The following is a 72,089-nucleotide window of genomic DNA, read 5'->3' on the forward strand; positions in this document are numbered from 1 at the left end:
CAAGATCAGGTTGACCGGTGGCAGCTGGCATTGTACTTACAGAGCAGAAGGGAGACTGCTGCTAGGATTGAAAATACATGTTTTGCAGCATGCCAGTGTAAGGCAGGAGCCAATTTTATGAGATTTGGATGATAGGATATGATATGTCTATCCTCGACACTTTAGGGAACTAAAAAATAAAAGCGCCAAATATGCAAATTCAGATCATACTATTCCACACACACATTTTACCAGCGTGCCTGACATTTATGTCCTGAACTAATTCTATATCTGGTTTATTTCTTATTCCTCAGTCCAGCCCTATGTGACTACTGGTTGAGCTTTGCAACGCATCTCAAAATTATTGATTTGGGCTTTGTTTATCCATGTCTGCACAGCTTGCTGCAGGTAATTTGGAGAGATGTGGTAAGCAAGAGAGGCCTTGTCTTTCCACAGTGATATGATTTGGCTATAATGTTTCTCATAAATTGTCATTTATATTTAAAAAACACAAATTTGTGTCATATTTGATCTTTCTATTGCACCACAAAGCGTACACACAGGAGTATCTATATGCATTGATTGTTTTATATACTTTTTACTTTTGACCTACTAAAAACCATGATGTAAAATAATTCTTGGGCTCCTACATTTTTCATGACCACATGACCTCAGTAATACTGTTCAGTGAAGTCTTTCATACCCTTGTCTAAACTGAAGATAACATTTACTAGAGCATACTTACATGGAATTTTTGAACAAAAAGCATCTTTCTCAGAGAGTCTGAAATCCACTTCACACAGAGATGCTCCAGCAGCTTGGTACTTAACCATCAGATGCAAGAAGGGCATTGTGTGATATCCAAGGTCATGAAGCACCTTACAGGCAGCATTCAAAACTGTGTATGATCAAATCCAACCTGACTGTACAAGCAGGAGAGCAGCAGGCACTCAGCATTACTCTCTATTTACTGGTAAAGCCTGGCTATGAAAGAGTTCATTGTACCTCTGTGTGCATGTGTGTTTACGTGCGTGAGTGTGCACATACGAACACTGATGGCTGGTCCTCCACACCTGACCAAAGTCAAACAGTATGTAAAAATGAAGACATTAAAAACAAGTGTACACATACAAACACTGATGGCTGGTCCTCCACACCAGTCCAAAGTCAAACAGCATGTAAAAATGAAGACATTAAAAACAAGTGTACACATACGAACACTGATGGCTGGTCCTCCACACCTGACCAAAGTCAAACAGCATGTAAAAATGAAGACATTAAAAACAACCTGCTCTGGAGTTGATTCGGTTCTTTCTTATACTTGTTTGGATTATTTTTTTTGTTTTAATTTTATTTTAAGTCAATAAGCCAAACAAGCAAGTAACCAAACAAAGCAATTATTCACAGTCCAACACAAACCTGTAACCAAGCAGCAGAGAAAGCACCCCAATAAAAACTTGCAAAGATAAGTGAAAAAAGGGAAATGGTGTATGTTGCTTAGCGTCAATGTGAGTAGGATGGGGTCTGGTGTGCACAGCACAGGCTGTAAAGCACTTAATCACCTGCTCAAAGCCAGGGCCAGAAACTTTTTCTGTCATATCCTGGTTTCTCAGAAGCGTTTTTGTAGAATGTGGTTGGTGTAAGTTTAAAACCACCACCAGGCCTGATGCTGCTGAGGCCCTGTAAGGAGAGACAAAATGACAGTATCTGGAACTCCCTGGAAGTGCAAGGAGTAGCAGATTTCCTGTTGCATTCAGGAGGCCAGGATGTGGTATGTCTGGCTGTGGAGTTTTCACTCTTCTCCTACCAGACAGATTCACCTCAATCACCATCAGTGTTTAAAACACCAAGTCACATCACAGAAAACCTGGGTGACCACAGAAAGCCACAAAAGCCCTGTTTCTCATTTCAGTTGAACCACAGTACTTGCTTCCTGCCTTCTGACACTTCCTTATAAATTGAAGCTCAGGGGATTCCCTCTCCTACTGCTCTTAAAAGAGCTGTTTCTAGGCTGTACTCACTTTCCCTTTCCTGCACCTGCTGCCATCTATAATGACTCTGCACTTTTGACCTGCAATTACATGCCTTTTATTTTTTCTTCTCTTTTCTCTTTCCCCTTTTCTCTTTCCCCTTTTCTCTTTCCCCTTTTCTCTTTTCCTTCCTTTCCTTTCCTTTCCTTTCCTTTCCTTTCCTTTCCTTTCCTTTCCTTTCCTTTCCTTTCCTTTCCTTTCCTTTCCTTTCCTTTCCTTTCCTTTCCTTTCCTTTCCTTTCCTTTCCTTTCCTTTCCTTTCCTTTCCTTTCCTTTCCTTTCCTTTCCTTTCCTTTCCTTTCCTTTCCTTTCCTTTCCTTTCCTTTCCTTTCCTTTCCTTTCCTTTCCTTTCCTTTCCTTTCCTTTCCTTTCCTTTCCTTTCCTTTCCTTTCCTTTCCTTTCCTTTCCTTTCCTTTCCTTTCCTTTCCTTTCCTTTCCTTTCCTTTCCTTTCCTTTCCTTTCCTTTCCTTTCCTTTCCTTTCCTTTCCTTTCCTTTCCTTTCCTTTCCTTTCCTTTCCTTTCCTTTCCTTTCCTTTCCTTTCCTTTCCTTTCCTTTCCTTTCCTTTCCTTTCCTTTCCTTTCCTTTCCTTTCCTTTCCTTTCCTTTCCTTTCCTTTCCTTTCCTTTCCTTTCCTTCTCCTTCTCCTTCTCCTTCTCCTTCTCCTTCTCCTTCTCCTTCTCCTTCTCCTTCTCCTTCTCCTTCTCCTTCTCCTTCTCCTTCTCCTTCTCCTTCTCCTTCTCCTTCTCCTTCTCCTTTTCCTTTTCCTTCTCCTTTTCCTTTTCCTTTTCCTTTTTTTTTCTTTTTTCCTTTTCCTTCCCCTCCCTTTTTCTTTTTTTTCTTTTTTTTTCTTTTTTTTTAAAGACAATAGATTTCTAGCTGATTTTCTTATGTTGTCTGGTTTCTGAGAAGCTGCTAAACAGTCTTGTGGATTTCTCCATTGCTTTTGATTCTCTGAATATATCTCAGGGCAGAATGAGTACCCCTGCTTACGAGCCCCTTTCCCCAGCTGAGAAGTCACTTCAGTCAGCTTCTGGATGGGAATCTCCAAGCTGGTACCACCATACACAATACACTCCCATAGTTTCACCAGATCATTTGCAAATTTTTGAAAGGTCAGACACCTCATCGATCATATGGACCAAACTCATCTGGACCACAGATGAAGAAGTGTTCAGGTTGATTTTTATAAGCGAAGAAATCTCTGGTATGGTCTGAGAGCACGGAGGGTGCTCTAGGAGCCTAGCTCTTGGTTTTGCTCTTCCTCTGAAACTTTGAAAGTTGACTGCCACATGCTCAGTTGCAGTTTGTGGGAATTAACAGTATTGGTATTAATAGTATTATCTGTAGGGAAACACTGGTTGGAGTTATTCTCCAGGGAAAGAAGTAACAACTTCAAGGACACTGATGCTGAGAGAAATTCCAGGATGCCGATGCTGAGAGAGTTGATCTACATAGAGGCACGTGAACAGAAGAAAGAATTTATCAGCTTAAAGTTTAAGGTGCGTGAACACAAGGCAGTAGCCTATCAGTGAACTCCTGACAGCGCGTGAACATCCTGCAAAAATATAAAGCTTGTGCACGTGTATTAATAAAGGTCTCTGGTCTACACCCTGCCAGAGTCTGTGCAATTAATCTCCACAGCAGTTGTATAAATTAAAGGCACTCTAGTGTGGCATATGTGATGGCTCATACAACTGGAAGCTTATTCCAAGCTAATCAGCATGCTTCTCCATCTCACAAAAGCTTGGAAAACATAAGACAGAGATTAGAAATTTTAGAGTGCCATGGAAGCTTTGTCCAAATTAGCTGAAGTCAATGAAACCTTTACTAATTGATTCAACTGACCTTCAAGCTGGAGAACCCTCCTAAAGTTTTTGAGGCATTCAAAAGCTTTGATTAGCTATAAGAGAATGATATACCATGGGACTGCAGTAAAGCAACCCAGGAGGAATCAAGAAGGTGAAAATGCTTCTGATGTTGGACCATGCTCCAGAGACTTGGCACAGTACTCAGCTGTAATAGAGAACACCTCAAGGGGTGTAGTATTTACCCTGAAAAGAAATGGAAAAGTTATTAGCATTATTACTACTGTATCTATGAGCTCAGAGGCCACCTTTTTGCCTCAAGGAAAGCAAAGGTATTTCACCAATGTGGGTTTATTCGTCTAAGCTGTCACATGTCTCTGTAATAAACTTACATGACAGGAAAATAATTGTGGACATGAACCAGGTGTCTCAAATCTATTAAGATGCTTATTGTCCAGGCTTACCTTATCCAGTGACTCTTCCTGAATAAATATCATAACTGCATGAAGGATTGCTATACTCTAAATATATCCAGGTAATGCACGCATATTTTATGCTTTCTCCTTTGCATAAAAACCTAAATATTAATTTATTTATCATTTAAAGAACCATGACTGAATAGGTTTCCTGTGTGGCCAAGCATACAAATGCTTCTCTCCTGCTGTTATGGAAATGGGTTTCAGGAACTTCTATGGATCAAACTTTTCCTGACCAGGTTTCATTTTCTCATCAGATTTTCCCATGAATCCAGCAATTGCACACCAAAGGCATCAAATGACCCCTTGAAAATATCTAGAATAACATGTCCAAGTCACAGGGGCCACCCTTGCCCTCCCGCCATGCAGTCAGATGTTTGTGCAAGGGCAGCACGCCTCCCTCCCCATCCAGTCTCTCACCCAAGAGCTGCAGTCAGAAACACCATCCCTCGCTCTCCATCGTCCAACTGGGTGAAAGGGGAAACTCCAGGCACAGCCTGCCTCCTGCCTGTTTGGGACTTAGCACAAACACAGGCCAGACCTGGCAACCAAACATTAAACAAATGCGCATTAGGAACAGAAAGCCCATGTTTGAAAGCCCCCTACACCCAGTGTCAGTCCCCTCTGGTGGCTGCCTGGCACTAGGGACACCTCACCAGCATTTTAAAAAGACCAAAGGCCCGGTCCACGTGGGTCTATGCAATGCAGGGAAATCAACAGATACACACTCACATATCTCTGGAGATACTCAAGACCTGTCTGGACGCCTATCTGTGCAATATGAGCTAGGGAGCTGCTTTGGCAGGGGGGTTGGACCCGATGATCTCTTGAGGTCCCTTCCAACCCCTGTGATTCTGTGATTCTGTGTTGCGTACACAAGAACGTTCCAGTTATGAACATAAATGTTTTAGGCCTGAAGGATGGGCTTTTTAGGATCGATCAGGCATGCATATCCTTACATGTGCATACACGTTTCTTGGTGCCCTTCGCCCTGTGTTGCTTTTAAAATCAACACCCTACTAGGTAGCTTCTCCTTTTTATTTATGCACTTGGTGCTCCTAGACTGACATGAGGCAGAAAGAGTTCAGGACAGATAAACAACACATTCCCGGACCTCTTTCACTTTGGAAAGGGAAGAGGAGAAGCGCCCCAATAACAGGATGTAGGTTCTCCAACGGAAAACACCAGGGGAACTCCCAGTGCCTCTCAGTAAACCCCAGCAGTTTCCTTGCCAAAAGCTAAAAATGACCCGATGAACCAGCAGTAACTTTAGTAAGGGAAAGGGCAAAAGGGGTGCCTTGGCATGACCCACAGTCTGCATTTTAAGCACGTGAAAACCATGTCAGGGAAATACACCAGCCTGTATATCTATGCCCCCCTTGGATGCTACAGGTCCCAGATACATGGTCACCAAAACACCTGGGGATGACACATCACCCCAAGCTTTCTGACACGGCTGTCAGGGAGTGCTTTTCAGGTAAAAAACACATGAAGTTGAAGAAATGAGATAAGGGCATAAAGACGCTCGCTTTCCCTCTAGCTGAGGAAAGAAACGGAAGGAAATTCAACTGTGAAACAGAAGTAAATATGAGATTTGTGCCTATGTAGTGACTTCACATAAAAATAAGCTGTTTTGAAGGTGGATGGTACCTGTCAATCACAAAATGCAGCCCTGCTTTCTGTTTCTGTTCACTTACACTCAAGTAGGTTTCGTGCCCTGCTGTCCTGGGAGGTTGCTGTATTTCACATTATTTGTGAGTTATATACTTTTTACGCCACCTAATGTGATATTTTTTGCAGAATCCTCCTTCTCCGTCCCTAACACGTGATCCATTGCTCACATCTATAGTATTACATGCCAAATATAGCTCACAGCTACTACCCACATTCTGAGTATATCACAAAAGATGCACAATAGTGGAAGCAGGCAGAAATTGTGAGCAACATCTCAGTGTATTAGGTAGAAAAGTTTCTATCTAGCAATGGAAAAGTGTGTTTTAAAAGAGTATTGTTAAAGGTGATTTGAGAAGTCAAAATCCACCAGCAAAAAGAATTATTGTAATTCAGACTATGGTAAATGCATTGGCATTGTCTTTCCTTACACAATCTCATCCTATTTTTAGTAAGATTCGTATCTTATTTAGTACTCACAGGTTGAATGGGATAGAGACAGATGGGAAAAGACATTTTCCCAAAATGGTTGTAAACTTTCAAAGAAAACAATCTTTTTTTTTAACTGAAATGAACACTCACACTTTTAATAAGGCTAATGTGGATTTTTTTTAATGCAACACCTAACCCCTTAAATTCATAGAAGGGAGTGGGAGACTTTCACTAGCTCTGAAAGGAATGGGAAGGACGTTTTGCCAGCTTGTACCACAAAAACTGTTAAGTGAGGAGGAATGGTGAAGGTCAGGAATGTGGTCATATGGTGAAGAGTATGTTTTAGCAGCCACCACTTCTCACACGTTTTTGCTAGGGTTCCCTTTGGGCTGGACTCAGTCTTTTCTGCCTTCAAGGCTTGCTCCTATTTTCTCCCCATAACCGCGTTTGCTCCCCCAGCCCTGGACCACTCACGCAGCATTGCTCCCCTCTTACCCACCACCCATCACTTCTCCCTACCCACATGTCTTGATCCTGGGAGCTCAGGTTCCTAATTTCTCTTTCGAACTCCCCAGGCAGTTACAATGTCCTTGTCCTCAGTCCCTTCTTGTCCTCAGTCCCTTCTTGTCCTCGCCAAGCCCATCTGAGAGCTCTGCCTATCATCAAGTCCTTGTTGGCTCTGTCTTTTGTGCTGTCCCTCTGTTCAACCTTGTCTTGCACTTTACTGGTCCTTGTCCACAGTCTCTTTGCTTCCTTCACAATCCATCAGTTGTCCATACCATCCATTGTTTCCCTTCTTACTTCTCAGTCGGGATTCCCTTATTCAAACAACTCCTAGAGAATACTGTCGATGAATCGAATCATCATAGGGAACTTTCCCCAAGTTTTTCAAGTCCCAAGGAAAGCCATGGAAATAATATAAAAAAAAAGTTCCAAGAGATCCAGCAGAGACCTTGTGTAGCCTCTAACATTTTTTTAGGAGAAGGCCTCATATGCCTCAGAGGAGCTTGCCAAAGAAACCCCTAGGAACAGGAATCACTTCTCTCTGCTGTCCTGGAGTAGAGTTCTGGAAGAATGAGTCATTTTGCAGATCAAAAGGTCTGGGAATTGTTCTTGTTTACAAGAGACGTGGATTCAAGATCTAAGCTGAAAACACACTGATTACACAGGAGATCAAAGTAAGAACATCAAATACATCTGACCCAGACGTAACATGGCCACGAGGGCCTTTATGGTTTTGTCATGTTATGCCAAGCCCTATTTCCATTTAAAAACAAACAGCACCTTATCTGAATAGGATGGGACATCACAGTTTCACCGTTTTGCTTTGTCAAAATAATATATGTAGTTTTCAGGTTTTCATTTCTTTATCCAGGTGCTCAAATGCATAACATCTGTTGCTTTCATCCCTAATTCCCAAATGATCCACTGCCAAGCCATTAAGGATGGAAGTTTTACAGATGCCATGTGCTCCTAGTTCAAACATATGTCATTTCACTATTGTTCCTGAACTGCTTTGTGTCGTTCCCTGCCCTCCCCCGCCCCCCCTCCCGCTTCCCCCACCCCCCCCACCCCTCCTTCCTAGGGAAACCTGACAGGACTGAAAAGGGACACCAGACAAACTCACTTTGCACTGCTGCATTGGCTACCAACACTGCTGAGTCACATTCGCATTACAGGAGGACAGAAGGGAAAACAGCCCTGGGGAATCAAATCACATATGCACCACCTAGGACAACAAGCTCCTGTGTGGTTACTTCAGGACAGTGCTACAGTAACAAAGCAGGCTGGATGCCTATGCAGGTTTTCAAGCAGATATTGAAACCAGCTTTTGCTACATTAATGCTTATTTAATGATGCATGCTGCAGAGTAAGTGTTGACAACATAAATGTCAACCTCAGAATGTCACAACTGCACCTAAAGATCAAGAGGTGTAAATGTACAATATGCGTAACATTATCTGAATTACTAGCAGTGCTTTTTCAATGAGCAATAATCATCTATTCTACAGCAAAGCATTATATACATCATGTATATAGCATACAGCCTTCTCAGAGGTAATCTCTCCAGCATCGGAAGGCCTCACCCCATAAACTGATGCAATTCGCTGCAGTTTTCCCAGCTCAGGATATGGCCAGTTGCAATGACATGGGTTTTTTTCTGCTTTTACTTATTTCAGTCTATTAAGTTAATTAAAATAACCTCATATAAAGGGCCTAAGTAATGAAGTCTTGATATTCGGATACATAGTGGCTTCAAATATTAGCACAACAATTAGTTGCAGTTTTAAGGGCCCAGTAGTAGAAACAACAGAATTTGGCATTTCTGAAAGTCTCTAAATTGTCTTGGTGAAGGCAGCAGTAATAATGACAGCTTTCTGTTCCATACCTGAAAATGTTCTTTACAGCATTTTAAAGGATGCAAGAAGAGTAAAGTTTCAAAACACCACAGCATCGGCCAGCAACAGAGACCACACAGAACGAATGCATCATCTGCTGGCCAGAGGTACAAATTACTCAGTGAGTATACAGATGAAGTCAACATGAACTCACAGGGCAGTCACAGGATAAAGTGCCATTTAACATCAGTATTAAGTTTGTACCAAAGCAGGAGACCACAAGAAAGGGAAGGTTTTGTAATGGGAGCATTCATTACCTCCTCAGCAGGAATGGGAATAAAATGTATATTGTGTTTGTCAGTGAGAACCCCCCACGGTTTTCATCATTAGGTTCCATACTCAATTAATGTAAAGCCTGGTAAGAACCCTAAAACTTAATCAGACTCTACAGCATAGGTAATCTGAGGCTGGATTTCTAGTAGGTGAGGTTTGTCTTCCAGCTGGCCTGAGCTATACAAAAAAATAGCAAATACAAATGCTTGGATTTAAAGTGGAAAAGGAGGACATATGCCATTTCCCTGCTAAACAAGTTCCTTGCGGCTGTGTAGGCCATGATTCACCTTCAGGACTTGCTGCATTCTCTGCTGTGTGCTTTATATGTTGCAGTACTCTCTTTTCTAGGGGGGAAGTAGAAACAGGTGGTTTTGGTTACTTTTGTGGGTTATGTTTGATGAGTTGCTATATTCTGCAAGAATCTGGTCCTGGATACTTTTCTTTCTGGGATTTTTTTGTGTGTGTTTTTGGCCTTTTTTTAATGAATACTCAGCAAGTCCCAGGGTACATGGACACAGGCAGCATTTTTCCAGTATAGTTTGATTACTCTGAAGTCTAAAAGAACTAAGAACCTGTTTTTTCTCCTGTATTTCACCAAGTTCTTGTGTCACTGAGCAGGCACCACATACCATGGTTTTAGCCTAGCTGTAAATGTAGGAAACGAGTACAGCATGAGAAGAAAGTAATTTCCTTTCTGATTGGATATGAGCAATGAGTCTTTAGCGTGACACAGGTGGTTTTTATTACTTAAACTATTCCTATGCCTACCCTCTGTACTAGAGAGGTCTATTTCTGACTGAAGACACTCACGCAGGCCGCGGGTAGGGGCTGCTTATGGGGGTTGAGTGGCACATTCAGCATCAGGGGCCTCATGATGAAAGTTTTGGCTTGCCATGAGTTAAGGAGTAAGCAGCCTTTCCACGGTGGAGAGCACATGGGAAAAAGCAACATATTTTTTAATCAACTTCAGTCCACTGAGAGGACAAAGTGACTCCTACAGGAGTTCATAACAGCACAGAGGTTACTTCAAATTTAGCAGACTGAGGCATCCTCCTAAAACCTATGTTTCTAATTAGGGAACAAATTTCTCCTGCTGCTATGCTGTTTTAAATCCATTTTGGTGGCTTCTATGCCAATGCAATCCTTGGCTGTCCAGAGCATACCAAAAAAGCCTGGAGGTAAGGGTAACCTAGGCCATGGGAACTGCCTACAACTTCTGACTCTCAAGATTTTATTTTTAAATGAGGTTCTTGAACATCTGGATGAAGATTTCCCCAATTCAGATGCTGCTCACAGTCAAAACTGACTTGGGGTCCCTGTGCTTCTGCTCTGAAGAGAGCCCACAGCCAAAGTCTAGGTGGCTCAGTGCTGATTCTGAGTCTACACATCTGCATCGAGCAGTCCCTGAGTACATTATGCCCAGCATCTTTTGACTCTTTGAAACAGCCCTGGCTAGCTCCACATGGACAGCTTATCACAAGTGCACCCTAGACATTGTAAACTATATATGACATCAAAACTTGAAAAGATTTTTTTTTGGAGAGACTTGAGAGAGGACCAGAAAATTCCTTAGCAGCCCAAAAAGCTGCCACTGCTGGACATAACAGATTTCATGTACACAAAGTTGGACATAAAGAACATTTATACTGTCTTTTGGAAGACTTGGAAGATACTAAGCAGGTTCTTATCACAAATGACAAACAATTTAATTGCAACATATGGGTCCTGATTGGTACCTAAGGCACCTGATGACTTACCATAAACCGTCCCCTATAATTAACTTTTTTTGTCATTTTTTGAGAAACTATAAAATTGGTACAGAAAGCAGACTTTTGCAGACAATTATTAGCTATGATAATTGGACAGCAAATTATTTAATAATAATAATAATAATGGAAAATTAGGTTGAGAAATATAATTTACAGAATTGGTAGACATACTCAACCAGCATAACAATAGAATTTTACATTAAGCATGTAATCCTTGCATGAGAAACCTAACTCTAAAGAAATGACATGTTATTTATTAGTAACAGAGAGCAGCACTAAAACGACTATACAACTGATGGGATTTGGGATTAATTATCATTGCTCTTTCTCACAACACTTATGCAAACATAAATTCTCACTAATGTGATAAAATAGATTTTATAAATGTCTGTCTGTTGACTGAGGGAAGTTCGGTCTGCCAGAAGAACTATTTCCAATTAAAAAAAAGGGACAGTTTTCTGTTCTTTTCCTTGGTGAAACTGCAATGCAGATCTGCCTTGAAAGATACGTGCTGATTCTGAAGCCTTTTTCACATCCAAGCCTCATTTGTACGCTTAGTCTGTGATAACCTGCATTCCAAGTGGTGCAGTAGTCCACAGCCAGACCCGATTTCCATTACTGCGTACCCTTCACAATGACATTTCTGCTAATTCAAGCCAAATTAAGCCTCTCTGCAAGACAAAAGGTTTAAGGGAGCGACTTTGTTTGCTGCATGCTACTTAATCTTGTCTTCTCAGCTTCATCAGTGATATAACAGTCCGACTTTGCATTAAGCCACTGACACATCTGAAACAAGAAATCATCATCAAGATAGCAGCCTTTTATTCACTGATGGGTAATAGCCCTTGTGTTCAAAAATATTATCTACATTTACTTGGACAGCAGTTTCATAAACGTTTTTATTCGCAATTTTACTCAGCAGACTATTAGGCTTTGGTTAAGGTGTACAAACACACTGCCAGCCCCACTCAGTAAAGCTTAACCCTTGCAGAGAAAGGCCACAAACATCATAAATGATTCGAGGTATCTCTGGGAAGCACCCAGTGTGGACCAGCACTGCACAGAGAGATCTTCAGCCACCCCAGCCCGGTGCTTTGGGAGGAGAGTGTTTTTCAGAGGTGCTCAGCCCTTGTAGGCCTGGAGATGCAGTTACAAATATCGTCCAAATTCCTGCTGCCAGTCACACTCGATCTTCATTTGCAAGAGCTCTTATAATTTGCTTTTCCTTACATGCAGGCAAGCAAAACCATTTGCTCTTCAATATTTATTCCTTGGTTTAACTGTATTCTCGCATTTCTTTGAAGTTTGAGAAATTTTCTTTGGGAGAATATCAGGCTGAATCAAGTTTTCTCAGTTACTCCATTCTCTCATACTCTAAACAGATAAAATCTCTTTATTTTCTTTCCTTTTTTTAAGCTTTTGTTCCTTTCTGGAAACTCATTTGCTCCAACACAGCGGAGTCCCCAGTGACCAGGGTATTTTCCTTGCAGCAGACCTCTTTAAAACACTGTCCAGAAAGGTCTCTGATTTTTTTTCCCTCATTCATTTTTAGCACTGTGAGGTCCTAGTCACAGTCCAGTTCAGAGCTGTGGGAAATCCCCCATGGATCACAGCAATGGTCACACCTCACTCGCAGTGACACCCTAAAATGACAGGGCTGGCTGAAGGGATTTGGGCTAGTTACGTGCTGACTGGTCCCATCCCTTCTGTGGTGCTGAATCCCCAGGGATCATCTGGGATTTTACTGGGGAGGGAAAGCAGCCGATATGTCTCTTTAGATGCCAACAGAAGTGAGGTAAGCCGGGCCTGAGAGTGGAAAAAATGCAGGCAGCTAGCAAAGGCCTTTGGGCAGCTGTGGTCTGAGGGGGGAGAGAGGCTGCAGATAAAAGCAAGGAGGGAGTGGGGAGGAATGTGGCAGGTGGGGAAGGGAGAGGTGGAGAAAGACAAGGAGTTAGCCAGAAAAAATGATCCCCAGTATCACTTAATCAGTCTCACCAGTCATCTCCAAAATCCTTTTGGTGCTGGAAAGCATTCTTCACTTTTCCTGCCTGCTTGTGTGCACAACTCTGCTAATTAGCTAAACATTTGTACATAGCTTTGAAGCTGGAGAAGGGCCATCCAAGTAAAATAACTTAAGCTGCATTTGCAGCTGGAAAAGAATAAAAATTCCTTTTGTCCGGTTTCCATGATTTCCACTACAGCAGAAATTGTAAAAATCAGCTTCTGTTTTACACAGGAGTCAGTGTAGCTAAGAGTTTTTATCCTGGAAAATATGTTGTGACTCCTGCTAGCAGAAACTAGTATTCTACAAAATCATTCATCATTTGTCACCAGGACATACACAGCTCATTACAGAAGAATGAGAGGTTAAAAAAGTTTCATGAAATTTAATATTTCTTGACACATGTCCTCAAAAGAAAAGTTGGTTTAGCTAAGGAGAAAGAATATTTTGTCCTGCTTTTAGTGCCGCCCCCTAACAAGCTTTGGTTTTATTAGAACTGCTGATTTTTAGGTGTGGGGGGGGGGGCAGGAGGGGAAGGGGAAAAATTCAGAATTTTCCATTTGGAAAAGAGAAAGCTCGAGAACAGTATGTATTCATCTTGTTGCATTTTATCATTTCCTCTGTACATCCATTTTATTATTGCTGTGGGAAAGCAACAATTGATTCCCTGAACAAGAGGCTGTAGAAATTTCAGTTATGACCCTACAACTGGATCTTGTATAATCAAAAGCAACGTTTTCTCCATGGTTGGACTTTAGTTAACTTCTTGCCAAAAATGTATCTGTCTGTCCTTACAAAATCTACATTAATTCTCAGTTTTATTCGAACTGGTGTGAGATACGCTCCACAGTTCAAAGCCAATAGTTACTTCATTGGCGTATTTGAGTGCTTCTCCTACTTTTGTGGGGATTTCCCAGCAGCACTAGAAAGCACAAAATTGTTTTGAACCCTGTGTTCACTAGAGGAGTTTGGTTTGCACCAGATGTCAATGTGTTCATCCAAAGCCCAGGCTGCCATGGACCTGTCAGGTTCTCCAAAGCAGGTAAGGAAACCATGAGGATGCTCTGAACAATAAGTGACCATGGGTGGCCACTAAGCCCACCAAGTTTACGTGTGAAGATTTCCATTCCCAGGTCTGGCCTCTAAATTCAGTGGGAGGCACTGGAATCATTCCACTCTCTATATTAAGAGAGATGCCTCACAACTTCATGCTGGGACAGCACTCCCCAAGCCAAACTATCAAGTACAGGCCAGCCCAAAGAATAAAGCTTAACAAAGCAAATGATCCAAGAATCACACAGGTAACTTACATCAAGGCTAGACCTAGAACACAGAAAACTCTCTGCCTGCACTCCATCAGATTGCCCTTTCCTATGGATTTGTTTGGACATGCTATCCGAATCTTCAGTGCCTTCAAAAAGGTACCTCATGGGTGTCCCAGGAAAAACCCAGAGCAGTCTTTGCTGTTACTCTGCAGGATGCAACTGACTGATGCCTCAGCATGCTACTGCTACACACATCTCGATTCATCAGTTGTCTGTCCTTGCTGACAGGTCTAAGTCCAAAAGCTTTGGAGAGGTGTTCTACAGCTCTTCCTGTGGAAGAACTGAAGCAAAATGTCAATGAGCCATTGAAACGACTTCTGTGGCAAGGGTCTGCTCACTCCATTTCACTGGCATCATTTTCACAGTATATCCAGGATTATTATGGTTTTCAGGAGACTCTATGTTTTGCTCCACGTGTCATACCTATTTTCTCCTATAGTCCCATTGGCTTAAAAAAATAAATTGTTGAGTTGAAGCACACCAGTTCACCTACAGTTTGGATGCCCTGGTAAAAATGTTATATTTACTCATTATCTACAGAGGATAACATTAGAAGAAGCAGTATTTCACAATGACAAAACTCAGCAGTGATTTGTTTCCCACAACCGCTTATTTTTACAAATCCCCATCATCTCCTTCAACCTGCTACTAGGAATTGTAAGGTTTTTAAGGCTTTCCTGGGACCTTAAATGCAGCTGCCAAGCTTAGCTTGCAGAATTATGATTTTTTTTCTCTCTTTATATTTGTAAACACAAGGACTCAGAATAAAAAAGTGTATTCTTTCACCAGCAAGCTCAGAAGGCCATGAACCCGAGATAAAATCCCTCTCTACCCCAGAGAATCGTGAAACTTTGTCACAGCATGAGTATTTCCTGGAACCATTTTTAAGTTCAGAAATAAACAAATTTCCAATGGAAGTTTATTCAACTGCTATTCAAAGAGCATTAACTCATGTGGTTGCTTCTTTCCAGTACTGTGCTTGTAACTCATGTAAACACCGTGTCCTTACTTCACATTGTGGGAAGCCCAAATATTATTACAATAAAGAACGCAAGCTTACAGGGAGCATGTAGCACCAGCAGTGATGACTTCCCTGGTAAATATCATACTATTTTCAGAATAATAGCAGATAACTCTTCAGAAGTACTACATATTCTTGTTTATAAAGTACTATGAAAACTGGCAGGTTTTTAAATTGCTGTTAACAGACACATAAGTTCACAGGATTTGGAACACATGCTCTGATATAGCTAAATTCAACAACCATGGATGTTTCCCATGGAAGTGTGAGATGTAGAACAGGGGTCAGCATCTTTTCAAGTGCAGTATGCCAGACTACTAATTTTTCCCCCAAATGAGAAGCTGAGTGCACTGGAGGGAGCAGAGTAGGAGGAAACACAGCCTCTGAATAGGATGATGCGGACAATTGTTTGTCCTGTTTGTGAAGCAGGGACGTCTGAGCCCTGAACTCAGAGGGTCAGGAGAGCCACCAAACGTCTTGTCAGGACTCAGTACCATCTGCCCTTTGTACCTGAAGGACATTCAGGTTCTATCTCTCCCCCACCTTTGACACTAATACCACTTCTTGTTGATCCTTACAACAGACCAAAGCATTTCAACCATCATGCAGGTATCTTTCTCTTCAATAGCCCAAGGTATTGCTTGAACCCTCCTGGCCAGTGCTGAATCCTCTCACATCCACATTAAATGTTAATTGCACCAGTCACACTGAAGACAATGCGATTACTTGAAGCAACGTGAGTTCCTCATCCCAAACGGAAATGACATTTCTAATTACTATGTTTGGCATTTCCATCACACTGTTTGAATGCTCTTTGTGGCAATGACAAAGAGGAGTTAAAAGCATTGTGTATTTACAGTGATGATGGTTTGAAAAATAGAAGAGCTCTAAGGAAGAGAAGACTGACCTCACCTTTCTTCAGGAAACAAGAATGCTAACCATCTGGTCCATACATACTCCTATGCTAACCTCTAACTATCAATCAACAAAAAATTAAACAAAAAAAAAAGAAGTACACTAACCATACAGTTTTACTGCCCCAGTATGTATCCACAAGGTTTGGGGAAAAAGATAAAGAGGGATAATTTAGTTGGCTGTAGCATAAAGTCAAGGGCGTTGTACAAAACAGTGCTATACTGTGCCTAATGAGTCAGCAGCTTTCGTTAAAACTCATCTGGTTTGGGTGGTGCCAGGTTGCAAACTGATCATAAACATGGTTCCATTAAAGCCAGTGCTCTGATGATCCTGGGAGCTCCAGATGTGCCAGCAAGGATCCTGAAGTTTCCATGTGTTTCAGGATACCTCAATGCTCCGCTTGTAATCTGCGGAAAACATACAGCTGTAGGCAATAGGAACAACTGGTGATACAGGCAAAGACTGAAACCAGTGGGGGAGCAATAGTTGTGCTTTAAATAAACGATATTTGTACAGATGAGTAATGACATAAATATATATATGGTTTTTAGAGAAAGATCATGAGCTTTAAAAGTATAGGTCCTACTTATAATGAGGTCTACATCATCCTGTCAAGTATGAACTGTGCATTTGTACCTTGTACTTTGACTATCACATCACACAAAAGGTATGTAAGCTATGTAGAAAAGACTATTTTTCTTCTTGAAGTATTATTCTTCAAAGAAAAGATAAACCTCTGATCCTCTGTTATTTGCTGAATAGGTTAGAAGTCCATAACCTAATTCAGTAGGTTTGCTTGTGATAACTTTATGTATAAATCTGTAACCCACAAGCCTGCACACTTTCAGGCTTTATACATGCAATTCATTCTATTAAAGGCAGTGGAATTACTGATTTGAATGAAAATTAAGTGTAAAAATATGAATTCACAGAAAATTGGGATCTATCTGAGCTGAAGGAATGGACTGACAGGAGCCTTACGAAACTGAACAAGGACAAACCCCAATTCGTGCACTCAGGAAGACGGAGTCCCTGGCAATAACCCCTGGGGATCTGGGTAGGCAACAAGAGGGATGTGAGCCAGCAGCAGAGAGGGCCACCAGCCTCCTGGGCTGCATTTGTAGGAGCAAAGCCAGAAGATCAAGGATTCCCAGCAGTGCATGGCACGAGGACAAGAGGCAACAGGTGTAGTGGTGGCAGGACAGGTTTGGCCTGAATATACAGAAAATCATTTGAGGGCAGATGCCAAAAGAGGCTGCATGGCCTCTGTCCACAGAGGTTTTCAAGAAAGGGTAAAGCAGAGACTCAAACTTCACAGCTTCACCTGCTTCAGCAGAGGGTTGGATGAGAGACACCCTCAAGTTGCTTCCAACCTGAATTTTCCTGTTTCTAAGATCATGTTATATACATGCCGGAGAAGATCTCAGTTGTCTGTGCTTTTGGAAACAATGCAGTGCAGGTTTACTTAAATATGACCTATTCGTCAGTTTTATTTAAGTGCAATCAGGCCCACATAATTAAGATCACCTTAATTATGGTTTGAGATGGTGGACTCCCTGCAGCAGCCAGCATAACCACCTCTCCTTGGTAGCCTAAGAGTACCCTCTGCTGGCTTAACACAAAAGTTGTCAAAAGCTGCAGCACAATCTACTGGAACAGCACGGCAGATACAGATATATATATATATATATTTACACTCCTTTCCCAGCATAGCACAGCTGTGCATCTCTGCATGGGGCAAACAGCTGTGCGGCAACATTTATCATCTACAAAGGGAATGCCTGAAGCAACATCGCACCACGCCTGCCACAGAGCTCTCTCTCCCAAACAGGAATTCCAGAGCTGTCGCCCCATTAGGATGCCTGTCTTGTCAAATAGCCTGTCAAGCACCATCTGCGTGAAGAGCTTTAACATAAAATAAAACTTAGACTGGGGACACTGTTTGTTTTGAACATGAACAGTGTGCAACGAATTGATAACAGAATTGTGTCCTGAAAGACAGCTTGTGTCTTAATGACTCATCTTTCTCCCCTGTGAGCTCATGGGAAGAGTTTATCCACCTTCTGCAGCTCGCACTGCAATCAAATTTCTTGTTGCAAAGTTGACATCAGGTAGGAAGGATTTATTTATAACACTGCACAGATTATAATGTATAACAAAAAAGAATTAACAAAGTTATGAAGTACTTCAATTGAAAGGTTTTACCTGTCTATGCTATGGCACTGAGGTCTAGATATACCTTCTTAGGAAAGTATTTCTTCATAAACATAAGCATTTAGATGTACAGATGAGTAACTGTAAGAGTGCAGCTGAGACACAGTTCTTTATTTCCTTATCCGATTACTAAGGTAAAGCTGCTGCTTCACTCCAGGCTCTTGGACAAAATGACTAAAGGAGTTCCAGGACATTGCCATTGATCACGGAATCATAGAATATATTGGGTTGGAAGGGACCTTTAAAGGTCATCCCACCCCACCCCTTCCTGGGGGCTGCTTCATACACCCAGTAACGTCTCACATTCCCTCTTCTCCATTCCCAGTGGTGCACGATCCTTCTCTTTGCCAACGCTGAGTAGCCACAGCTCCCCTTCCCATTCCTTGATAAATAAATGAAACAATTACTTTCTTAAAGCATGTTACAAAGCCGCTGAGGGGACGTGCTCACACAGCAAAAATTTTGAATTTCCTTGAGAGCAAGTTAAAGTTGATCTTAGCACCAAAACTGCATCTCACTGCTGCCAAGAGCTATGGTTAGCCCCTTCTTTTACATACATTCATTTCATATGAAAACATCAGTTTTTCTTAGTGGTAGTTTCTGGTCTTCGCTTCAGTGCCTGAAAACTTGACACTGCCAACTCCAGGAACCTGAAAACTTCAAAGTGGACTGAAAAACTGCAAATTATTTACATTAAATGTCAAAGATGTGTCTCAGTTCCCTGAACCTGTTCCTCTTCCACCTTTGGCAAAGCAAGTATCTTCTACAGGACCATCTTTTTTGTCTGTGTCTTGCCTCAAACAAATGAGGCCCTGATCACAGCTGCATGCAGGAGAGTTTTTATTTATTGTGCTAGTCATTAAAAGAATTACTACCCAATGAGCACCTGACAATATGTTCTGATAGATAAAATAATAGGGAATGATGGAAAAGACATTACCTCAGCAATTTTGTAATTAGATACTGCATTTCCAAATGGCACAAAGAGAATAAATCCGCACTGACAAGGGAAGAATAAGATGACCCACAAGGTCTCTGCTGTTAGAATACTGAGTAATGTATTCACACATCCCTTTTTTGGGTAGGAAAAAACCTAAACAAATCAAAAAACCCAATATGTAGGCCACCATATTTTGTTTTACAGCATGTGTTCCTCCTTTGTTTAAAAAAAAAACCCTGCTTTATATATACACATTAAAAAATATTAAAGAAAAACAATGCATTTTTTGAAATTAAAGGCAACTTCTTACAGGTTCACAGAACGGGTGAGAATAATGAGCTACACTACATTCCTAAAAGACAGTGAAAAAAATGAATGTGAAGCAGAACTCATTTAATTTTAGCTGCCTTTTCTTTTTTCCCTCAAGGAAGATAAATATGCTTAGTTCAGGTATCATATCTGTCAAAAAAAGGACAGAAAGTACTGGGTTTATAAAGTTATTGTATACATAATCTACAAAAATGATAGATTATACTACATGGCCATTATGTATGTGCAAAACATGAAGCACCATCACCAAAATATCCATAATAATTTCTCAAATATGCTTAGAAAAACTGACATTGGAGCCCCAAGATGTACTTAAGGATGACTGTGCCAAAATTAACAAGCTTAACTTGAGCATTCATCATACATCTAGTATGAAATCCAACTTTTTTTCCCTTTTTTATTTTTTCTCTCTTGGACTTAACATGCCCTTTACAGAAGAATTCAGAAGACAAACAAGTTTTTCCTACTTGCCCAACTTGCTAGCTACTACTCAAGCAGTTTCTGCACTTGTGGATGCAGTGGTTAATGTGGATCTTACATATCAAATGCTAGGATGCAAATTGGGGAACGGGTGAGGATTAGGGCATGACTATTTAACAAAAGCAAACCAAAGAAGCCACCAGAAGGGTTGGCTGATTTGCAATGACTGCCTTCTCCATCCTGATGCATGGGATATCAAGCAAAGGTGGCACGAAGTTGGCACAAATGAACAAGGAGCTCCTGACTGAACTCAAGACATAAACACAGGAGGGAGAAACAAGGCCAAGTGACCCAGGAGGAACACAGATGCTGTCTTAATCCAAAGCATGACAAAACCCACCTGGAGTAGAACCAGCAAGGGATTTGAAGAGCATCAAGGGCTGCTACAGGCATGTCTGCAGCAAATGAAAGAAAACAAAAAACATGAGCCCACTGTTGGGACCAGATGACAAAGGACACTGCAAAGGCTGAGGTACTCGATGCTTTCTTTGCTGACTCTTTAGTAGTAAGATTTGCCTTCAGGATTCCCAGGAGCATGGGAACATTTGGAACAAGGAGACTTACCTGGTTGGAGAATGACTTTACTGAACATTTAAAGAAGCTTGAAAGACAGAAAGCCCATGGGGCCTGATTGGATGCACCCATGAGTGCTGTGGGACTAGCCAATGTTATTGCAAAGACCTTCTTGATCATCTTTGAAAAGTGATAACGATCAGAAAAGGTTCCTGAGGACATGAAGAAGGCAAGGTTGTCAAGTGTCCATTCCTAGGGATAGTAAAAACCCAAAGAAACCTGGTTTTGAGCAACAAGGCTTTAATCTATCTGACTCCTGCTAGTGGGGTTGTTGACTTAGACAACCTCTGATGACACATTTTAGCCTGAACATTTAGCAAGATCATTTTAGCCATGATCTTGTCATCCCAGAAATGCATTTAACTTACATTCTTGGCAGTGACAAAGCTCAATTTTGGTCAAGTGGCAGAATGACTTCTGGCTGCAGCAAGTCTGAGTGTGGAAGAGTTAGCTGGGCCTCAGGCACATTTAGGAGACAGGTAACTAATTTCCTTACAGTTCAATTTTAATGGACAACCAGAGTTGGTGTTACCAGGACCTGCAGCTCATGGTCATAACACCACACTGGCAAAGCAACCTGATGCTAGGCCAGGCCAAGCCCAGCTTAACTCAAGGCAGGACATGGCACTAGGACTTGGGGGGAACAGTTAGTGCTTTCATGTAATCATACACTCTGTGGTCCTAACTTCTAGACTCCATTCTAGCCCAGCACCTACTAGGTGTAAGCAGGGTGCCAAGAACAGGTATAATCAGTTCTAACAGCAGCTATCAAAAAAAGTCAGCCAGACTTTGACATCTACATTCTAGACAACTAAAGTTAAACAAGCTAGGTACATACTCCTAGCCAAAAACCACCCCTCAAACCTCTTCCACCCAGGACATGAACAAGTCTGACTTTTCATTTTTTCTACAGAACTTGGGTTTATGAATCAGGATTTGCTACTGATAACAGATACATATTTAAAAATAAAAAAAAAAACCTGTAACAAAACAAACCCACAAAAACCTGCACACAACAGCCCCATCCCCTCTCCAGAAGAACACACAAACTTGCGTGAGCTCGCTCTTTTCTTTTGATGTGTGGCCAGATGCAGCCTTGCCCATCTAGTTATTACCTAACCTAGTGGTTACAGCACTCCCAGAGCAGGAGAAATAAATCCACGTAGGTCTCTCACCTCCCAACTGATTATCCCAGGAGATCCCTCTGCCTTCCAGGATCTTGACTTAAGAGGTCCAAATTCAACAGGACTTACAGCAACTCTCCCCCTTGCTCCCAAGAAATTCCACAAAGACAGGGTAAACAAGAACATGTCTGTTAACCTCCACTACTTTACACACAGCCACGTGTGCCACAAAGAACAATCAGTAGACTAAAATTGAGCTTTTAACATTCCAGCCCTGTAAGGGGAAGTAGTAACTTGAGTATCTTTGAAAATAAGTTAAAATCAAGAAGGCTACAAAAAAAGTCTAATGAAACAGATATACAATTTCAAAGGGACTCTACAGTAAGAAAGAAAATCTAATATACTAGTGCAAGAGAAAGACCACTACATTAGCATCCATTGCTTTAATTCTAAGAGAAATCTGTGGAAAAAAATGAGATTCTTGCAAACATATTTGAGCTCTACCTGCACATCACATTGGATTAACATTGGAACAGAAACCAAAAAGTTAGATATGGTATAAAGTTGCTGAAAAAGGAAAATTCCTTTTTGATCCAAGAAAAAAAGCACAGTCACTTTGAATAACCTCAGAAGTTTACTTTCAGAACAGATAAAAAACATAACCTCAGAACTGGTAGAAGGAAAGAAAGGGTGGGGCATCAGGAGGTCAGCTAGGACATTATGGAGAATTTTCTTCTGTATTATATCTATATATGATCCAGAACTGCATGGGGTTTTTCTAACAGCTTTTTTTTTTCCCCACACATTCTTTTCAATAAATCACTTGGCAAGGCAAGCTTGAGTTATTTGAATGCCTAACCTTGTACTGTAGCATGGTCTGAAAGGGCAGGGTGCACCGTGTTCTCCAGGGAAAGCTTTCTTAACATGCCCATAGTGCTGCATACACTGAGAACCTAACACTCAAAATAATTTGGTGATTTTCCCAACTCTTGGTGCTTTTTCAACTTGCAAATTACAGTTCAAAGGCTAACAATGACAACGACTTGACTAAAGAGTACCTCTCCCATACATACTAGGATGATGTCCTCAACCATAAAAGGAAAGTGTGTTGTATTTGTACAATATATGCATGTATTTTACACTGACCTGTGTCCTGTTCTTGTCTGTAAACTAGGGGCTTTGGCATCTCTCCTGAGAAAGACGACAGGGATTTGAACCATTGCAGATTACCTCTTGACAGCCTGAATTAGCTAAACCATCGAGCTGCTCTGCAAAACAGATGGGGTTTACCCTATTTACGACTGGGTGGTATTGTGCTTTGCGCAGAGAACTATCTACAACAGACATGCTGGGAATTCATAGCAAAGAACATTTCAGCATATACTTTGATTCCTAATTTTAGACACGGCAGGAAGATTTTGGTATACCTGCTACATACTTGAGACTGCTTTCCTGGCCTTGTTTAGAGTTTTAATTGACACATGCAGGCCTGTAGGTTTGTTTGTTCCTGGAAAGCATTCCTGGACCTTCTGTGGAGCCCAGCTATAAAGGACAAAGTTCTCTGACATGGTAAAGTGCCTAGAGAATACTAAATACTAGATTTCTCATTGCAAAAATAATTTAGCTCTAGGTCAAGAAACCCCAAAGAAATACCAAGACAAACTAGCAAAAAGGATGCTGGTTTTACTTTGATACCACTGTATGAATTTTACAAAGCAGGTGTGAATCTGGAAGTTTAAGGTTCACCTTGGCAGTGAATTCATACCCTGGACTGGTTTGACTAACCCAATACACTTGACTTTCACTGCCAGTTTCTGCTAACCAGTTTAAATCTTGCCCCCTCACCCCCTTCATTCTGATTATGAAGGGCAAAACCCAAGACAACTAAGAGTCCAATCCCCACCTGATTCATGGCAGAAATGAAATAAAAAATAATAAATTCAAATCAAACCAATTTCTACTTCTAACCTCTAAACCAGAGCAGTAATTGCAGTCTGAAGTAGTAAAATGAAGTTTCAGAATAAAACAAGAGGTCTCTCTTGAAACTCAGCACTGAGAAGGCATGAGACAGTAGCATAATGTTAAAAATTTATCAAGTACATAGCTTGGTCAATAATCTTTCAGAGCTCTCAATATTTGAATTCACCTTTCTGGACCCCTGGTTTTATCCACAGTAATTTAATGCAGAACTACAGGTGCTCTGGAGCAGGGGAGTAGGAAGATTGAGGAAAAAGATATTAGTGACTCCTAATACCCAGGTACCACATCCGTATGTCTTCTAGGGAACAATACTGTGTGGGTTCCACTGCAGCAGTAGAAAACTGGAAACACTGTTTTCCAGAACTGAACTTGGTCATCAACTGTTGGAAGAGTTCCTCCTCCTGGTTTTTCTCACCAGAGGAAAAAAAAAAACAAGTTCTTGAAGCTTTTGGTTGTCATTACTTCATCCCAAAGTTGAACTTAACTAGGACCAATTAAGCTGGAACTTTCTGGCCAGGGTTTGGGCAAGGAGGAAATTGAAAGCAAATGCTTATCAGGTATTCTCTTCCCCACCTCCAGTCCCAAATAACTCGAAGGGAACATAGAATAGCAATCTCTTCTTCACACAAGGAAGCATTATTTCAAGCTTGAAACATTAATAGAAGAGTTAGAATTGTGGGACAATTCTGTTACAGTTGCTGGTACTTTCTAACCAGAACTGACATCTCATGTTACTGTTAACAAAGACCATTTGAACCATCATCTGCAAGACCCAGGATTTAAGTGTCAATGACTGAGCAACAAAGACAAGCTACACTTTTGTTAAGATCTTTAAGGCCTATTACCCTAACTAGCCACAACCCTAAAGATCACTGAGTTGTATTCCCTATGCTCCCATCATGCCAACTTTTTCCCTCCTTTAAATTTAGCACTTGAAGTGCTTACCCAACAACTTGAAAGATATGTGGCATGGAGGCCCATCTCTGGCAATTACAGCTAAGAAAGCTCTGAAGTTTTTATTCTCAGGCTGGCAAATTAAGAAACATCTAAATATAAAAGCTGAAGGAAAATAAAGAAAATGATTACAGGTACTTTAGTACCATTAGGTATTAGCACACAAGGTCAGATTAGACTGCTGACATAATAATCCAACAGAATCCTTGTTTTGTACAATACTCACAGGTATCTGTTGCACATAGAAATCCCCAATGCACTGCTCACAAACAGAACTGTGACTAAGTCTGAACAAAGAAATCTTCAGAAGGCACCTGCACTGTTCAACACGTCAATCCTGCTCACACCCTCCTTGTTTTCACTTGCCTGGGGGTACCGTTTATAAAACTTCCTCATAGCCGAACCTAAGGTACACTCTTTTTAGCTGTAGTCTGTAATCCCTGTATCTAACACAGTGTATTCTGAACTTTACTCACTTCCATCTGAACTTTAATACTGTACCTGGCTAGGCCTTTGCTTAGCTACAGCTGTGATGGTCCTGCAGACTATACCCATTTTCTCTCTTACTTTTATCCTTAGACCCAACTTCCTATATTTGTCCCTCTGCCAAGCTCCTTAGCTTTCTCTATGAAATGGTGCAAAAGACACCAAGATAAATTGAATGCAGTATGCTTGCTGTAAGACATATTAAGCTATTACATGCAGAAACAGACTAGTGAAAGTCACATATTCATCAGGTCTAGAGAGCACTGGTGTGACAACTCTGAGCCACTGCGTGCAGGTGTTCACCAAACTTAACTTTTCATCACTGTATAAACTAGTTTACAAAATTACTGCAAGTATCTGGAAGAAAGACTTGTCTTTGGAAGTTGTTTGACATAATTCTTCCTTTAGAGAAAAAGATGTGGGAAGTTTTCTGTCTTTTTTTCTTTTTTGTGTTGTTGTGTGGGCTTTTTTATATATACATTGCAGCCCAGTCGAGTGCTGCAATTCAGTGAACTGAAATACAGTACTATAAGGTTCTGGGGTTTTGGTTTTGTGGGGGTTCTTGTTGGTTTTAATGCTGTTTGGTTTAGGGTTTTTTTTTCCCAATTGCCTAAATGAAAAGTAGACATAACACAGCAAGGTATTGATATCTTAAAAATGTTTAAGGCACATTCCAACAAAATAGACTTTTATTGAATGCAGTATTAGGCATTCTATTTTAAGGGAACAGTGCTTCCCTTCCAAAGAGATTCCCTTTGACAGTTTCTAAAAGCTGTATTTCAGTTACAGAAATAGTCCTCAAGTCAAGAATTACGAAACTTCAGTCGAAATTTTTCTTGAATTATGAAGTGCAACTAAGTCCTTCCAAATGATGACAGTTTTCAGTAGGCACTAGGATGAGAGACTTGCAAATCATTTACACTTGTTGGGTACAATATTGTGTTAATTCAGACTTTACACTAACCCATCTAGAGTGCTGTTCTTGAAGAATTATAAAAAAGTGGTATTTAAGAATAAAGAAATGCAGCTTGAAGAGAAGTTTATCACCATTTAAAAAAACACCTTAATGGCAACCTGCATATTTAATACCATTTCCACAGTACGTCAGCTACCAGAGGCTTAGTCCAATAATTTAAAACTTTCAATAGGAATGTCTTTTGGTTCTGAATGCAGATCATAAGTCATCATGACCAATAGGTGAAGGCTCAGTTGTTTCACTCTGTACTTCCTCCCCTGTGAAATTAAAAATCATAATTAGAATATAAATGCATTAATTACATCACATAATTGGACATTAGGATATCAACATATTTATCAAGACCAGAGAAGCAAAAGCCATATAGAAGAGCTACTTGCACCATCCTCCTAGTCTAAGTTTATAATAATTTTTTTTTACTAAATGCAAACAAAACAGTTCAAATAAATTGTTATGACATTGCTAGTGGAAGAAAAAAAAAGTACAGCTATTTCCATTCTAAGTTTTTATTTTCAGCTATTCCCAGTTAACTTTCTCCTTTACACATAAAACTGATAGAAGAAATTCTAGCATCTGAAAAAAACAAAACATTACATAGAATTTACAAACTAATTAGTACATGATGAAAAAGCAGGCGTGGGCAGGGGGAGAACAACAAAAGACCAATTAAGAAGTAGAAAGAAAAGGTGTGGAACAGTGTCTCATCTGTTCTCCTACAACCTTTATTGCAAGATAATCCTGTCTTTCACTTTGGAATTGTTAAAAAAGCCTAGACAGAGTAATGAAACATTAATGAATGGAATTCTGTCCAAAGTGATGTTCTATCCTAGCACAAATTTCTTGACTGAAGGTATAGTTTAAGTCAAGCTAAAGTTCCCTACTACTGAACCTTATTCTTAAGGTTCTCCATATTCACCTTCATACCAGCTCTGGCACTTTTGTGATCACAGAGGAAGACCTCATTTGTTATGTCAGCAGTAATTTGTTAGTTCACTTGATGTAATGAAGCCAGACACACCAATACAGCCTTGAGTTAAGTGCAAAATAAACCAGACCACCCCACACCTAATCCCAACACAGCAGAAAAAAATCAATGCAGGAACAGGACATTTAAAAAAAAAACCCCAAACCAAAAAAAAAATCCCACATTTTTAAGGAAGAAAACACACATGCCACAATGTGGCCTACAGCACAAACTACTTGCCACAGACCACAGCTGTAGGAAGATGAAAAATTACATGGAAGAGTTTACAAGCAACTAGACCCTTAGTTAGAAATACACCTTCAAGTTGTTGATACAGCATATTTAAAAAAACCCAAACTGACATTGAAAGCCACTTGCCTGTTTTTACAGTTTGAACACATGTCCCATCCTTATCTTCAAACCCTTCTGAACATACACACTTGTAGCTACCTGAAGTATTAACACAGTCTTGATTTTCTTTCACGCAGACCTTTTCAGGAAGGTTACATTCATCTACATCTAGAGATAGATTAGGAAAACAGAGTCCACTGCTGTTATTATGTTATAAAACTTACTTGTGCTCTGTCACATAAACAAAATTCTACTAAAATACACTAAAAAAAAAAAGAACTTCTGTTAAAATAATCTGCTACAGTTCTTCACAATTTAGAACGCATTTCGAATGTATTCAAATACTACTGTTTTGAATTGGGGTTCTTTACATTTTGCAGGCCTCTACATGGGAAAATTAATTAAACAGCACTTGTCTTAGCCTACTAAAGATTTCCTATAGTGATTTTCTATTGATGCCATCAAAGTACAACTAAAGGGAAAGGAGCCTGTAAATACATCATCACAGTCAACAGCTACTTAAGACCATGCATATCTTCCTACAGAGAAACTCTTAGTTTCACACTTATTGTCATTTTACATGTTGAAATGTCCAAGTGCACATGAGAGTAATTTATAGATTAAGAGAAAGACAATCAAATTCACACTGTGTTCCTACCTTTCTGTTACAAAACAAACACAGGTGCACATTTCTAATGAAGCAGTAGATAACTGACACAGTACTCATGTATTTGTTTCCCGAATCCACTATAAACCACTTCAATTCTTTTGCAGGAGTGTTGCAGCTGTAAGCTCTCTCATGCATTATTAGCTCAATAATATAAAAGAAGTTATAAAGAAAGCTTTTGCAGCTAGTATTGGAATGACTGGGTTCACTCTGATGAATAGGATTGAGAAGCAGAGCGGACAAATGTGAACATAGGTAAGAACCCCTCAGTGAGGCTAAGTGAGAGCGAGCTGACGGGCGTCCTGCTACAGCCACCAACCTGTGCACTTCTCCTCTTCCTTCACGTATCCAGATGCGCAGGTCTTACACTTGTCAGAACCTTCCCCTGTGCAACCTACGCAGCTGGCATCACATGCTAGAGACAAAATATTTTAAGCACATTCATATATCGTGTTTGAAGTACCATCCCTTAAAATTACTCAGCTTACCCACACAAGAAATCACACATTGGTTTGGGTTAGAAGGAACTTCTAAGCCCATCTAGTTCCAACCCCCCTGCTATGGGCGGGAACACCCTCTGCTACACCAGGTTGCCCAAAGCCCCATCCAACCTGGCCTTGAACACTGTCAGGGAGAAGGCAGCCACAGCTGCCAGGGCACCACCACCCTCAAAGCAAAAAAAATCTTCCTAATATCTAACTTAAATCTACTCTCCTTCAGTTTAAAACTGTTACTCCTTCTCCTGTTACCACACTCCCTGATAAATAGTCCCTCTCCATCTTCCCCGTGGGCCCCTTTAGGTACTGTTTTCTCCAGAGCCTCCTCTACTCCAGGCTGAATAACCACAAGTCTCTTGGCCTGCTTTCATAGGAGAGGTGCTCCAGCCCTCTGATCATCTTTGATCCTTTGACTCCTCTGGACCCACTAGAGCAGATCCATGTACTTTCTTACACTGAGGACCTCAGAGCCGAATGCAGTACTCCAAGTGGGGTCTCAGAAGAGCAGGAAAAAAAGAATAGCCAAGAACCTATTTTTTTCCTCATACAGTAGGTCTAAAGCTTCATTCTCCCCACGTGCAGTCAGCAACAGACCACACTGTACTAAATGTACAGTGGTATCACTCCTTTTCCAGCATTAGGGTTTTAGACAATAAGTACAAAAGCAGATTTAAAAAAAAAAAACACCTTTGCATGAGAAAGATCCATCCGTGTTCAAACAATACTGGTGATCTTTACAAGGGGAAGTGGCACACTCATCTAAATCTGAAAGATAAGAAGTGGTAAGTTACCTAAAATAGCAGCCATGATTAAGCAGTGAGATTAGTAGGCTTTGAGATCTTTTAAAAACTGGCCCACAGAAGCTATAAACTTAAGCTGCCCGCAATGAGAGTAATCGTTAACTATGAGACCAGGATCAGATCTGCCAACATGTTAGACATACAAGTACTGTGGTAACATACACTGTTTTGTTCAGCTTAAACTTAAATTAACAAATCAAACCTGATCCTCGAAGATGTTTTGTGATGACAACAACAGACACATCAGAAATTCAAGAGCTCAAATTAAATAAAATCTCCAGAGTACCTGCCATCTTTGTAATTTTCAAGCCAGTGTTTTGCATGCATTTATGCTTTTTATGCAAATGGCATAACAAATAGACAGACTAGTCTTCTGGAATACTATTATTTTTTCTACTCCTATAAAATGTTCCATAGCTCTGTAATAAAGTATTGAAACCACACATATGCACACTCACTTGGCTTTCTGCAATTTGCTTGGTGTAGAAAACTAGGTTATGGTTAGTCAGTCAAGCTGAAAAACAGTTCTACCTGGGAAGTTAAAACATGCTAGTCTTGTCATTTCAAGGGGCACAACAGCACTCAGAACTAAAAAAATTGGACAGCCAAAGGCTATTTCAGTTCCCTTGCTATCTATCACATCCTGTTGCTGCAGACATCGTTCCCACTGATTACTCAATTTATACTTGATCAGTCGTAATGACTGTTCAGAAAAATACAACTGTAAAGAAGGCAACACTGGAACATCTTGAAAACAGTTTTGGAGTGTTCAACAATTGCCTAAGCAGGTATCTCTGGAGCTGTAATTCAACTTCTGGTTCTCACCAGCACTTTTTCAAGAAGCAGCGTTCACACAATTTCTAAGATACTGTTTCCAGACACTATGTTAAGGGTCTCTAACTGATCAAATCCAACCAGGTAAATAGAACGTGTCACTCTCCCTAGTGGATTCCTGCACTAGGAGTATTTTGAGTATTCAGGTTTTTTCCTTAAGTGTTTCATATGTATCACCTCATAAACCAAGAGCAATGCTAAGACAGAAACACATAAGAGATTAATGGAAGCACTGAGACCTTGATGTCTCTTGGTATTTGTCTCCAGTAACAGGAAAAGTTAGTATGCCTGGCTTTTAGGGAAATGTTTGAACTCTATTAGGGATGATTATTTATAAACCAATGGTAATGTGAAGACAATTGTGCAATTACTACAAAATATGTAGATAAGCTGACAGGGATCTTCCAGTAGTTGACAAAATCTTTTAAATCAATGTTAAGCATTCAAATAAACACAAAAAAGACATTTGTCCTGGTTTTGGTCAGGATGGAGTTAATTTCATTTGTATCAGCGGATGGAATGCTGTGTTTGGGAGTTAAAATGGGAGTAGTGCTGATAACACCCTGATGTTTCTAGTTGCTGTCAGACAGTCAAGGACTTTCTCAGCTCTTCATGAGAAAGGAGGGGCGAAGCCAGGACAGGTGACCCAACTGGCCAAAGAGAGTATTCCACGCCAGTTACGTCCTGCCCAGGATATCGGGGGCTGACGGGAGGAAGGCCTGGGGCGGCTCCGGGACGCGCGGTTCTTGGGGGACGGTCAGGTTCTGGGACGGCTCTGGGTGGCACGGCCTGAGTTGTGTGGTTTGCTGAGAAACTGCATTGGGTATCAACAGCTTCATATATTTTTGCTTTGAAGTCCTGTTAGCATTGTTATATTGTATCTTTCTGTTATCTTATCCCAACCCACGGGCCTCTTATTTCTTGGTTTTGGGGTTATTTGCCCCTTCCTCTTCCTTTTCCCTTCCCTTACTTCTCACCCCTTCCCTTCCCTTTTCCCTGCTCTTTTCCTTTAAAAAGCAGGCAGCTGCGTGGATCTCGGCTCTCAGCCAGGGTGAAACCACGACAACATTTTAAGAGGAAGACCTCCTGTATTCCATTAAACTGGAGAGATACACAGCGAACAGTTTGATAAAGACAACTAGAATCGCCAGGCGATCAGGAGGGAGGAAATACTGCTTTCCTGCATCATGGAACAAGTCAGAAAGAGAGACACTACAAACTGTAGAAATCTAAACTGGCAGAAAACTTCCAAAAAGTAGAATAGAACTCGATGTGAAGTCATCTAATCTCACTATCCAACAGTGCTACAAAACCTGCTTGAAATCCACCAAGCACTACTCACCCACACAAGCTGCTTCTTCATTTTTAACCCAGCCTTCATTACAATCCTGGCAATCCTTGTTACTTGAACCAGTACAAGTTTTGCAGGCAGTGTGGCAGGCTGAAAGAAGAGAAAACTACAATTTGAGCTTTGTTGAGAGATTCCAAAACACAAATTATCAAAGAAAACCTTACTTAGGATTCACTGGAAGCAATCGTGTTTTAGTAGCTTGACCCTCCCCTTCAGAAGATTAAATCTTGGCTTTATGGATATATCATTTACAAAAATGCAGCTCTATCCTACAAAAGACAAAACAAAGCCAAAAGAAACAACACAAAGGAAAAAAAAAACACCCCAATAACCAAACAACAATAACAAAAAGCAAACAAAACCAAAACACAAAAAAAACCCTGGAAGCCAACCCTGGATATTACACTCACCTGCACCATTTAAGAATGTCAGTTTAAATTGTTTCTAGTGCTGTTGACAAAAATTGATGGAAGACACAGATCTAAGCATGGGTTAAAGACTTTGTTACCTGTACAAACAGAATGGGTCTGATTTCTCAAGGTACTGAAGTAGCCATTAGAACAGTCCAAACAGAAATCTCCTGTATACTCCTTGTTGCAGCTGCATGAGCCATCTCCACCTCGGGTACCATCACCATCACAGTGGCCATTCCCATGGCAGGGTCTTTCTGATCCACCCCGACAAGCTAGAAAGGATCAAAAACCTTTTAAATCAGATGTTAAGAGAAATAACTTCTTATTCATAGACACAAGCACCTGAAGTCCCTCTAGACAGTAAAATGTAAAAAAAAGTTAAAAAAGCCACACAACACAAACCAGGATAATTTTCATTTTTTTTTTTCCTTGACAGCAAGCAAAAGGTTTGTGACAAGGAATTCTTAGTACTACATTCAAGTACAAGATGAACTCAAAAATATCTCCAGGAAAATTAAGATATAAATTTAAATTTGGGTAAAGACCCTGGCTTAGAATTTTATCTATTTTCTGAGATTCCTGGGTAAAGTTGGTATCTTTAGTTATTCTGGATTTCTGACTACGTTTATACTGCAGTTGGAAAAACCTACTAGCAATCATTTAGATCAATATTGTGAATGGGCACTTGACTTTTAACAGTATAAGAAGCCAAAGCTTATTTCTAAAAAGGTACAAGGTTTTAAGATTTATAAATTATAACAACTTAAGGGGTCAAAATACTTCCTTTATCAGTTCTGTATCAAAGACCTTATTTTCATCTAATTGTTTCCCACCTATTTTTATCTAATTTCTCTCACTGCCTTTTTTAACTAACCCTCAGTTGTCAATTTCTTTATTTAATCCCCAGAAGTGCTTTGGTTGTTTTACTCTTAAAACTGGTCAAGGCCTTTTGTCTAAATGACTTCTAAGTGGCCACCTAAACAGACCTGAAGACACAGACAGCCTTTAAGCCTGGGTCAGGCACGGATGTGAGCAAGGCAAGATGGATTGTGCACATGATAGCTTTGCACATGATTCTACCCTTGATAGCTTTGTACATGACTTCATGCCTATGACAGGCTGAGAGTTGAGGCTGTTCATCCTGAAGAAGAGAAGGCTCCAAGGAGACTGTACTGCAACCTTCCAATACCTAAATGGGATCATCAAGAAAGGTGATCTTTAAGATCCCTTCCAATTCAAACCATTCTGTGAAGTTTTCTCTTCAGGCAGGACGCTCACAAAGCAGTTACCTAAGTACTAGGCAACAGGCAGGCACACAATACACAGCAGTTGCTGTCTCATACAAAATATCATACTTCATGTATTTGTCCAGGTTATGAAAGATTGAAACAAACAGGTAAAGAAAACAAATCTGCTACTGTATTTTTCAAAAGAAAAATTACCAAGACAATCTGGTCCATAAGTTCCAGAAGGGCAGCAAACTTCTATTGTTTCTATGCAAAACCACTTAAACAAATCAGGATACTTCTTCTTTCTGTATATGAAAGACATTCAATTACCAATAAGAACAAAGATTCTTTAAAAACCAACTTGCACAACTGAACCTATACAAAACAGTAGGGAAGTGTACTACATGTATCAGCTTACAAACCTTTTTTTCCTCTTTTGAAGGTTATCTTATTTCAGAAACCAAGTTGAGATTAATTTACCTTTTAAACTACCATACTCTTAATGGATTCAGATTGTTTAGATTTATGAAACCTGGGAAACCACAAAAATCAAATTGTTTTCATACACTCACGTACACACCTTTTTAAAAAAAAAAAACCACCTGATTTCATATATATATATATATATACACAGTTTATACAGTCTTATTTACAAGTCTTATTTTTATCTTCCTCTCAAATGTAACTGTTGCACCTTAATGTCAACCATGCAAGAGACAATCCAGGACAGATACTAACATTTCCTCAAATTATCACCAACCTGATAAGATGCCCATTAAAATTCCTCTTCTTTTTTTTTTTTTTTGGCATGACTCAAGAACTATTTTTAAACTTTTTTTAATAAGTAGTTACATGCTACTCTAGCACTAGCATACACCCCCAGTTAACAAACAAATTGCTAAAAATTAATTTGCAAGCAAGCACAAGGACTACTACGGTTCTGAACACAGATCCTAGTGTCATGCTGATGCTTACAAAAACTTTACTAAAGGAAAGACTTAGATATTCTGTACCCTGACAGAAGTCTTCAGCAACTCCTGAGGCACCTACAGCTTCTCTTCTGAGCTACCACATCTGACTGCATATTGTCTCCATACTGACTCCAAAGGTCAGGCTCTAAAAGTAAATTTACTGAGTAGAACACATAATGCAACAACTTGTGGAAAAAGATCCAAGCTATCTATGGACAAAGAAACTCTCTTGGGAAACTACCACAGAAACTGAATGATATTTGGATATCGCGTGTTAAAGGACAGAAGGCAAAGTTAATCAATTGCACTCAAAGTGTCTATTAAACACAGAAACTTACAAAACCTCAATGTATTTAATGAATGGTTTTGTTTATTTTAAGTCTATTTTGTCAAATTCTCTAGTTTAAGGCCGTTTCCTTTTTTTAGTTCTGCAAATTTAATACAGCTTTATGACCAGGTTGCATAGCTCACCTTTCTTGAAAGCATGTCCTGTGAGGAGCAGCTAAGGTCTTTGGGGTTGTTTGGTTTGGAGAAAAGGAGGCTGAGGGGCCTCATTGCTCTCTACAGCTTCCTGAGGAGAAGTGCAGAGGGAGGTACTTATCTCTTCTCCCTGGTATCCAGTGACAGGACACATGGGGATGGCTTAAAGCTGTGCCAGGGGAGTTTCAGACTGGACATTAGGAAGCACTTCTTTACCAACAGGAAGCCTGGTTTAGTGTTTGACTGCCCTAGGGGATGTGGTTGATGCTCAAAACCTGTCAGCATTTAAGAGGTATCTGGACAATGCCCTTAACAGGCTTTAACTTGGTCAGGCAGTTAGACTAGATGATCACGTATGTCCCTTTCCAACTGAAATTGCTTATTCTAGTTCCTTTAACTGACATGCAGATGTATGCACAAACCAGTATAGTTCAGTAAAAGGATAAAACAATAAAGAAGTCTTTAAGCAAAGGGGGTTATCAAAAATCTTTATCCCATTATGAAATGGTATAATGACAGCTCACCCTATTGAATTCTAGATGATTGGGAGTGCTGACAGTCTATAGCACTACAATAGTAAAAAATACTTAGAAAAAACATTAAGATATTTTTATAATTCTAATTAAGAGATTTAAATGCTACAATACTATATTTGCACTACTTTTTAAGGAGTATATGAAAAGTTTAGTTATAATAGAAATGACAGGCTAGCCTGGAAGGCAGATAGAGGAGTCAGTTGCTACATTACCAACCTCAAAAAAATCCAACTCCTACATTTATTAGTATCAATTATCTTTTTGGATTTTCAGTGGATCAAAACAATGTTTCAGGGGGAAAAAAAAGGCAAAAAAATAAGCAAACCCACAAGGACCACAGAGTCCCTTGCAGTTTTCTGACAAAGGAAAACAAAGGTGGTAATAAACCTCACAGTTTTCCAAAGTTAGTTTGCCTCAACATCCCGCTGGGAACTGAGCAGATAACATGTGAGAAGCTGCACTGGATGTTTAGATGCAACAATTCCAAAATTTAAAATAAATTCAAAAATAAAACATGGTAGAGCAGCACACACTATTAAAAATCATCCAGAACCCAGCTGTACCCAATGGCAGTTCCTGAAGGGCAGTGAAGCATTAAAAAAGACAGGGATCTCCTGGAGAGAGTCCAGAGAAGGGCTAAAAGATGATTAAGGGTCTGGAGCATCTCCCCTCTGAGGAAAGGCTGAGTGAGCTGGGGCTGTTCAGCCTTGAGAAAAGAAGGCTAAGAGGGGATCTTATTAATGTTTATGAACATCTCAAGTGTGGGACACAGGGGGAAATGACCAGCCTCTTTTCTATTGTCTGTGGAGACAGGACAAGGGGCAATGGCTTCAAGTTGGAGCACAGGAAGTTCAGCACCAATATAGCTAAGAACTTATTCACAGTGAGGGTAACAGAGCACTAGGACAGGCTGCCCAAGGGGGTTGTGGAGTCTCCTTCTCTGGAGATACTCAAAACCAGCCTGGACACCTCCCTATGCGACCTGTCCTAAGGAGCCTGCTTTGGCAGGGGGATTAGACACAATGATCTCTGGAGGTCCCTTCCAACCCCTTTGATTCTGTGCATCTGTGATTAAGCATACTGCTACTGTTCAAGCACAGGATTTAATATTAGTAGTTCATTCTCTTGGATAAGTTATCCACACAAAGATGTCCAAAAAAAAAAATAAAATTGATACTTACAGTTTGAACCACCATTTCTCTATATGTTCTTCATGCTCTTCTACCATGTTGTTACATTCAAAGTTACTACTGTCACACAGATTCTCTATGATCTCCACAAGACGAATTTCACTACAAACAGACAAGGAAAATCCTAAGTTTAAACATTTGACACCACTGGAGATGTTGCAGAGAAGCTAGACCTCAGCCTCCAATACTTTGTTTATGGCATATTCTTAATCAGTTCCAAAACAAAGCAAGTATCAGAATAAAGAATTAATGAACATTATTTCACCAGGAAAAAAAAATAATCAGAAGGGTGATCACAAGAACCACTTTGGCCTGGTTGCATTTATGATGTCTGCAGATGATAAGTTTGATAATTTTTAGCTTCCCAGCAAATTTGAAGTGCAGTATTTTTCTCTTAAGCTCAACAAATTTCACGTATTTTTAATATGTGATACAACTGCATGAAGCTCACAGTAACTGAGGTTCAGAGATCCCCCTCTGACTAAGATAAAAACGTGAATTTGAAATTCAGAAGAATGACACCAGTAGTCAAACATATATACAAGAGGGAACAGTAATCTACACCTCTTCTAGTTTTCTATGTAGCACCAAAGTAGTGATGACACTAGAAAAGAGATACTGCTTTAGTTCTAAAATGAGTACTGCACTACTCCCCACTTTTTATCATTATCAATTAAATTAACTATTGAACATCATTTAAAATCATTAAAGACTTTGCTGGGTAAATAGACAAAAATTACTATGACAAATTATTCCTGTTTTCAGAAGCAAACCAAAGGCACTTATAAGTGGTTTTAGTCTTCACTGTCATGTTTATTTGGCATGTGTTATGTTGGACACATGAAACTTAAGCTGCAACATTCAATGTTTAAGTTCCAGGGAAACAGCAGTATGGAAAAATTATTTATATGCAGCGGACACGAAACGTAGCTGAATGAGAAGTACTGAGACAGCTTACCTGGACTCGTACTTGGACAGTGTCTTTTCTTCCCAAGCCGTGTTTCCACCACCAAAGTTCTTTTTAGCTGTATCTGCTAATCCCTACAAATGAGAAGTACGAAAGGGAAGGCGGTTACGTAGGGTTTGCTTCTAACAAAAATGAAGGGCAATAGTAAATGCTTCTACAAAAACCGTGAAAAATGCCACGTGGAAACATCAGGAAAGCTCTGAAGCTGCTGATCAGATCACTAAGTGAAAGGAACAGTCAGTGACAACATGAAAATTGAGAAAGTGTAGGTTATAGCGTAACATGGCTCAGTTTTCATGATGGGTAACAAGACCCCTAACAACCTTCGTTTATGTCAAAGAGCATACATGTATGAAACTTTATACCCTTCCTTAAGTTCTCAGAAACTTTATTCATCAGCTGAATAGGACTTCTTTGTCATTCAGTTCTGGCAGTCTTCACCATGTTGCAGTTTAAACACACAGTCGTACAACAGGGTAATCATTGTGACCATCACAACTTCCCTGACCCGGAGCCAGTGCCTCTCAAACCATACCTTGCCAAGAAGCCTCTGCCCAGCCTACGGCACTGAACGCGGGAACAGCGGGCGTTAAGCATGTGCCACAAGCTGAAGCTGCTCCTTGCTGCCTACGCTGAAGGCTGGACTGTGCCACCACGTAGGGCTGCTGCAGGTGGGAAGAGACAGGGAATTTGGGAGGACGGCGCTTCCCACCTGCCGGGCGCAGCACGGGCAGCACCACCGCTCTCCAGGCACTCACGCACGAGAACAGCTTCAGCACCAAAGCCCGAGGAGCTCGGCAATCCTCCGACCGAAGGACTAGGGCTGCTACCGAAGCCAAGCCGGGAGCAAACTGATGCCGTGCATCGGCTTGACAGGAGGCGGCCGCTAAGGCACAGCGAAGGGGGCGGTCCAGGAGTTTGGCTTGAGGACCAGCGGGCCATAGAGCCGGGCAGCGCCGGTGGCCGCAGTCCCGCACCGCGCCGAGCGCTGCCGCCGGCTTTCCGGCGGGCCCGGCATCCCTCCGCACCCGCCAGTCGCTGAGCGGCCCCGGGGGCTGTTCCCCAGAGCGGCAGACGCGGAGCGGCCTGGGCCGCTGCCACCGCACCTCAGGCTGCCTGGCGGCACTTCTCCTCCCCAGGCTCCCCGCCGGGGAGCCCCCGCCCACCGCCCCCTGCCCCTCGCACAGACCCCGCCCGGCCCCTCAGCCCCGCCGCCCACCTGGTTGAACCTGTCCACGATGCCCCGACAGGTGGAGCACGCCAGGCGCCGCCGCTCTCCAGCGCCCAGGGCCGGCGGCAGCATCAGCAGGGCAGCGCAGAGCGCTACGGCCAGCGGCGGCCGGACCGGGCGAGACGCGGAGCCGGACCCCATGGCGAGGGCGCGGGGAGCCCCGGGGAAACGGAGCGGGGCCGCCCCGACCGCGCCACCGAGCCCGCCTCAGAGACGGCAGCGCCGGCCGCGCGCAGCGCGCTCGCCCCGCCCCAGGCCCCGTAGCAACCGGCCCGCGAGCTCCATTCAGATTTCCGCGTCAGCCACACGCACGCTCCAGCCGCCAGCGCTCGTTGGCGGAGGCAGAGGAGCGGAGGGACGTGGTCCAACCAGGGCCCGCCACGCTCCGGACCAATTGGAGCCCCCCGCGTGCGCAGAATGATGAGCGATGGGGGCGTGGTAAAGCGCTGTCAAGGGGAAGTAACGCACGTCTGCGTCGCTCGCCGCTGCCGCCATCATGAGAGCGGGCAAGGAGGGGCCTCATATGGGCTTCAGCTCTATCCGCCATTTGTATTTGGCAGCCGCCTCGGAGCCCTGGGGCTGCCGGGGGCGTGCTTTGCCCTCACCTAACATGGCGGGAAGGAGAAGTGGTCACGTGGCCACGGGGCTCTCTCCGCCGCCCTCCTCTTGCCGGCGCCCTCTGCGGGGCGGCCACGTGGGCGCGCGGGCGGTGAGTGCGGGCCGGGGCGAGGGCGCTGCGCCCGTTCCCGTGCCGGCGGGCGGGGCGGGGCTGGGCGGGAGCTGACGGGCGCGTGAGTGCGTGTGAGTGCGTGTGGGTGGGAGCGGGGAGGCCGCCGGTGACCTGCCCGCTTGTCCACCGCAGCCCGGAGGACGTCCCCGGGAGCTCTGTCCTGCGCTGAGGCGCCGGGCTGTGGCTACAGGCGGCGAGGCGCTCCCCTCTTCTCCCCGGCCTTTTGCCTGCCGGGCGCGGCGGGAGGAAGCGGGGCAGGGCAGGGCAGCCGCCTGCTCGGTCTGCCGGCGGGCGGGCGGGCCTGCCTTTGCCGCGGGACGCCCTTGCGGCCTCGGCAGCGGTGCCGGTGGCTTCGGAGGCGGCGGACGATGCTGTGCGCTCACGTTGAGCCCCCCCTCCCCGGGCTCCATGGGAGCGACCTGAAGGGCAGCAGCTTCGCGCCCGCCCCGAGGGCGCCCGCTGTGACGCGCGGACTAACGGCCGGCTTCCCCTTAGAGCTCTGGGACGCGCTCGTCGCCCGCCCGTTTGCCTCAGCCGTGGGGTGCCTGGGCGGCCCGGGACGCGGGGAACGGCCGCCGGCGCTGGGGGGTGCGGAGCCGGCCGCTAGAGGGGGCCGGGCACACGCCTTGGGGCGGGCGGCCCGCTCGGCAGCGGGGCGGCGGTGGTGGGGGGTGTGGGTGTGTGTGCTTCTGGGGTCTGCTTCGTTTGGGGCGAGTGTACCCTCAGCGTTCCTTCCCCAGTCCGAAGAGCGGCCTTTTCCGCACGGCTTCGTCGCCTCTTCATAGCTGGTGGTGCCCCGGGCCGCGTCTCCTGCTTCGGCTTTTCTCTTCCCTGTCTTAATTTCTATTTATCTTTTGTTGTGGCCAGTCCCAAGGCTCACGGGGATGTGCGTGTAGGGGTAGCAGCTGCCGCCTTCCTTCTTAGAGAAAGAAGATAAAGCCATCCTGGCGAGTGCAAGGCTTAAACCCGACCTCTGTTAGAGCAAAGCTGGAGGAGCTGCTGAAGCGTAGGGAAAGAAAAAGCATGAAAATTGAGGATAAGGTGACATAGGTTTTACCAAATGTAGATCAAGGCGAAGAGGGAGGGCTGTGCGGTGGGGTGCCCTTGGTGCGGCTCTGCCTGCTTGTTGCTGTGCAGAGCGTGTGGAGAGCAGTGGGCCGCCGGCTCTGCGAGGCAGATTCAGTGTGCGGTGGGCTTGCCAGGCCCTGAGGTGCTTAAACTGAAGGGTGCTGGGAAAACGGGAGCCAAACGTCATAGATCTTTCTTTTTTTTTCCTTGTCGGTGGAAAGGAATCTTGGAACTGGCACAGAAAAGGAAAAAAAAAAGAGTATAGAATAGTAAAAGAATTAAATTCTCTGGAAAAAGTGCTTGGGCCTTACTCTAATGTGAAAAAAACCCACTTTATTTTCACCCAGGTTAACCCCAGGAAAGGTGAACTCCTTGTGTCGAAAATCTCTACCCTTGTATGATTCGGTCTTGATGCAGACATTCTGGAGGGGGGTGGGAGTAAGTTTGGATCTGTTGCACAGGTCTGTGGAAGACTCTTCTAAAGTCATTGGGGTGTTAGTGATGGATAAAACTGCTTGTATTTGCTTGCATCATTCCTCTAATCTTCGTAATTAAAGATTTTTATTAAGTGAAAATCTGTTTCTGTGTTTTTGGAATTTAAAAAGGAAAGTTGCAGGTGTTCTGCCTTTATATAGCGAACTTATTTTAAACATCAAATTCGGTGCCTAGCTCTGTTGGTAAATCCCACTTGAATTTTGAGCTTTGTCAGCATCGCTTTTTCAGCAGAGCCCATTATCTCAAGTCTTGACAAGACCACTAAATTTATTAGGCTTTATCTCTGCAGCCTAAGTGTTGTCTTCATGCTTTGTTTTGTGGGTTGGTGTTTTTTTTTTTTTTTCTTCTAGAGTGTCTCCCTTCAGGGAATTTCAGTGTGTATAGCACATAAAATTATCTTCAAAATCTATGAGTGTGTTGGCAAGCTTGCTTTCTTCAGGCATGCGAAAGGATTGGCGTCAACAAGATTTGAAAAAAAAGCCTCGTGATAAACTGTATATGATGTGTAACTTCACTGTCATTCTGATGATTTAGGAAGTTGGGGATGGATTATTTATGTGGTGATCAGCTAAAGATGGCAGGAGCGGGCAGTGTTATAGAGCAGAGTATCATGAATAGGTGAAAGTAACATCTTATTAGATAACTGATACAGTTAAGAAGGAAAAAATAGGGCTTTCTGGCACATGGGTTCTTTCAGAAGGATTCTTTTGCTCTGAAAATAACTGAAGGTGTGAGTTGGGAAGGAGGAATACCCGTGGTGCTGTCGTGTTACGTGCTGTTCCACAGGGCACACAAGGTGCCCAGATGCATGTGTCACTGTACGCAGTGGGGGTAGCTTGGTCCTTCAGTGTCTGTTTTTCTCGTACGGAAGCTTGTCCAGAAAGGTGAAATGCCTCTGCATTTTGGAGCATAGGAAGTTCAGCACCAATATGCGGAAGAACTTTCTCACAGTGAGGGTGACAGAGCCCTGGGACAGGCTGCCCAGGGAGGTGTGGAGTCTCCTCCTCTGGAGATACTCAAGACCTGTCTGGATGCCTCCCTGTGCGACCTGTCCTAAGGAACCTGCTTTGGCAGGGGGGTTGGACACGATGATCTCTTGAGGTCCCTTCCAACCCGTACAATTTTGTGATTCTGTAATTTATTGAGAGAATTCAGCAAGTGGGCTTCCTGGTTATGAATTTATACCAGATAAATTGCCCTGTGCAGAGGCTTCATCCCTGCCAAACGCTTCCTGAACGGCACCTGTTGGCCTGGTGGTTCAGTACTGCTGCTGTGGGGAAAGGATCTTCTTGTAGCATGATCCGTTTTTGTCTGCTCTCTTGAAGGAGTGGTACTAAGCACAGGTTAAAGACTTCTTTGCACTTTCTGGGATGTTGTGTTTATGTAGGCTCTTAGCATCTCGAAACAAGCCAAAAAATTGTAAGGGCCTACTGCAAAACTCTTCTCTGTGAGCCCAGAGTTAGAGCTTTGGTTGCAGTCTGCTCATGATTGACGCAGAGATGCGATCAGTGAGATATGTAAAATAATATGCATGTACATGCAATTTACAGAGGTACACAAATTTTGGTGCTTATTGGTGTTAGCTGTGACGATAAGGAACCTTAGCTCAGTCTTTATTTACTTTTACTAATGAGGAGGACAAACACCAATTCAGGAAGAGGTAACTCTGGGAGGCGGTTGCCAGGCGATCCTAACAAATCTGCTAAGTACTTTACATCTGCTTCATGGAAATATTTGGGCCCAAAGGAGGGAGAAAACGTCTCTAGCCAGAATCCTAGTTGTGCTTTAAAGGCAGCATTTTTAAAGTTTTGTTTCTGGGAGAACAGAACGAGAGTAACAATAACCAGAATGTCATTTTTTTATTAAATTGTAAACCTACAAAAAATTGTTATGCTTAAATGAAAAGAACATGAAATAGAGTACCATGGGTTTTGGTTGTAGGAAACGGCCACAGAAATGATTACTTACATTTAACTGATTTATAATCTGAGAAGAGAAAATACAAACTCATGTTTACCCGTGACAATACCTATGCTTTATTTGCTCTGGGATCACCTGGATACGTGATTTCATCATCACCGGGACAAAATAAACTGTAAATAGTCTCATGAGCGCGGTGTTGTGAAACCAAGCAGTAAGGAGAGATGGCCTTCGTTTCTGGGTAGCGGTGTGAGGGATGGGGCGCAGGCCACCTCACGCCATAACGACGCGTGCGGTGCGCGTGCCGAAGGGGGTTCACCCGCTTGCCGAGTCCATACCTAGCCAGCCGCAAGCTGGCAGATGCAGAAGATCAAAGCGCTCTGTTCTGAGCGATTTCTCATCCTCGTGGTTCCTCTCCCACTCGTTTCAGAGTCCTAGACAAACGAGAGAGTGTGTTCTGAGGAACACGTGCGAATCCGGTGTGAGATTAAAGTGAGAGTGAATTGCAAAGCTGTCTCTTCCCGCAACCTGCAGAGGTTAATTGAGGTGCGGCTCTCCACAGGGGTGGCAGCATGGAAGGCAAAATGGAAATGCTTTCTTAAGTAGGGCCTATGTTGTGTGAGGGTTTTTAGGTGAAAACGAAACCCTTTCTGTTTACAGAAGATGGCATGAATTCAGAGGTGCTGCCTGAGTATGTTTTTGGCTATCCACTCAATCCATTGCACGTATCAAAAAATAATAATTGGGTGGATTACTTAAACTTTTACAGTACTGTAGTATGTTTTCCTTGCGTTAGGAATCTCTTTTTCTGTTTGTACACTTCATGCCATGTTGCTAATGTATTCTATTTTCATTTTCTTTTCAATAATAATAGCATATATGTCCATTTCGAACCCAAGATGGCTCAGAAGAGGAGCTCGAGTGGGCGATCATTCCCACTGTTACTGCTGATTATCATTGTGGCCTTTGTTCATTTAACGGTCTGTCCCTTTACAAAAGTGGAGGAGAGCTTTAACCTACAAGCTATCCATGATGTGGTGTACCACCAACTGGACTTGGATAAGGTAAATTGGAAAGACCTTGTTCTTTTCTTGATGGACACTGTTAAGGATTGCAGTTCCCTGCTATATGAGTAGGATAAATGCAATGTAAATGTTGTTTATGTCAGTTCTTCTTTGTTTCTGATTTGCTTATCTCACTTAGATTTTCCTCTTTACAGTATGACCATCATGAATTTCCTGGAGTTGTCCCAAGAACGTTCCTTGGACCAATTTTTATCGCTGCTCTTTCCAGCCCAGCTATATATGTACTTTCTGTACTAAGAATGTCCAAGTTTTACTCCCAGCTGATAGGTATGGGAACTTTAAATCATCTGAAGGGCGATGTTTTTACTACCGAAATAATGGGTGGTATTGTTGTAACGTTCAGTGTTTGGATCAGTGATTAAAGTGTGATAAGCTTTTCTTTAATGAGGGATTTTGCAAACTGTGGGTACTTGGAGCCAGCATGGCGATTCCACCCCCTCTTTGAAGTAACTAACAACACAGAGAAAGTCTGTGCTAAGAAATGTCAGGCAGTGTTGCAAAAAGTCAGTGTCTTCAGAGAACACGCTCCCATGGGTACTTCCCTGTATGCTTCAGAAAATGTTGTTTAACTTGGGCATGGGAGCACTGACCTTTGTACAAAAGTATCAGGTGAGTTAAAGGTGGATTAAAACAGGTAAACTCATGGGGAAGTTTTGGATTGGTGGGTTGTTTTTTTCTTTTATTTGAGATGGGTTCTGCTGTGATATCTTCTGCATTATTCTTCAGGATTTCTCATTGCATTATGTAACATGGTCTTTCAGTGATGTCTGATGCTACTTCTCTTTTTTTCTTCTGATAGTCCGAGGTAGCTTGGGGCTCAGTGTGATTTACACGTTATGGAAGCTGCAGAAAGAAGTTAGGAAGCAGTTTGGAGCAACTACATCAACCGTCTTCTGCCTCATCACTGTTACTCAGTTCCATTTGATGTTCTACTGCACACGAACCCTCCCTAATGTGTTTGCGCTTCCTTTTGGTAGGTATTCACACTGGGATGACTTCAAAATACAGACATTCTTCTCAAATGCACCAGTAGTTAAAGCACAGAAAATGTGTGGTCAGACCAAATTAATATATGTGCTTGATTAATGTATTTGGTCAGAGCAAATTAATATATGCTTGATTAAATTACGTGATTACAGGACTGGAAGACTTGAGCAGTTGTGAGTTCTTTCTTTTGTTTTTAACCGTATCTGCCTACAGTGACTATTGAATGGAATTCTATTGAATCTGTGTATGTGTGGGGCTTGTCAGGCGGCTTCAATTAAATAGGGGTTGGAGTACACATAGCCGGTGGCTAAAACAGCCATAGAAGAGGCTGTAGGTACACCTGTAGTTCAGATAAAATATGTGAATGAGGTCTACACAGGAAACAGCTTTCTCATGAGACTGGAAAAATCTCCCACCGCAATCTCTCTATCTTCCTCTTCTGGAGTTACATTCAAATGTAGCAGTTTATACACATAAACGGGGGTGGGGAGGGGGAATTCAAGTCGAAACCTTACTGTACACAGAGTTTTTCCCCATAGATGATGAGAGGGAAGATTAAACGCATGTGACAGATATTAGCCGAGTCACTTAATGCTTCAGTGCAAGTTGTTCAGCTCATAGAATCATGAGGTCGGTTTAAGAACCTGTGTAGAACAGAACTGGGGAAAACCCCAAACAAACGTAACCAAAAAGCAGTTGAATTGTCAGATAAATACTATGTAGTAATAAACTTCTGAGGTAATCTCAGGTATTGAAACCTCCCAAGTTGTTTCATGTTTTTGCACTGTTAGTATTTTGCACGTTTTGTTTAGGCTCATGACCACTTTCCTATGTAGTCAGTGTTGTTGTGTGATTTAAACTGTGGCAGCCTCATCTGTAGAGAGCATGGTGTGTCTCCAGCTCACCATGCAAATGGATTTATAGTTCTGTAGACTCTTTTTTTTTAATTTTTGTCTTTGAAAGGGGGTGGTTTTATCACAAATACAGGATATACCCAGCCGGGAGAACTCTTCAGCAGATACTGAGCAATAATAATTATGAACCTTACTTTGAAAGGCTTTTAGTGCTCCCTCAGGGTTTGGTTTGTTGCTTTGTTTTGTGGGTTGTTTTTTTTTTTCCAAAAAGCTATTAGATACGCTGTCCAGGAAGAGTTCCTAAGTGTTCCTTCTGTGGTTATACTTTTCCTAATTACTTAAGCATCAACAGTAGAAAGTAATGTGCTATTCCAAATTACATTTGACTAACAGAGGAACAATTTCTGGACTAGAAATTATAGGAAGACCAAGAGGGGATTTGTGGGAAGTTAGAGGAACAAGATGCTAGCGTTAAGAGTGTTGCCCTTTAGAAAACATGTGCTCTTTTTTTTTCTTTTTTCATTTTTACAGTGCTGTTGGCATTGACATTTTGGATACAGCAAAAACAAAGACCATTCATTTGGTTCTCAGCTTTGGCAATTATAGTTTTCAGATCAGAGCTCTGCATATTCTTAGGCCTCATGCTCCTGGTGACGTTATTAACTAAAAGAATCTCCGTTTTCAAGGTGCTTTCCCATGCTGTTCCTGCTGGAATTTCTTGTTTGGGTAAGTGTTGGCTTGGAAAAAACAAATGCTGCATACTAAATTCAACAGAAGTCCCTTGACTTCTGATTTCTCTGGTAACCTGGCCCTTAGGGCTTTTTTTTTTTTTTTTTTTTTTACTTGTCTGATTCCATTTGCTAATAATATGACAGGGTTAGTTAGTTATTTGAAAATTTCCACGTGGGAAAATGGGTGAACTAAAGAAAGATGCTGTGACCCCTTCCCTTTAATGTCCTGATCTTAAAAAGGCTTAGATGTGCAAGTTGACTTTGGTATAGTTAGTACCTGGCTGCAGCTACTGCTGCATTATCAGCTGTAGCATCTCTTGCCATGTCGATAAGCTGAGTCCAGGATAAAACACAGCAGTGTGACAGGCAGTGATACTGGGCAAGAGGATTGTGGGGAAGAGTCAACACTTCTGCTCTGTTTTTTTTTTTACTTGAATTTTAGTAGTGTGAGTGATTATCCATGCAAGAGACGTTGAAAAATCTTGTCTCTGCCCATCCAGGTAAGGCTCATGTGTATGTCCATCAACACTCTAAGCTTGTCTGCCAGCCTCCATAACTGAATGTGATGCTGTCAGGTGCCGGTGATGACACCTGGTAGTGTGATGTCTCTTCCATGGTGTGGACAATGGAAACAGTAAAAGTTCATGCAGTGTGCAGTTGGAGGCACCTGGCAGTGTAAGAGTTTGGAAGTCCAACGGGAGTGAGTTAGGGCTACTCCCATTCCCTCTCTGGGCAAGCTTCTTAAATACCAGAGCAATTTTCACAGGGCTGAGTGGAGGAGATGGGGCTGACAGATTTGCTGCTCTTGCTGTCTTTTTGCCTTTCATCTCTCACCCTCTTTTTTTTCTTTTCCCCTCCCACCTAATAAATAGCAGCAAACCTCTAGAAAATGTTTTTCCTAACTTTCTGGGTTTACAATTAAAATCCATTTAGTACAATTCAAAGTTAACCCGGGTTTCTTGCCATGCCTTATATTTATGCTTTAATATTCTTCTAAACCAAATCTTAATTAAACCACTACTTTTTGCACCTGGGGTTGGAGAGGGGCAGCTCTCAGTCAGATTCCTATCTAACTTGCTTCTATTTAAGACTTCTGTTAAGAAGTGCCTCCCTCCCCTGCATTTTCACTGCAAGACGGACAGATTCAACCTTCTCTGTGGCTTTGGGTGAGGCTTACTATGCCTGTTCCAGTTTATGTTGATCTCGTCAGTAAGTATGTAATTTGGATGTGCCAGTTTGGTTTTTTCCCTGGTTTTTAATTCATGTGGCTTTGTATTTCTTTAATTCTTTCAGTGCTGACAGTTGTTGTGGATTCTCTGTTCTGGAGGCAACTTGTGTGGCCCGAGGGGAAAGTGCTCTGGTATAACACAATATTAAACAAAAGTTCCAACTGGGGAGTATCCTTTGAAACATCCTGAGAAAAAGATGTATTGAACACTACCAGCCAAAGCAAAGACTTGATGTAACCTATTCCTGAGTCTCATTTATGGTGTTAAATTTAGTACTTTGTTATCTGAGGCTTATGAGGCAATGTCTGTTTCTTAGATCTTTCTGTAAATTTTAACTTTCCTCTGTGGGCTGTTCTTTCTTGCTTCTCTGTGCCTTAGCAATGTAGAGCCGTGTTTCTTCCCCTTTTATTCTTCAAGTTGCCCATCATGAGCCCCATTTGCTATGTCTAGGTTTGGATGGTGTGAATGTAGTTGGGCAGCTGCTTTTATTTCTCAAAGGATGAGGCAGAAAGCCAAATGCTTGGAAGAATGTGTTATACAAAAAGCATACCTTGTATCTGCAATATTCACATGTACACCTCTAAAGATTACGTACTTGTCAGCAATGAAAGCATCCTTAACTCTCCTTTTCACCTCGAAGACTTCCCCCTTCATGTGGTATTTCTATTCAGCCCTGCCTCGTGCTTTGGGATGCAGCATCATGTTTGTTCCCTTCGGTGTAGCAGAGAAAAGAACTCGGATATTACTTTTGCCAGCCCTGGGCTTCATTTTCTTGTATTCCTTCCTCCCTCACAAAGAGCTGCGTTTTATCATATATACTTTCCCTGTCTTCAACATAGTGGCTGCTAAAACGTGCTCACGAATGTAAGTTCAAAATTATGGTGGTGGGCTTTTTTGTTTGCCTAATTGTTATTCCTCTGAAAATGCCAAAGAAAAGCAAAGCTATTAGTACTGCTTTTATGCACTTGTTTCCGTCTTGGAGTCTGGATCATCATGAGGTCTTCATATGCTTTGAGAGGAGGTCTGTATCACTGTGTCCATTTGACTGAAGGAGGAGGTGGAGACAAAGGTTAAAGGACTTGACAGGACCATTTGGCAAGTCTGGGGCAGGGTCAGGAATAGAGCCTCAGTTTTACTGTTCATGCTGTTACAAATGAGTTTATTTTATCCACCAGAGAAAAAGACGCATTCCAGCATCCTCCTGTGTTGTTAATATAACTTGCCTTAGGAGAGAGTGTAATACACACACAGGGCTCACAAAACATGAAGTCGGTATTAAATAGTTAAACTTGGGTATATTGAGCAGACAAATTGAAGCTGAAGTCAGAACTTCTCTAGAGGAGGATACATTCATAGCTAAGTATTTTAAACACAGAAATACTAAACTTTACCAATGAGCTTGTACTAGCTTTATTAATGAGGATATTCTAATTTAAATCTCACTAGAAGCTAGTCTTTTAGAAATGGATAATAAATGCATTCCATGGGCTTCATTGTAACAAAGTTGGCATTGTTCTTTATTATCTGGCAGTGGAGTTTTCATAAAATTTCTGTCACGATAGTCAGAACTGTTTGTTCTTACTCATTTTCTCCCCCTCAACAGCCTGAATAACCACCGGAAATCCTGGCTGTACAAACTTGGATCTTTCTTTGTTATCACGCATCTTCTAGTGAATGCTGCTTATTCAGGAACATCTTTATATGTTTCACATTTCAATTACCCTGGAGGAGTGGCAATTCAGAAGTTGCATGAGTTGGTACCTCCAACAGCAGGTATGTAAAGCGGACTTGAGGTATGTTCACCTCATTTTAAATGCAGGGTTTTTTTCTGCTAATACATCTTTTTACATGTACTGGGTATTGCTTCTTTGCACTGTTTACCTGCATCTTTTCTGTTGCTGTTTTGTTAATTTATTAATGAGAGTTTTCGTAGAAGAATTCTGAAATTGCATTTTGTTTTCTCTGTTTACATAGATGTCTCTGTTCACATTGATGTGGCTGCAGCACAAACAGGAGTGTCTCGGTTTTTAGAAATGAATTCAGATTGGAGGTATGTCATGAGCAAAGTATTTTGTGTCTGAAGACAGGAGCCTGCTCTTTCCTTTCTGTGTGCGCACGGGGGCAAGAATGATGGGTGTGGTTTCTGGTACAGCACGTTTTTTAAGCCAGATCAAGAACAACGTGAATCTTCAGGGAACTTTGGTATGGGCAGCGCTGCCATTTCAGAAACAGAGCACTGCAACACTTTCTAACTACTTTGGTTGGTTCTAGTTTGCTCAAGTAGTAGTATAGAACCTTTTAAAGACATCAGAAAGTGCAGAAAAACTCATTAGCTTACTAAAGCACCAGTATCTTCAATGCAGCTTCGTTGGGCATCTCACCAGATCTTGTAAGACCCAGCTGTAGATAAAACATTTCTCAGTGTATGTAATTACAGGGCTCTCTTCTCATTTTGGTAATTCCTAAATGATGTGGGGCGATGTGAGGCTTATCTGCATATTAATGGTAAAGTCTCTTTCCATGAGGAACATCCTTCACATGGAAAGCTGTGAGGCTGCTGCTGTGGACTGTTGGTCACGTACATCAGCTTTGGGAGGAAGCAGTTGAATGCTTGGTTACTGCGACTGGAGTCATGTACAGTTCTGTGAGAACATTTAAATGAATAGTGGGAGATGTCTGTGGGATGGCATCGCTTGCTTTCCAGGATGCAAACCAAAAAAGGGCACCTTTCTGATTCTGAAGGCCTGCCTCTTCAGCTGAAGTGTAGGTTTCTAATTTAAAACGTCTCCTTGGTGGAAATGATTCAGCAGAAAGTGACACAAAGCCTCACTTCATACTTGCACAAAAGAAAAGGCAGCAGACTGTGGTTTAAGAAGTATTCTGAGCATGGGGTTCTTTTTCCCTGTTACAGTCTTCGGGATCAGGTGAACAAACGTAACTCAATTATTCTTTTGTTTAGACATAAAAGTTTTTTGGAAGTAAAGAGGAAGGAGGGAAAAGTATACTTCTGGAAGAACTACAGAAAACGTTGAGGTTGCTGTGCCTTATTTTACTTCAGTGCTCTGTCATAATACTGTGATGGTATGGACAGCTTAAGGCAGAATTGCCTTCACATTTACCAGTCCAATGCAGTCAGGAGACTCTAAAGTATTTAGAGTACAAGTGATATAATACACATGATATCTAAAGTATTTCAGTCGTTTTTTGGTTTTGAATATTCTTAAGCACACACACTAAACAACTTTACTCTCTAAATCCAGTGCTTGATTTCAGTGAGCTTTCTTGCTCATTGAATATTAGCATTGCTATTTTTGGGTGGGTTTTGGATTGGTTTGAGTTTGCAAGGCTGTAGTATAGTGGGATTAGAAGGTAAATGAATAATATGCCCGCCACTGATGGATGTTTCATAGTGTTGTAGCCGCAGACCAGTTTGTGTCTCTTGCTTTTATCTTTACTCATCATAAAAAAAACCTCAGGGGAGGGCGGATTCATCATAAATTTCACATTTAAAAAAGAAAAAAAGGCAAGATCTGCAATTGAGCATCGTACAGAGAACTACCACTTTGTCTGACAACACAGTAGTGCGAAGTTTAGTGGCACCAGCTGTCCATTTTCCCTTTAGTCAAGGAAGTGACAGCCTTTCAGATGGATGGAAACTAATTTACCATCTTCATACACTGTACATCAGGTGAAAGCAGATTTGTGGATGGAGTGGCTATGAAGGCTGTTGATTCATCAGCATAGCTACAGTCCATAAAAAGCGAACAGCTTTCAGTGGTGTGCTTAGATTAGATCTTATTTGCCTCAAGAAAAATGCAAGTGATCCATTATTTTTCTTCAAAGGGTGATAGAAAGAAACTTGATGCAGATTCTTACGCAGGACAGGTGTTACAATCTTGTCTTCAATTAATGCTGTCTCTTTGAACCAGGAATAAATATGCTGTGTAAGCCTGAAGTATTTAAAAATATTAAATTTCAGAAATGCTTGCAGCCAGATGAAAGGCCCTTTTGTTTGCTGATGAAGAAGATGCAAAATTAGCAGTTGGTGAAGTTGTTATGAAGTATGCTGTTCCTTCTACCAGTTTGGATGTGTGTTCCATCCCAGAGTTGTTTTGTGATCTTTTTGGAAATAGATTAAATTAGTGTGTGGGTTTTTTTAGGAGAAAGCACTTACTCAGTGTGCAGAGTCTAACTCTGCAATATGTGTTGTATTTATTGACACCTCTTGATTCTGTCAGCCTGGAATCTGTTCTGGGTGGCCATAATTTTAGTTCACACAAATCCTCCTAGCTTGTAGAGTACTTAATATTTAAGAGATTTAATGACAGCTGTATCAGGGAGTTTTGTAAAAATATACATGGAAATGGTTGTTTCCAGGTTTTCACAGAGAATTAAGGCAGATGAGAGGCCAGGCCTGCAAAGATTAATGTGGCAGAATATGCACCCTGGATTTACTCCTAGGTGCATTTGAGAATATGTAGTGTTGGGATCATAACACTTCCCTACTAGTGTCCAGTCCTGTAAGAAAAAGCACAGCTCTGACTAAGTTGCTTGTGAAACACATCGGTGCCTAAGAACAGGAGCTCCACAAGCTGGTAGGAAGCAGTTTACAGAGAAGGGCAATAGAAAGGGTAAAGAACTGGGCGCTGCATGGACGGTCTTGTATGGGTAGATCCCCAAGGCTGACTGGTCATAAACTAAAGGTCAGCGTCCTCCATCTTAACCTGTCTGCTGGACTGTTAAACAGCACTAATGTAGAATGTTCCTCTGGATTATAGAGCAAAGGTTTTAGTTTGCTTCTCCCACTTTTGGAAGTACACTAACAGTGGTCTACAGAATGTTTTGGGGTGGACTTATGTTATTACTCCCCTCTGAAGTTGTTGGATATAGGACTTGATCAGACTGTCATGTCCAATATAAGAATCTTAACCCTTGGGCTATAAATTCCACTTGATGCTCTTAAGTGAATGAATAACTATTGTGAAGTAGAATAGTGCCTTGCTTTCTAGAAAATCAGAGCTCCATGAAGCTCTCTGAGATGACAAACTTCAGTTCCGGGCTTGATCAGATGGAGAGTGGCTGAATCTAGATCCTTCACATCCCTGCCAAATGCTTAAGTCACTTGTTTTCTCATACTGTAAATTCACTCTATGGCTAGATCAGATATAAATCATATGAACAAATAACTCTAAGCATACATGTTCAATAGTTTCAGAACTCACTAGTTATTGTTAAATATATATTAAAGAATATATATATGTGTGTACCTAAAGAAAAAGGTATAAAAGCTGACCCAAAGTAACCTGCATAAACATGTCACTGATCAGGGAATTGAACCTAGAACTAATAGATGCCAAATTAATACTATAATTGCTGGACTGTTATTTCTTTCCTACAGTGTTCACAGTGTTCTTCCCTTGCTGTTTTCTGGGGCTTCTACTTTAATTTATGAGTACCAGAAGAGAGAGGTTTCTGCTGAAGCTCCTCATAACGTTTTAAAAAATAAAACAAAAAAACAAACAAAAACTAAAAAGATCCCACCCTACCACACCCCAAACAAAACCCCCAAACCCATATTTACTCAAACCACAATTCTTGTAGAGTAAAACTGGAAAATTAGTCTGGTTTTCTGTAGTCTTAGGCTTTGGTGTCCTTTCTTCAGAGCTCAAATAAAGAACTAGTGAGGAATTTTCTAGGAGTCCTGATTTGTATCACGAGAGCAGCAGAAAGACTTGCATGGAATGACTGACTTCCTACACTCTCCAAAAATACTGTTTCTTCCTCCAGTACTGGATAATTTAATCAAGAGATGTAGCTGAGAACATTACAGTTCCTTTTGTGTTCAATCTTCGATGCTGCCTGCCCTTGCAGTAATGGAGATATTTAATATGTGGAAAAAGGAACCTAAATGAGCTTGCTTTGTTCTTTGCAGGTATGACAAAAGAGAAGATGTTAAACCAGGAGACCAGCTGATGTTTTCTTACACACACATACTGATGGAAACAGACCCTCTTCAGATATCACACTACAAGACGACCCACAGGCCATTGGCAAATATCCCTGGCATCAGTAAGATTGGGTTGAACCTCACTGCACTACCTCCTTTTACTTTAAACTTGAAGCCAAAATTAGTACTGTTGGAAAAACTTCCCCTATCATCCTGACTGTGAATTTTAAGCAAGTCTTTTGGTGTGATTTTGCTGATGACTTGAATAATCTAAGAGAGCAGCACGTTGTCGTTCCAGCACTGCGATTTCAGCTTCTGTGGAAAGGCACGGAAAACATTTGTACCCATGGGTATTTAGCTCCCTCCTGTTTCTTACATGATTACTACAACACATTCCTAGTCAGTATATGCTCAAGTACTGAGTTATATCGTTAGATGTGTTCCAGAGAGGCTACCTTCAAGTTTGATGGTATTCAGTAAAACCTGTCGACTTGGTTTTAGTGGCTCTTTCATAACGTGGCGCAGGTATGTCCTAATTGTCCTATATAAGATACATAATGGAACAGGTTTGTGCTAGGGCAATAATTGGATATGTAACCTCCGTGTGCAAAGATGTATTACCCTGCTGTATCCACAGGATTGTAACCCCATCAGTTGTCAGATTGCCTGTGTGAAACTTCAGTGATGTTATCAATGTAGGAAAGCCATATTCATTGTAGCTTCATCACAATACCTAATTGTGCCCTGTAGCTACCAAACTAATTAAAGTGAAAGATTCACTTAAAAAGCAGTTGGACCTCTTGGCAAGCACTGTCTCATAACAGATTTGAGTATTAAAGGATGTTTATCACTATCCCAATAGCTCAGGAATGAGCAGCAACTTGGATTTCACAGGAAAAAAAAAATCTTCAAAATAGTGTTTCCCTCTTCTGCTGCAATGATATGATCCCAATTTGCAGTATAAAAAGTTACCTATGAAAATACTAACCCAAAAACACTTTTAAGAAGGTAGGTTCTGTTTTCTTTTTTGTTTGTTTGTTTATGAAGTAGTTCCTTTGGAAAGGAATAATCTAACGTGCCATGTGTTGTATTCTATAAACTAGAATAAGATAGCATGCTCTGTAGTCTCTTTCTTAGCTGTTTTTGTTAAGGATGTCTGCCTAGATTGATGAATCAAACAAGGGTAAACTAAGGAAAAAAAAAGAAGTTAGAATTTTGTTCAGGACCAGTTGTAATGTGACAGGAGCTTCATTACTGTAAAAAAATCAGTGTTGCTGAAATAATCATGGGCAGAAAACTGTTCCTTGCTGACTGAAAACTCGAGTAAAAAAAAAATCTTACTGAATGAAGTGGTTGGCTTGTTGGATTGGTTTTTGTACTCCTAAAAGCACGTTTCATTCAGGAACAGGACTGACCCGTGTACATTTCAGTTTTTTAGGGTGGCGTTTTCTTTTTACCCTCCAGATGATGTATGGGAGGAACTGATGTGGTGGGGTGGAGCCTGCTCCCATGGGTGGTGGTGGCTGTTACACAGGCTTCCTCACCCCGAGGGGATCCACACAGGCAGCCTGCAGAACCTGTTGGTCCAGTCTCTGGCTGTTCTTGAAATGGAAATCACTCAAGTATTATCTCTCTGACTTCTCTTTGGAAGAAAACTAAGCTTCCTGCAGAGCTAATTTGAACATCAAACAATTCACAGGAGACAGAAGGAAGTACATGTGCAAATAGCTGAGGATTTGGAACAATGCAAAGGAAAACTTTTGAGTAATGATGTAAGCCCTTATGTTAAGTGTAATCATTGGCTTTATGTAACAAACTCCCCCGTGCTGTAATTCATAACTCAAGAACCTAAGCTAAAATTTGTCCTGCCCAAGCATAGGCAAATATCTGTACTGGTGAAGTCAAGTGTGTAGCTACTCCAGCTCTCCCAATATCCCAGTGTAAGAGTCCCTCTGCAGAACCTTGCTTGTATTAACTACAGAGAAAACCTACTACACCTGTAACATACAGGCATCTTGAGCTAACACCTGAGGTGGCACAGAGCAGTTGGATGCTTGGCACCAAAGGGTCTAATCATGCTCCATGTCAGACACTCAGCTCACTGGGTCCTTTCCTTGCCTGGGTGGTACCTGTTGGGCTTACACCAGTGACACTGTTCAGCTGTGGCAGTAGTGCATAATACTGCTCATGGCCTCACTGCCAATGCAAATAGAAGCTGTCACCTCGAATTGGCTGGTTAGTCTACTTGTTTGGGGCAGAGGAAGGTAAGATGAATACAAGGAGAGAAGAGAGGTGCTGGATTGCAGTTTTAGAACAGTGTCTGGAGTTTGTTTATGCCCTGGTGCATTGTGCTGTGTGTGTGTTGAGTCTTGACAAGTGCTTAGTCTTCCAAGCAGCAACATGATGTGATTTGTGAGTAGACACTGCAGCGATGGTGGCCATACAGCAGCCCTACAGCTCTGCGACAGCAGGAGGAAGCCCCTCCAACACAGCCCCAGGGGTATTCCAGTAGCCCACCCTCAGCTGTCAAACTGTTTCCCCAAAAGCTGTTTTCAATCCTTAGAGTAAAAACAAAAGCTCTCTTAATCTTCTCATTTCCAAGTCCTGTGTTGTCTGTCTTTAGCTCCATGAGAAACATAGCTTGTTTTCTCCTTTAGTATCGATTACTGCTCAGTATAGTTGGAGAAAGAACATCTGGGTTTAAGTTCCTTCACACGTGAAAAGGCATTAACAGAGTCTCTCGCCCCTTGTGCAACCTTTGGAATACAACAAATTCCTCTGCATTTGGAGGACATACAGGGAAGGCTCCAGTTGGTGCTGGCGTAGGTAGGAGACACTCTGAAAACTGTGTGGAATTTTTGAAGGGACTTGGAAGCAATAAATTGCTCACGGATTCATTTTGTCTTGACTATAAACAGCTCTAGCTTAGAGTATAGCTTAATAAAAGCAGACATAGGATGAACTGAGGGTTGAATTAACCTTAATTAAACAAATGATAGTACAGTCCATTTATAAGTTACTGCTTCTTAACAAACACAGACTGAAGTCTTAAATAAAATGCATTTAATGTGCAATGATGCTATAGAATGGGATTTCTTTTAGAACATCTTAACTTCCCAAAGGTCAAACGCTGTGTAGCATCATGCATTCCCTTTTGAAGTTCCTGTAAACAAATGATTTGGACACAGACTTGTCACCATGTCACTTCACCCAGAGATGGTGAATGATCACTGTCTTACAGCACGAGACTCGGGCACAGGCTGTTATAAAACTAAATAAAGAGAAAAGTCGTAGAACTTGCTGACAGGACACTTTTGGATGCTGAAAGTAAAAGTGGCTTCAAAACAGTCAAACAGATCACTCACTCTCCCATCAAAACCTAAAAGAACCAAAGGTCAAAGAACAACCTCCAGCCAGTTCACAGACTCAGAGAGTGTTCGGAGCTGGGGAAAAAAAGACCATTTCAACCTTATTCCTGCCCTAAGTGCTTACTATGGGTCTTGTCTCTCAAATTTGCAAATTTGGAGTGAAGGGTCTGCAGAATGGTTGTACTGAATGCAGAAAAACAAAAATAAAAAATGTATTGAACACTGAGAAAAGCCCGAACAGGCCGCAGGTTGTCCCCTTTGCCATCCCCCCACTTCACTGTGGCTGCCAGAAGACAGCCTCCATGCAGTGTATCTGCATGACACATTTTGAAACACCGCTCACGGCCCTCTTCTCACTCCCTGCCTGTTTCACACATCCCCTCGGTGAGACAGGTGACATTCAGGCCAGCAAGACCAAGTGTGCTGCCTCTCCTACTGCAGTTACAACTGCTCTGGGACCATTCTCATCTTCCCAAGGATTCCCAGTTCTTTCCATAACACTTAAGGCGTGTGGAAGGTGGTGCTACTGCTTTCCTTGCTTTATTACCTGTGCTCATTCTTAAATACTTCCCCCCTCCCCCAAGAGGGGGTAACTTGCTATATTCAAAGGCTGCCTTGTACAACTGACTCCACTTTCTATTTGCAAGAAGAGAACAAAACCACAAGCTGAGTTTATCACTGATGTAAGCAAGACTGTTTAGCCACAGCCTTCTGTTAGCTGGTTACATAATTAGTCTCAAGCTCGGTCTGAAATGAAACGTATCGCTATCTGCTTAGCACATGACACAGAAGATTAAAAGGGTGTTTGCAAAAATGCCTGAAGTTAAATGATGAAGAATACTTCCGTGAAGGTTTTCCTTGGGGTTTAAGTAGGTACATACGATTCTTGAAGGCGATTGATCTATTTTGTGTGTAACTACTTATTTCAGATCAGCGCTTTAGATAAGCATGAGCAACTACAACTACTTCTGGTTGTTCATTTCAGACCTTTGTTCACCATGGCAAGGGCAGCCAGGGTTTCTTCTGAAATTCCACATCTTACTAGCACAGGCAGCCTCACCAATTCTGCTTCCTTTCAGATGGAACCACCCTTGGTTCTGTGTCCAGTTATGTCAAGTGTACAGTAAAAACACTGCCTGAAATGGGTCCATCTGTTCCTTTAAAATTGAGGATAAAATCAAGAAATTGGAAGAAGGAATTGGTTCATGAAGGGGAAAAGAAAAAAAAAAAGAAAAAAAAAGAAAGGAGGCAGAGGCTGCTTAGACATCAATTGTGCCCTTGGAACCAAAAGTTGATACCCAAGTGATTCCCATTTCTGATTGGCATACTCATTTTATGAAATAAAGCTATTTTGGGTCAGTTTTCCAAGGAAGCCAAGAATCATTCCTTGCTAAGAATAAAACAAAGTAGTAATGTATTTGTGGAAGACTAAAATGCTTGGTTTATAAAATCTAAATAATCTGCAATTAGGAAGTATTCTTACCAAATTGTTTGTTTCTCCCGTGTTTGGAGCTACCTGAATGCAAGATTGTTACCTTCAGCTCTGTACAGGCAGGAAATAATGCAAATAATGCGACTTTAAGGGACAGATCTCCCAACAATTTTAAGTATCAGCTTTGATAATTCAGATCTAATCAATCACATCATTAGCCTGGAATTTAAACTGCTCTGGATTGAGATTTCAGCTCTTTGTAAATTCATAAACTACTCTTAGGGAGCAGGGAGAGCTCTGAGTATTCCTAGTAAATGCTCGCTGGCCAGACTGCAGCCCAACAGGTTTCCTCCACTTTTACTTGGCGAGCAGGGAAAGATCCCCAGTGGAAGTGGGTGATGTGGGGGAGGGAGCAGGATCACAGGTGTCTGGAGCATACTGCAGATCTGAGTCCATAGTTCCCATTGCACTCCCTTCACAAGCTGGGAGTCTTTCGAAAAGGCTGTTGGAGATCTGTACTTCCCCCTCCCTACCTCTGGTGCCACAAAGAACTTCTTGCTGCAGCACCCTAACTAGGTTTTACACCTGCCTGCTCTCAAAAGCAGCGAGAGCTGCAAGATTCCTACAGTGATTCCTAAGTATCCTCCCTAGTACCCGCTACACTTCACTTTTAATGCTGGGGGGAGGGCTGGGGGGGAAGTCTGCTCACTAAACTTATTTCTGAAGTCGCAAAGACACTGGAATTGACTGGACTACACATCAGGGAGCTGCTAAGGAACTGTCCCAGCTTGATGAAACAGCATCTTGTGCTTTGCTAACGTCTGAGAGAGGGCAGTGTAAAGACAGGTGAGTTTTCTATACATCACAAACACCAGAAGGGTTGGAATGAAAGGTTTAGCAAACACAATTTATATTTAAAAACCAAAATGTAACCTCAACCCAAAACCCACCCACTCAGTAACTTACCTCAGCACTTCAGTGCAAGCTTTCAGCCCTTCTTTTGAAGTCATTCTTTCCTCAAAGGCGGAAGTGCCTGAACTGAAGATGCTCCTTTAACTGCTATAGCAGAGTCGAGGCTTATGTCACAAAAATAGCAGCTTTGTGCTTTCACCTCTCCTGTTCTTAAGTCTTAAAGTCAAAACATGTAGTTCTTAAGGCCATTTGTGTCCATGTATTAGCTTTAAAAAAAAAAAATTCTAACCTAATTACTAAACCTTAGCCAAGCTGATACTGAAACAAGTGTGGTCTTAAGAACCAAGACCTTGATTTTTTTTTTTTTTTTTAAATGAAGGTACAAAAAAATAAATAAGACTAACTGACAATATTTTACTTTTAGAAATAGTGCCTAGTTTTCATGCTCTCAGGACAACTTTTTAACAAAAAGCATGACTATACAAGTAAGCATCCATAGGAATGAGATGCAAACTGGAGGCTGCAAAACGCTGTCACTTCAACTTTCCACCTGAGCGTTACATAGGAGCCTTCAGAGAGCCAGGCTGTTTGTTTCCAAAGAAGTGGGATTTCCAGGTAAGCTTGTTCGCTGCCTGTACAGCTGGCTAGATGTAGCTCTACAGTGCTTTAAGCCAAAGGTTGTATTTACATTCAAGCCTTGAATGACAATTATAGTCCTTAAATAAAAAAAAAAAAGGGTCAAAAAAAGTTTCTTCACCCTCTATGTCCCCCCTTTACTGATCTGAAGAGATTAAACATCTCCTTTACAAAGGTCAAGGTTATATTCACAGTTAAAATGTAGGGGAAAAAAATGGAGATAATAATTAACCAGTAGGCATTTAACCATGTTTCCCAATAAGCTGCTTCAAACTCACCTAGTTCGAACTATACATAAACTAGAACAAACTGTTTTATTGCTGCAGGAAAACCGGGTGCCCTTCTCATTTAACACTAGAAGAACAAAGAAGTGCTGACCGTTGGTAGAATTAGAAGTCAAAACACTGGAGACAAAGTGCACTGTTAGTTTCTCCCAAGTACACTATATAATAATTTACTTCAATAGCAACAGATGTAAACATAACTGACAACTGAAAGACCTGGAACCACCAAATGTTTTAAGAGAAACATCACGTGGAAACCAAAGCCACCTGGGAAAGAATTCAACAAGTTTTCCTGAGGTTGAATAGCTTGAGTGAAATAAAGAGAACCAGAATCCAGGCTTAAGTCCAAAGAGCTAAATGGAAAACCAGTATTTTCACATAGCATGTTCTGTGGTATATTTATGATTACAAACGTATCAATCTTTATTCAACAGTTTTCTTAAATCTGTCTGAAAATAAAAGGCAGTGTCGACTACCACTAGAAAATTGCAAATAAAATGTTTAATTTCAGAAACTGAGTTCACCATTTATAAATACACTAAAACATAGTAAATGCAAAATTAGATTAGGCATAGGTACAGTATTTTAACAAAGCTACTTCTAAAAGTTCATAGGCAAATGTTGACTTGTTTCCCAAAAAATATTTAATGAAAACTGAAATGAGAAGATCAATCTTTCTAAGTTAAAAAAAAAAAACAACCAACAAAACAAAAAAACCATGGAGAACGTTCCTTTCAAATTAAAATGCTGGCTAATTTTTTTTTTGTTTCCACCTTATTTGAAGTTTTGAGGGCTCTAGATCTCATTTGCCTGATGGACACCAACAGTTAAGAACCAACCCTACTACATAAAATTCTAAGCAGTGCACCATATCCATAAGGCTATCACTGAAAATCAGAAGATCGGTTATTTCTGACCTAGGAGCTTTAAGACAGGCTGTTCTACACAACTGAAATTAGGTTAGGAGTAAGGGCTCAATTTTTACAAGGAACCTTATAGTTTCGATGCACTAAAGATTAGAATGACATTAGAGTCTTCATGGTAAGTTTCTTGCCTTTTTTTGTACACGGCATTAAATAACAAGCATTAATTCACAAACTTTGATAAGACTTCCAAAGAGCTTTTTATAAATACCCAGAGTATTTCTGTAGTTCAGTTAAAATGTAAAACCTGAACAGAGGAACCCAGAATGGGAAGTTTTACTACCGACTGCTGTAAAACTGACATTCCATATCATCTCAACTTTAAGATTTATTTTCAGGTGCTAAGTCAATAGTCTCCTGTAAACAGATCTTCCTCAATAACTCTTCTTAATCCTTTGAGTACTTTAGGGCTTGCAGTTAAAAACACCACACGATAAAAAGAAGGCTTGAACCCCCCTATCTTTCATGTACAGCTTTCTTTAGTCAACTACAAAAGCTGTTTTGTTGCAATTAAAGCAATGTTCAACTAAAATACAGTACCTGGTTTATGTTTTTTTACATAATAATTGAATAAAAAACTACAGAATAGAACTGTTTACATCTTTTTTTTCTTTTTTGTCGTTCTATTAAAACAAACAACTGAGCTTTTTTAAAGTTCATTTACAATTATGAATTAAAACCTACATAACTTTGTATAATTTGACAAGACAGGCTATCTCTAGTGTGAACTTTTAAAAAACATATATACAATATCTGGCCTGAAGTTCTATGAATAAGGCACATGTAGACATATTGAAAGCTGAAAAAAATGAAACTAAAGTTTGGAATTCTAGTCACTGATTAGATGTCATACATGGCCCCCAATTGGAGCAATTTAAAAATCGAAGTTACAGATAGTTAATATCCAGTGAGCAACAATAGATTTAGTCTAGCGGTTTGTTCATTAGTTTCAATACTGGAAGTATATTAAAGGAAGATTCACTTTCAAAAAGATAAGCTTTTCAAAGTGTTCAGTCATTAACCTTGACTGACTAAAGTTGTTGCTTTCATTGGATGTACTGAACAATCTCTCTGAAGGAACAATGCTTGGTGGACAACCCAAGAACCTGACAGCCAATTTTGACAGTACTGGCCAAGATGACTTCTTAAAATTCCAGTAAGTTAGAGGATCACAGTTATGCTCAAGCACTTCTTCTTCCAAGTAAGAAAGCACCATTTCCTCCGGTAACTTTGCTCTCTCTTTCAGGTCTTTTGTTTTCTTCATGTCACCCATGAGTGACCAAAGATTATCTTCCCCATACGAGTTTGTAGATGGTGAACCTATATCACATCCATTGGAAACAGGTTTATCATCATCTGAGGTAGAACTCATTATTTCCAGCTCCCTGATTAAGTCTTGTTTATATTGTTCAGCCTCCTCTTCTGTAAATAAGGACGTTTTATACCGGGGATCCAGAAGCGTAGCAAAAATGTACCTTGGATCATGCAGCGTGGAGGACAACCTACTCACCATAGCTTCTTTCAAAGATTTCAGCATAGTATCTATGCCCATCGTTTCCTCAAACAGCATTTCTATTTTCCTGTTCAGTATATGGATCATTGGAATCACCTGGCTTAGAGTAGACATGTGTGTGCTCATCTCCCTGCTGGCAGCTTCGAAAGGTTTGAGCGCGTGGCACACGGACTGCATGACCTCCCACTGGTCGCAGCTGATCAGCTCCCGGAAGCTGCACTCTATCGACATCTCATCGATCGCCCTCTTCTGCTCAATCAGACGCTCCAGCATGTGGAATGACGTGTTCCACTTCGACGGGACGTCCTGTATCAGCTGGTGCTGAGGCAACTCGTACTCCTTTTGCAACTCAGCCAACTTCTCCTTCGCTTTCGCTGACCGATGGACACGCTCGCAGATCTTCCTGGCGATGCTAAGCAAGTTCTGAACCATCCTCTGGCTTTTAATAGCCTCATTCACAATGACATTAACAGTGTGACTAAAACATTGTACACTCGAATGATCACCTTCATTTAAAGTTTTCTCTATACTCTGATTATCAGTAACAGTAATCCCGATCTGGAGGCCGATGGAAGTAATCCATGTTTCCCACCAGTACTCCAGTTGCTTTTGAATACTGATGCCATTGTAGTCGCAATCGATCTGTGACACGTTTAGCAGCGCTGAGCAATGGTAATCCTCACACTGCGGTCGAAACGAAGACTCAAACGTTACCCAGTGAGCTGTCAGGGTCAGGTATTCACGTGTTTGGTTGCTCATCCATATTCCGGATGTAAAATGGATCACTCCACTTTCAGCTTCTTTAAGATGCGAAATAATTATTTGTTTTACATTATCATACATGTCTGGAATTGCTGTCCTAGAAAAGTAAGACGAAGAAGGTAAAGAATATTGAGGTTGCAAGTATTCAAGCAGCCTGTTAAAGCCAATGTTGTCTACAAAAGAATATGGCTGAAGGTCAAGTGCAATCATTTCAGCTACAAGACTTGTGATTTTTTTGGCAACTGGGTGAGAGTCACAAAACTTGTCATTGGTTTCATCAAAGTTTGAAGATGCTAGTAATTCTGTGCTCAGTGGCATGTGATTATCCGTAGATGAGGATAATACGGTCTCCGAGGCATCAGTTTTCAACACGTTGTTATGAAACCGCTGCAAATGTCTTAGAAGGCAACTTGTGCCTAGATTTGTTGGCTTTTTCCCCCTACTTATTGTACGTCCACAGTGCATACATATTACTTTTGTTGAATCTGCAGAACAAATTGAAAAGTGATTCCACAGCTTTGAGGTCTTCTTACTATTAACAGGAAATATAATTTGATTATCATGTGTAACCATTGTAGGCAAGTCAGTCAACTTGGAGGATGAACATTCTGCAGAGGCCAAAGTGGCGTAAGGAGAATTTGCCAAACTCATATCAAGAAAGCCCTTTTGGTTTCCAATTACATCGGGGTGGCGCCTATACAGGTGCCTCATCAAGCAGCTTGTGCCCACATCTCCTTTCTTACCACGACTTATCATACAACTGCAGTATCTACATACTGCTTTTAGACTGTCTGCAGGTGACAGTGAAAAGTGGTGCCAAACTTCAGATTTAAGCCTTTTCATAATCCTTTTGTTTTGCTGAAATACAGCAGTAGGTTCAAATATTAGTGGACCTAATCCCTCACACTGTTTTTCAGGAGATGAAACAAAGGAGACTTCACCTATATCATCAGAAGACGACAGCATTGAGTCTTCTACTAGAGCATCTCCAGAAGAGAGATTGGTATGGATCTCCTCAGAGATTCTGTCTGGAGAAGAAGAAACTGAAGTTGATTCTTTCATTAGTTTTCCAGGAGAGGATGACATGGAATTCAGATCACTATCTGAGGGTAGTAAAGAAGGCAACAGAGTTGGAGGTGCAGTGTAGAGAGGTGGTATGCTGGTACCACCCCCATTCTCTTGCAGGACAATGGAACGATGGGCTCTCCACATGTGTCTGATTAAACAACTCGTTCCCAGGTCTTTTCCATTTTTTCCTCTACTGAATTCATTCATGCAGTGGATGCAAACAGCTTTAGAATTATCTAGCGGTGACAAGTAAAAGTGTTTCCAGACAGCAGATCTCCTTCTGGAGCCCGATGTGCTCTTTGGAATTACAACAGTTTTTTCTGCTACGTTCTCCACAGCGTCATCATACTGGTTGTTGGGGAGCTGTGGAGATGACTCGACCATGACTTCTTCTTTGCTGCACTTTTCAGAAACTGAGAGATCTGATATTTCTTCAGATGAAACAACAGAAACAGATTCCTCAATTATTCGATCTGGAGATGGTATTTTAGAAGCCATTTTCTTGACCAGTTTTATGGGGGTTAACATAGAACTCAGATCTCCAACGTCTGCGGACTGAGGTTGCAGTAACAATGTGGGTGAAGAAAAGGAGGATATACCTGGCATACTCCCATTTTCTTGAATTAGTACAGTGGGATGTGCTCTCCTCACGTGTCTCATGAGACAACTTGTACTCAGGTCCTTTTCATTTTTACCCCTGCTAAATTCTTTCATACAGTACATACATATTGCTTTAGTGCTATCTCTAGGAGATATAAAAAAATGGTTCCAAGCAGGTGACTTTTTTCTGGAGCTTATGTTTCTGCTAGAAAGGAGGCTTTGTGTCACAGCTTCCATTGCTACATCATACAGCGTACTGCTATACTGAGAAAAAAGAGATCCATAATCATCTTCATTTTCTGTAGACAAGTATTTGCCAGGGTTATTGGTAATGAAATTCTTTTCTTTGTCTTCCTGTTCATCACCACTGTCTGCATGTTTGAAATCATCCTGTTCTGTCTTTATATCCATTCTTTCCAGAGTACAGTTAATGCCGTCTTCCTCTTGCTCTACTTTTAAGTTATTAATTTTACCCAATACAAAATTACCATCCATTCTGGGGCAACTCTTGTCCATGGATGACAAATTCTTCTTGCCAAGTCTTCATTTATTAATAAATAGAGATAATTTAAAAGATTATTAAAAAATGGATTAAAATTATGTATCTTGTATACTGGACACACAACCGTGTGTATGTGTTAAAATAATCCCTGGTTTACGAATTCTGTATCCGTGTTGTGCAGAAGCAAATATGATTAATCATAAAAATGCATTAAAAAAAATAGACTTAATTAATGGAATCTCATTTTTTCCCCAGGATCAGGACATTTCAGGTCATAGATGAATGTTCTCAAAGACAGCTCCTGTGAAAGGCTTCATGTTGTGCACATAATCCTAAAAAATGAATGCTCTGTTTTCTTGTTGAAGGAAGCCATCTTATTCATCTTGACTGGACAACTGGGATTCTTCTGCACCATCTAGAAATAATTAAAAAAAATAAAAATCAGAAGACAAAGTTAACCAAACGCACTCTAAGTAACTACAGTCAAGGTGAACTGAAAAAATCCACTAAATATTCTGCGGGTTGTTATTTTTCCTTTGAGATAAAAACAATTCAGCATACTACTGAAGAAGTAAAAAACCAATAAAACAACAAGCAAACAAAAACCCAAACCCAACATTTACTGAACGCATTTGTTGTGGGCAAATACATGTCCACACACAAAACTCTGGTTCATCTAGAGTCCAAGAATCACTTTTGTACTTGCTTGGACACCCCTATGCCTCATCCTACATCTGAATTCAACCACTGCATAATCATACATACACATGTATCTACAAACATATACACTACATAGTTGTCTATACAAATATATATACACACACATATGAAGACAAGCAGGTATTTAGTCACGTTAGCACAGAAATATGTACTCAAAACCAAATATAAGTTACACTGTTGGGTGTGCAAGCCTTTCATTGCCGACACAGTATTTTACAAAATACTGTGTAAGAGTGTCGAGTTGTCACATTAATCTCTCTTCCTCTGAGCATAGTCTTACATGGCTATATTCATGATACAACACTCCCATACTAAAGAAACAAACTACTTTTAGAGTTTAACAACTGAAAACTGAAATGCTTAATTTAGGCTAATCGGGCTTTGCAAATGCCATATATACACTCGGGTGTCCCAAAAGCATAACATCACTGAGAAACTAAGATACATGCAGTTGCTTATGCTGGTGCCTGGTGCAGCACTGCCAGCTTAGGTTCCTCATGTACCCAAGGGTTATACTACCTAGAAAGCCCATTTACACCGAGACAGCTTGTCTTTCTCATGCATAAAGATTTCCCCCACTGACAATTCCAGTCCAAGAAGCAGGTCTTGGAAGCGCAGCCGCAAATAAATCACTGCAACAGGCTTACAGAGAGACACCTTCCACCTGCCCCTTACAAACCTGAAGACCATTTGTCAGCCACTTTTTTTTTTTCTTTCTTTCTACTGCAGTTTCTACCAGAATTCTAAACTTTGCCAAACCATTTCTCACTCTCTTGTGTTAAGGCGCTGGAACAGGCTGCCCAGAGAGCTGGTGGATGCTCCATCCCTGGAGGTGTTCAAGGCCAGGTTGGATGGGGCCCTGGGCAACCTTGTGTGGATCCAGGCCTGGAGATTGTTGACCCTGCCTGTGGCAGGGGGGTTGGAACTCTATGATCCTTGGGGTCCCTTCCAACGCATGCCATTCTATGATTCTGTGTTAATAATAGTTATTGGTATCTTCATTCAAGATAGGGTGGTGGGGCCCTGGCACACGCTGCCCAGAGAAGCTGTGGCTGCCCTCTGCCCAGCAGTGTTCAAGGCCAAGTTGGATGGAGCTTTGGGCAGCCTGGTTCAGTGAAGGGTTCCCCTACCCATGGTAGGAGGGTCAGAACTAGATGGGCTTTGAAGTCCCTTCCAAACCAGTCTGTGACTCTGTAAAATGATTTTAAGAAGAGGGAGACGGAGCAGTCAGAACTTGCAGGAAGGCAGTAACTCTGGTTTTCTTTCTGTAAAAGTTTTAATATTTGTGTTCTTTCTCTCCCTTCTCAGACACACACAAAAAACCAAACCCAAAACAACAAAAAACCCAAACAAAACCCCCACATTTCAGACACCAAAAGATTGGGGTTCAGCATGAAGAACACCAGTTCTAGCAAACAGAAAGATTTGAAGAAAAATTTAAAACTTGTCTAGAAATGTAAACACAGAAATTCCACAGGTTTGTGAAATCTGCTGCATTTTGCCACCAGAGAAGGGAGCGAGAAGATGTAACGAGCTGTGCAGACACCAAGGCCAGAGAAGGGCGGCGGAGGAGGCAGCCCAGGTGCCAGAGAGAAAGATGCCTCTTGCAGCCTGTGGAGAAACCCATGGAAAAGGCCAAGGCCCCACCTGCAGCCTGTGGAGGGGCTCCACGCTGGACGGAGCAGGTGGTGACATAGAGAAGACATGGTGACCCTATGTTGGTTTAAGTCCCTGGCAGGACTTGCAGCCATGAGGAGAATCAGAGACACAGAGATGAGCAAGAGAGAGTTTTGTGTCAGAACAGGTTTGCTGGGGGAGACTTATAACCCCGTGGAGGACTGGGACTGAGAGACACTGTGATAAAGAGATAAAGCCCTGTTGGAAAGGACTCACATTGGAGAAGTTCATAGAGGACTATCTCCTGTGAGCGAGACCCCCCAGTGCAGCAGGAGGAGGGTGTGGAATGAATGCCCCCCAGGCCGAGAAGGAAACCAACTTGCAAGGGACTGACCGAAGCCCCCATCTCCCAGTCCCTGCCCCCCTGTGCTACAATCCGGGGGAAGAAGGGAGTGAAATCATGACTAGAGTGAAGTCTGCTTAGAATGGAGGGGTGGGGGGAAGGTGCTACTGAGAACCCCATCTTCCCCAGTCCCTGCCCCCCCCGTAATGCAAGTGGGGGGAAGGGAGCAAAATTCTGACTAAAGTCTGCTAAGAAGGCAGTGGTGGGGAAAAAGTGTTTTAAGATCTCGTTAACGTTTGTTTTAAGATCTGGTCACACTCCCAACTCCAGTTTTCACTGTTCTTTGTAGTGTAGTGTAATAATGTAGGTAGTTCTCTTTCTTCACTCTGTGTTGAGTCTGTTTTGCCCGCGTTGTTAATGACAGAGTGATCTCTCCCTGTCCTTATTTTGACTCCTGAGCCACTTAATATATATTTTCTCCTCTGTCCAACTAAGGGGGGGGAATAATAAACTGACTTTGGTGGGTGTCTGGCCTCCAGCCAGGGCTAAACCACTACATTCACTCAGTACAAAATGGAATGATACACAAATTAGTGGTGATCACATGCATGTTCATGATACGAACGCATATGCGCCTGGAACAAGAGAGAGAGTGTAAGATTTCTATTAAAGAAAAAAAAAATAAATCTAAGAGGATTTTTTCTCCCCATCTTTATTTTGATCTAATCTATAAATTTGGAGCTTGTGCAACAAACAGGAAATGCAAGAACATATATAAAACGTTTGTGATGTAGGATCACAAATTAGAGGTTCACAAGCAAGTAACTTCTTATTCTGTACCCCTTGTTTTTGCTTGCAGATTTTACTTCAACTGATGGTTTATGGTTTTCTGTCCCCTATTTGAGCAACTTAACATAGGAATCCATCTGCTTATGTAATGTATTTATAGAAAACACATATATATGCATAATCTACATATATGCTTAGCTGTAATATAAAATGCTTTCATTGCTGTTAGCAGTGTTACAAAGTGCTTTTATACTGTGGCCAGTGACACTATTTTAGTGCACTTACAAGTGAGTTGAGGATAATGAAACATTAATTACATCTTTTCAACTCTATGGCCATTGCCAGTCTCTGGCTAGTACACATTTTTCTAGATATTGCTGCTGCCTTCCTGGAAGGCAGAATAACCGAGATTCTTAGAGAAGACTCGTTAGGGCTGCTAGATCACTTCCTGGGAAATCCCCAACGTTGGACGCCCCTTAGAAGACTTTGCATGTACTTTTGTGCTCTATTTTCTTTCAAACATCTAAGCACAACCTGTATTGGTTTGAGTGTTACTACATCATAGTGTAAAATTAAGTCGAGCTCCCTCCTTCAAACACCCTCGTGGGTTCAACTCAAATTCTCTTTAGAATATAGCCCCCAAAATGCTCAAAGTTATAAAGATAGGTATGTTTTTCATTTCTTTCTCCCCTGCCAGCTCTAGGTCAATCTGGTTTAATACCAAACACAATGCTCCATCCCATTTTAAAATTTTATAGTAACAAAGACCAAAGTGTGAACTTGCTTATGACCACCTTTATGTAGTTTATTTACCCTTGGACACAAGCTACTCTAAGTTAAGGACTACTCCTAAACAAGCAGGACATTAAAGAAGAAAGAGTGTTTTCAAAGGTACAAAAGGCTACAGGCAGTGAGCTCAAAATTGAAGTGATTTATGCCTTTGAAATCTCCTCAATTAGATACAGACAAGGAGGGAAACAAAGACAACTAAGAGTCACCTTGCAACAGAAATCTTCAAAGAAAATAAATGGAACTAGAGAACAATTACCTACTCAAATGTACTACTCCAGACTATTAGCTCCTCCCGAGTGGCTGCAGACACTCACTGGCTTGCTGTGGTAAGAAGCCTACAGAAACATTTTATAGATTTTTTTCATTCAAAGTGGGATTACTGAAAGCTTACGGTGGCAGACAAGAAATATTATGAGAGTGCCAATGATCTACGGAGTGCCACAGCAGACTGCCATGACCAGAAGAAAACACTGCTGAAGGAAGGGGATAGGAAAAGAGACGTTGGTGTCTTGGGATTGCAGAGACATACATTAACATACAGAGAAGTATGGCAAGGATGTGAGAACACTGAACCATGAGCAGATTATTTGTTTGTAAAGGCAATAGTGCCCTGCAAGCTTTAAACAATTTTAGGTTGAGTAGTCAGGCAATAATCATGGACTTGATCATATACAATCTTAGAGCAAATAATTGTCTACAGAAAGTAGGTTAAAACTAACAATCACAAAAATTATTATACAAGTGTACACAGTGTAAAAACAAGAACACCTACAAAATGTGTAGCTGTTTCAAGAATGATGTAAAACGTAGAGACAAAGTGAAAGCAAAACTATTTACTATTTTGCAAAAAAAAAAATCAGAATTAGTGACAGATTTTGCATGTAGGAGGTACATAAAACCACATTAAAAATAACTGCTCAAATAGATGTCAGTTTTAGAATGAGTAGTGTTAATCTTGGGGTTTTTTTGGCATCATTAAGAATATGAAGTAAAAAGAAAGTCCCTAAAAGCAAGCAATACATACAACAGAGATAATTTAAGAAATTATTTTTTCACTTCCACTTCAATGGCAGGTACTATACTAATTAAGGAATATTTGATAAAAAAATCCAAAATAAAACACCAATCCCCTCCCCCCCCCCAAAAAAAATCCTGAAAGCAAACTCACACTTTCAATAACCTGTAACGAACAGAACATATTTTTTATAAATATATAGCCTAAATGAACCTCATTGCTTTTCAAAGTTACAAATCCCTTGAAGGAGGAAAACTAAGAATAGTTACTCTTTTTATAGAAATTCCTATGACAAAGTATCAGTACTAGCTCACCCATAAAGAGCTGCAGAAGTATGCAAGATAATGAGCGATTAAAGCGTGGTATTAGAAGGGGCTGCAAATTTAGCATGTTACTCACACTCTGGGAAGAGGCAAGTCCCATGCTCAGGTCTCACTGAAGCTCAGGGTAACCTGCAGAGGTGCACGAGCGTGAACCAGTGGATGCAACAGTGCAACTAGGGTCAAAGTACAGCAGGTCAGGCTTAACAAAAGAAATTGCTTCGGGCCTCATGGGCAGCAAAATTTCTAGGGGACTTTTGGGAGAGAAAAAGAGAGGAAGGTAAAGCCACTTTCACTATGCTATTACTTCTCCAGACACCTGTTACATTAACTGAAAACCTGTGGTTTTACAAAGGTATTCTCTCCAACTTGCAAAACAACCTCTCATGTCCATGACTTCAAACACTCTACCTGGACACAGAAGAATACAGTGGGGAAACAGCATCACCAATACTGTACATTCCTCATTGCAGACAAGAAGTTTTCACCCTAACCAAATACTAGAACAAAATTGTATTTGTAAAATGTCATAACTATTTTATATTAATCAGTAAAATAATCTAGTAAAAGTAATATTAGACATTTTTATGAAATGAAAATATATGGAAGTGTTGATATTTATAGGAATCTGTCTGCTTAACCAAAAATGTTAAAAAAAGTAAAATTTTACATTTTAAAAAATAAAATGAGGGGCAGGGGGAGGGATTATTTTCTCCAAGGTTGAAGCATTTCGTAGCTGTGTGGCCAGCCAAGCAGGATGCCACACGCAGGAGCTCAAACAGGCTGGGAGGCAAGAACCAGGTAGCTCCTGAG

The 72,089-nt window shown here is 41.4% G+C and overlaps 3 protein-coding genes across 3 annotated transcripts; 1 reads left to right on the forward strand and 2 right to left on the reverse strand.

The window, feature by feature from the left end:
• Positions 1–25,826: 25,826 nt before the first annotated feature.
• Positions 25,827–38,912, reverse strand: CRELD2 (cysteine rich with EGF like domains 2). The gene is made up of 10 exons (XM_084279630.1): positions 38,623–38,912; positions 37,395–37,477; positions 36,428–36,538; positions 33,473–33,564; positions 32,126–32,302; positions 31,609–31,707; positions 29,320–29,397; positions 28,455–28,550; positions 27,496–27,636; positions 25,827–26,410 (listed from the first exon to the last, which is right to left on the reverse strand). Exons 1-10 carry the CDS (start codon positions 38,773–38,775, stop codon positions 26,352–26,354), a joined length of 1,089 nt encoding a protein of 362 aa, XP_084135756.1. The 5' UTR covers positions 38,776–38,912; the 3' UTR covers positions 25,827–26,351.
• Positions 38,913–43,746: 4,834 nt separating this feature from the next.
• ALG12 (ALG12 alpha-1,6-mannosyltransferase) lies at positions 43,747–54,079 on the forward strand (the record flags this gene model as incomplete). Its single annotated transcript, XM_084277296.1, has 9 exons — positions 43,747–43,911; positions 44,067–44,199; positions 44,732–44,905; positions 46,305–46,499; positions 47,798–47,901; positions 48,374–48,597; positions 49,337–49,506; positions 49,708–49,783; positions 53,666–54,079. The coding sequence occupies 9 exons, from the start codon at positions 43,747–43,749 to the stop codon at positions 53,895–53,897; spliced, it is 1,473 nt and encodes a 490-aa protein (XP_084133422.1). The 3' UTR covers positions 53,898–54,079.
• An 8,105-nt stretch (positions 54,080–62,184) lies between these two features.
• On the reverse strand, positions 62,185–65,673 carry ZBED4 (zinc finger BED-type containing 4; the record flags this gene model as incomplete). The annotated part of the gene is made up of 1 exon (XM_084260649.1): positions 62,185–65,673. One exon carries the CDS (start codon positions 65,671–65,673, stop codon positions 62,185–62,187), a length of 3,489 nt encoding a protein of 1,162 aa, XP_084116775.1.
• Positions 65,674–72,089: the final 6,416 nt, after the last annotated feature.

This window comes from Gallinula chloropus (assembly GCF_964237585.1).
Source record: "Gallinula chloropus genome assembly, chromosome: 1".
In the NCBI taxonomy this organism is placed as follows: domain Eukaryota; kingdom Metazoa; phylum Chordata; class Aves; order Gruiformes; family Rallidae; genus Gallinula; species Gallinula chloropus.

What these genes read in the sequence shown, in the direction of transcription:
- CRELD2 (XM_084279630.1), bottom strand. Translation starts at nt 38,775, where the DNA reads ATGGGGTCCGGCTCCGCGTCTCGCCCGGTCCGGCCGCCGCTGGCCGTA. An exon ending in CTGTCCAAGTACGAGTCCAG is followed by an intron (nt 36,539 to 37,394) that starts GTAAGCTGTCTC and finishes GTCTGTTTGTAG; the next exon opens with TGAAATTCGTCTTGTGGAGA. An exon ending in GGAAGAGGAGAAGTGCACAG is followed by an intron (nt 27,637 to 28,454) that starts GTTGGTGGCTGT and finishes ATCTATCTCTAG; the next exon opens with ATGTAGATGAATGTAACCTT.